Source organism: Lytechinus pictus, chromosome 2 (assembly GCF_037042905.1).
Source record: "Lytechinus pictus isolate F3 Inbred chromosome 2, Lp3.0, whole genome shotgun sequence".
Taxonomy (NCBI): Eukaryota; Metazoa; Echinodermata; class Echinoidea; order Temnopleuroida; family Toxopneustidae; genus Lytechinus; species Lytechinus pictus.
The window spans coordinates 33,955,664-34,009,398 of record NC_087246.1 but is presented as its reverse complement, the minus strand read 5'-3'; the positions used below and the strand labels follow the sequence as shown (position 1 = coordinate 34,009,398).

Below are 53,735 nucleotides of genomic sequence, written 5' to 3'. Positions count from 1 at the left end.
AAATTTCTTGTCAATTATATTAAAATAGATAGAGATCAATGATGATTATTTATTCAAGAGTTTAAAGAAGGAAAAAACAAGAGTATCAGCATTTCTATCATATCTTGCAGCGGTCAAGTATTTGTACAAGATAATTGATAGAAAAAAGACATACAGGACGAATTTCTTTCAGCAATTGAATAAATGCTGAAGAGAATTAAGTTTTAAAATCTTGATTCCAATAAGGAATATTTTTTCGAAACATGTATTTTTTTTTACCATATATCGTTATCTATCAAACCCACTTTCCCTCATCTTGCTTAATTCCCTTTTTAACCCACTGCCCCGCCCTCATCATCCAATGGCTGCATATATTAAAAGCAAGGCCAAAAACCTACCTCACCTTTCCTATTATGGAAGCAAAAGAAACCGCTGCCAAGCAAGGGCCAAAGTCATTCCTGCTTAATTTGGCATAGGTCCGCTAAATCGTGTTGGAATATCCCAGAACGAAAATATGTAGGAAATGCATGGGTGCAGTATTATACCCCCTTGTGAACATACATCATCATAATTACTACGTTAGTACTTTCATTATGGGTTAGGAGATTGCAGTGTTTACGTGGACAGTTTGTCACAATCCGAGTCATCGTTCGATAAAGAGTATTTCAAATTACCAGTTTGTCAACCTAGAAAAAAGATTGATATATAAAAAAAAGCAATTGCACTCATCCTCGATTGGAGCAATATTGCACTCATCCTAAACTCGTGGGATATCTCTGGATTTCCATTCTGAGCTTTTCCAATGTAATAAAAATATACAACATATTGTAAAACTTCAGTGCGAAGACACATTTACGATGTTTACAATATGCGACATGCATTATTGATGTATATTGTCTTTATTTTCAGGCCACTCAAATAAATCAATGTCTAAAAGAAACCCGGATACAATATCTTGAAACGAAAGGAGGAAATAAAAAAAGAATTATCAGAATTGTTGCACTGTATAAGTGAATATTGTCTTTGATATCCTCTTGATATCTAATTCCTACATAGATGATCCTTCTAGATATTTAAAAAAATAAATAAGTGATTTTCTTGGGCTATCAGTAAGTTGTAAAGTACAGTCAACTTTCAATCAAAATATCTCGTAGATTTATGTTATGTTTTCTAACTTTCGATATGAAAGTTTTACAGTTATTCTTTATCGTAGATCATTACTAAAATACTTCATATATTTCATGAATACATCTTTCATTTTTATTGTTATTATATGAAAAAAATTACTACGCGCACTCTTTTAGAAAAAAAAGTTTCTTAGAGGGTTCTATCCTTTTCCCGTATTTCCAATCATTATAGGTTCCCTATTATGGTACGCAGAAATTTTTCGCTGGGGGCAGCAAGCGTAAACTTTTTCACAAGAAAAAATCAAAAGCGAGGGAGCGAAGCGACTGAGCTTATCATTGGGGCGTATTTGCATATTGTCAAGTGAAATTGTAGGATTTTGTGCATACTTTTGGTGAATTCTGTGAGAATTTTCAGTAAAAAATATAAGTTTTCAAAACTTCTGGGGGGGGGGGGCAACTGCCCCTCTGCTGCGTACGGCCATGTTCCCTATAAAAGATTCTCTATTTCCTTAAACAGCTAGCCATTTTATAACAATTTTAGGTTCTAATTCAGAAAACCATTCAAGTTTCTTGAGCACGTAAAAAACCGTTTTGGGAGCCCTTTTTCTCGAGCGTTCAAATAAAGGTTCAAATTCGCAGCTTTTTTTTTCGAAGAATGTAGGTCCACATATCCACTGATAATTTTCAATTCCACCAGATTCATTAGAAAATAAATCTGTTATTCATACAATTTTTGGAAGAGGATTGAACAAATATAAAGCAATACAGGTTATGACAAGGTCCTTTACCACCTCTCCCCTCGTCTGCCATCCAGAAATCAAATAGTCCTGAACATGATTAGTGCTTTGTGTACGGAAGATAAAATGTCTGGTTTAAGACAGCAGTCCTGTCTGTCTGTAGTCCGAGAATTAACACCATGAGTTTGTTAAATATTTTTCGGGATATAATAGGCCTATGGTGTCGAACGAAATTTTAAATCATAATTTATTTCGATTGCCAATGATTAATTTTGAAAACTCACCCTGCCTGGTTGTCATTGCTGCAGTAATCATCTTTCTGAGATACGTACATCCAAATCTTACCTGGGGAAAGGAAATATAACGTTCCCCAGAGAGAACTTGAAAAGCATTCAACCGTCCTTCTTTAAAAGATTAATCCTTTCAAGTCCTCAAGCAAGCTCATGCAATTAATTTGCAGATATTTTGCAAACTTCTATAGTTAACAGATGATTGTCTAGACGTCAGCTGATTTAAGCCTTATGTGAAGCTGTATAGTTTAAGTTTTCACAAGAATGTTTTGTGCCAACCGATGTCTTGCTCGTCCGAAGGGTAACTTTCCATCGAAACTCCAAGAGGTGGCGAATGTGGTGAATCTGTAGAGGTAGGTCTGTAGTTTATAAAACGCACGTTTAAAACTAGACACAGTGAGGAACCTCTCTCTCCGACAGCTGTCGATATCGAATTGAGCGTCATGAACGGGGTGACGATGAGAAGATGGCTCGCGCGGCCGAATCATGAACGCACTATATACCCAAGATCAGAGATCTGCAGATGCAGCCTATGCCTGTGGAGGTATGGAAGCAGGAGACCGTCAAAAACACGGATATACGTCGTGTCGTAATTCAATTTACTACACGACGTAAATAATTACGTCGTGTAGCAATTCGAATTACTACACGACGTAAATAATTACGTAGTGTAGTAATTCGAATTACTACACGACGCAATTCCGTATTACTGCCCAACGAATTAATGTCATGACGTTAAATGAATTAGTGTCGCTACATCAAATAATTAAGGTCGTGTAGTTATTCGAATTACTACACGACGTAAATAATTACGTAGTGTAGTAATTCCAATTACTACACTACCTAAAGAATTACGTCGTGTAGTAAATAATTACTACACGACGTAATTCCGAATTACTGCTCAACGATTTAACGTCATGACGTTAAATGAATTAGTGTAGTGACGTTAAATCAACCAATGAGATCGTTCGTTATATGAGCGCAATGCGATGAGCTGAGAATACAGAGTATTGTACCGGAACGTACCGGCAGGAAGTTAGTTGGATATTCAAACTGTGAAGTTGGTTTGATATTTAGGTTCGATATTCAAACGCCTGTGAAACCGGACCGATATTCGATATTCAAATATTCAGGGGTTTTGAAAACTAACGGGTTATAACAGGTGCAGCACGTCTCGGGCAACCATAACAACACTGGCTTGCCCAAGTACGAGGACATTTAGGGGACAAACATCAGTGAATAAAAGCATTTTTATTTTTTTATTTTTTTTTCGAGGGGCCCCCTGGGATATCCCGACGGCCTAGCCGGGGTAACCACGTATCCTAACCCTAACTTGTACAACTCGACTCGGGCAACCATATAAACACTAGCTTGACCCGATGCATGCACATTTAGGGGGCTCAAATTAACAAAATTAAAGGAATAAAGGGCTATTTATCGCATTTTGTTTATTTAAAAAAAAATTGTCAAGGGGCTCCCAGGAATATCCCGACGGCACAGCCGGGGTAACCACGTATCCTAACTTGTAGATCTCGACCCCGGAACTCGGGCAACCAGGTAAACACTAGCTTGACCCGGCGCATGCGCATTTTGGGGGCAACTCGGTAAAGCATCTCATGAGCAGATCTTATTCATCTATTATACTCAGTCCTAATTCGTCCGCCACTAAAATAGTTCCGAAAGCTGAGTGATACATGTATTTTTCTTTTATTCGCACAAAATATGTTCAGTGGTTGCCCATTCTTTGTTTCTAGAATCAGTCTAATCATTATACATACTCTTATAATCAGCTTACAAAAAAAAATGAGAATGGGTTGGGTCGAATTAATATCTTTAGCCGTCTGTTATTGTAGATCGTCATTTCTTTGAAAAAAGATGGGGGCGTATATCGATAGAAAACGTATTGTCAAAATATAAAATATAAAATATGAGTATAAAGCTCCTATAATCTTCGAATGATTCTCAGGAGACATTTTATTTTGCATGTGAAGCCTTCAATTCAATTAATCAACAAGGAGTTATACCCCTACAAAATAAACGTTTCATGAACTAAAATGTCTCTTTTAGACGATATCGCGTCACTAATTTCAAAGCTATTGATCGATTGGCTAAATTTCCAAAGCGACTATAACATAATTAGAATTCAATTTCAAAATTATTTTAAAAGGCCAAAATGTTCTGGCTCGCTTCGCTCGCTGGCGACTTTTACAAATTTTTCTGCATTTGCTATGTTGTGCTGCCTCAACATATTTCGTTTATCATCGATTCGCAACTGCGTTGAACTTAAAATAATATGTGGTGTATTTACCCGCGCGATAAAAAATTTCATCTGCAATGTTTAAAAATGTCACGAGGTTACGTTGTTACCCCGGCTAGGCCGTCGGGATATTCCTGGGGGCCCCTTGATTTTTTTTCAAATAAACAAAATGCGATAACAAAAGGCGATAAATGGCCCTTTATTCCTTTAATTTTGTTAATTTCAGGCCCCTAAATGTGCATGCACCGGGTCAACTTAGTGTTTATATGGCGAGTCGAGTTCTACAAGTTAGGATACGTGGTTACCCCGGCTAGGCCGTCGGGATATCCCAGGGGGCCCCTCGAAAAAAAAAAAAAAAAAAAAATGCTTTTATTCACTGATGTTTGTCCCCTAAATGTCCTCGTACTTGGGCAAGCCAGTGTTGTTATGGTTGCCCGAGACGTGCTGCACCTGTTATAACCCGTTAGTTTTCAAAACCCCTGAATATTTGAATATCGAATATCGGTCCGGTTTCACAGGCGTTTGAATATCGAACCTAAATATCAAACCAACTTCACAGTTTGAATATCCAACTAACTTCCTGCCGGTACGTTCCGGTACAATACTCTGTAGTCTCAGCTCATCGCATTGCGCTCATATAACGAACGATCTCATTGGTTGATTTAACGTCACTACACTAATTCATTTAACGTCATGACGTTAAATCGTTGAGCAGTAATTCGGAATTACGTCGTGTAGTAATTATTTACTACACGACGTAATTCTTTAGGTAGTGTAGTAATTGGAATTACTACACTACGTAATTATTTACGTCGTGTAGTAATTCTAATAACTACACGACCTTAATTATTTGATGTAGCGACACTAATTCATTTAACGTCATGACATTAATTCGTTGGGCAGTAATACGGAATTGCGTCGTGTAGTAATTCGAATTACTACACTACGTAATTATTTACGTCGTGTAGTAATTCGAATTGCTACACGACGTAATTATTTACGTCGTGTAGTAAATTGAATTACGACACGACGTATATCCGTGTTTTTGACGGTCTCCTGCTTCCATAGTGGAGGTAGTGTAGGAGGTTGTCCGTATTTTTCGCCAGGGTTCACATCAGATCTGATACGTCAGTGTATTACGAACTCGCACAAGAAAATTAGATACTTTTTAACGAGGTAACGATCCGTTTCCCGCCAAGCAGGCCCCGGACAAGAATCGGCGACCCGGTGGGATTCTCTGGCTGTTGATGACTCACCGACCACTTACCATTTACTCACTCTCCATCGGAGCTCATCAAATCCTGCGCGATGATTGGTCAAGAGTTCCCAGGCTAATCCAGACCTGAGAGTGGGTATACAGGGGGGATGTGGAGGGGGGGGGGGGGTCTCATATAGCCTTGATTTTGTAGCTGAAGGATTTTACTTGCTCTCTTCCATCACATTTGAGAGAAGTTAACAAGATCAGAGTAAAGAACGATATGAAATAATCTGGGACAGGTGAAAATAATTACAGCTTAAGACCCTGGTAAAAAAAAAAGAGATCTAGAGCCACTACAAGCCTTTCAATTCCCATGGTCACTCGACTAAAATTAGCAGTGTTCTGAGAGAAAGAAGTCATGGTGATCCAATTAGACATCATAAGCTCATAAGTTCATCTAACATTATTTTTTTAGACCAGGCCTATATGAGGCTCTCTGGTACGGACGTACCAGCGACTGCGATATCAATATTGCACATTCAAGAAAGAATAGGCCTATTTACAAAATGGCACATTAATATGACATCTAAAAGAACGGGAGGGCAGGGGAAAGCACACTTAGTCTCAGGGCGATTCGCCCAAACCTGCCATTAAAAAAATGTAAGTTTGAAACAAGTCCGTAAACTACTATTGGCTCATTAAATGTAATAGAGAGAAAGAAAAAAAGCCCATTGTACAGAAATATTCCCCCCCCCCCCACTCCTCGAGGCATGCTATGGACACGACAGGGGCAAATCGCTTGCTATCCCTGCATTTTGATATTTGATTTCATCTCTAATTTTCCCTCTTAAAACTAATGCAGGGGCCGCGGAACGGTTTTGAAAGTGGTGGTGGGGGGGTCGACCATGCAAAAAAAATCACAATAAGATGGTTATTTTTACGTTTTTGTACACGGTTTTGGACAGAATCCCACCCAGCCCCCGCTCCGGGTCCACGGCCCCTGGAATGCACTATGGTTCAAATGGATGCATGCAACTATGATTATTTTAAAATAATGTTTCCCAGTCGTATCTGACCCGAATTTATTTTGAGTAAGCCGATGTTAATATTGGCTGCCTCAAAAAGCATGGTTGGAGGGAAATGAAACCTTTGGAATAAGTAGGCTTCTGTCGAAACAGAAAATCAAAGAATAAGAACAAAGAAAGTTTGAGAAAAATCGGACTAATAATGAGAAAGTTATGAGCATTTGAATATTGCAATCACTAATGCTATGGAAATCCTCCTATTGGCAATGCGACAAGGATGTGTGATGTCACATGTGAACAACTTTCCCTTTGATGGACTATAAACTACCCCCAAAATGTATCTTTTTGCTTTTTCTTAGGGTGATACAAACTCTTTATCCACGACGTATTCTTTAAAAATCTGTATTACATGCCCCCATATAAAAAGAATACATGATCTACTGATAGATCTGATAAAAGAGGCAGTTTAAGTGAAATATATACTAAAGTAATGGGGGAGTTGTTCACAAGTGACATCACACATATTTGTCGCATTGCCAATGTGAGGATCTCCATAGCATAAGTGATAGCAATATTCAAATGCTCATAACTTTCTCAAACTTTCGTTGATCTGTTTCTTTGATTTTTCTGTTTTCACACAAGCTATCTTATTTTAAAGGTTTCATTCTCCTTTAAACTATTTGCCCTGGATGATTTCCCACCAGTGCCATTCTTCTCGGGGCATATAGCACTGGTGAAAAATCATCGACGGCATAAAAAGTTTGAAGTTTAACATGAAGCGCAAAGAATCAGTCAATGTTCCACATCAGTGAAAACGATACAAATATTATCTCAATTCACAAAGAAGATGATAGGACCTCTTTTTCAACTTAAAGCCCATCTCAATTTTTGCGTTTCTCTGCAAACTTATAAGTTTCTTTTTTAAATATAAATTTCGACACCCGGTTTAAGGCCACGGCACACGACCATTTCCACTGTCCGAGACGGTACTGATTAGTGGTTTCACTACAAGAAAAATGGCACTGAGACCGCGTCTTCATCAATTTACAATTTAACACAGTGCATGGGAAGTGTTTTTGATATTCAAGGGTCACATTAAATATGAAAAAGTAACCTATTAGAATGGTAATTTTCTTTTTGAAATTGAAATACCACCCGCTAAATGACTTTTTGACACGCTTCTTCATAAAGTTTCTAGACACTCGCGCGTGAACTATGTATGCATTATGTAGGTTGTATCAAAATTGATAACGGATGAGTTTCTAAGCTTTACAACTATGTGCCATTCATTAATGATTTTTAAGTCGATAATTCTTCGTTTCTTTTTGTTTTATAAGACGCACTTTATAAATGAGGAGTGGCAAAGCAGAAAATAACTTGCATATTGTACTTTTCATCTTTGTGTATACTTATTGATAAAGCCATTGGAAACCAAACTTCTTTGTATGCGTACATTGACAAATAAAGAATCTTGAATCTTACATTTGAAAGATGAATAAACATACCTCCTGTTGCGAATATTTTATATAAATTGAACCTTTGATAAAGAGATAACGGACTGTACTCTTTACAATCTTCAGCGTTTGACACTTCGCGTTAAATCCATGACTATCAATCCTTCCACTCTTTGTACAGTATAACATGAGTGATTATCAAACATTGTTAAATTTCACTTCATGACACGTGTTACAGAAAAAGAAATGAGATGAGATCAACAGTTACGTATATTCCCCTTGACGAACCCCCCCCCCCCCTCCCTCCACTCTCAAAACTATTTATGTTTATAAACTTTGAAGGCTCATGATCGCTGATCTTGATGATAATGACATAGGGTGTTTCTATATCATGCGTTCGTGTGATGAGATCACCGGTGTGCCCCGTGTTCAAGTCAACAGAGGGGGCTCCAATTCTATTTTAGTGAGTCAAGGTTGGAAATATTCAGACAAAAATATTAATGATCAAATGTCGCGTGATTTTAAAACGACATACGAAAGGCGACGATGTTAAATCGATTGCCCGTCATGACTCATGAATATAGTAAAAATTTACAGAGAAGTTTTATGTTTGACATAATAAGTAAGAGCTTATGCTATATTACTTTCTTCTTTAAAAAAATCTTTTTAGATGACATTGGTAATGTAATATGATAATGATGATATTCACTATTATTTTCAAAGTGGACTCAATGAAAGAAAAATGGAATTTCGGTCCAATTATTCCAAATGTATTTTAAAGAAAAAAAAGTATATTCTATAATCAGAATTCGTGTGCAGTGGCAGATACAGATATTTAGAGCGGTTCCCATGTTTGGATGTGACACGAGAATAACGGCTACTAATGCCACTACTGCTACTACTACTATACTATACTACTACTACTACTACTACTACTATTACTACTACTATTACTACTACTACTTCTACTACTACTACTACTACTACTTCTACTACTACTACTACTACTACTACTACTACTACTACTACTACTACTACTACTACTACTACTACTGCTGCTGCTGCTGCTGCTACTACTGCCACTACTGCTGCTACTGCTACTACTACTACTACTACTACTACTACTACTACTTCAACTCACTACTACGTACTTCTACTACTACTACTCCTACTACTACTCCTACTACTACTACTACTACTCCTCTTCTCCTCCTCCTCCTACTACTACTACTACTACTACTACTATACTACTACTACTACTACTACTACTACTACTATACTACTACTACTACTACTACTACTATATACTGCTACTACTACTACTACTACTACTACTGCTGCTGCTGCTGCTGCTGCTGCTACTACTACTATTACTACTATCTTCAAGCTTTTTCACAATGCTATTAATAGTCAAACCAATACAAAGAAAACCACGGAAGTTCGTAAATTCACATATGAAAATGTTGACAATTTGAAAGCTGATTTGATGCTGGAAACTTGGAATATTGTATTTAATATAGCAATAACGTGGATTTTTCTTATCATAACTTCATCGAGACTGTCACAAACCATTTTAATGTAAACATACCAAAAACTAAAATCAAAATATCTAAAAATGTACCCAAACATCCTTGGATTACCAGAGGAATATTAAAATCTATCAAACATACAAACAGGCTATACAAAAAAGCCTCGGTAATCCTATTGACGCGAAGAAGCAGGAGTAGGCCTAAACAGGTATCAAAGGCGATGCAGAAATAAACCAACGCATATTATTCGTACATCAAAAAGAATGTATTACACACTAAAAGGTTTGAACAGGCGTAAATGATTCTTCTCAATGGAAAGTTTTAAATTATATTTTGAAAAGAAGGAAAGTTTCGCCTTCAAGTCAGTTTAAACCAGCTGATATAACTATAAATGATCCACATGAAATTGCAAGTTGCTTTAATAATTATTTTTTAAACATAGGTGTTGAACAGGCCTCGAGAATCAAAAGATGTAGCCAAAACTTTCACAGCTTCCTTCTTAATTCCTTTGTGAATAGTATGGTGTTTTTTTTTTATTCCACAAACCCTCTTGAGGTAACAAGGATTGTTCCTTCACTTAAGTCCATTCATTCATCTAGACATGACGAAATTAAAACATACTTTTTAAAACGTATAATTGAATGCGTATTCAAACCTCTTGTTCATACATTTTAACCTATCATTGTTGTCTGGTAGTTTTCTCTCAATGATGAAAATTTCAAAAGTTATACCTAAGTCGATGCTAGTTTTTTTTTACCAATCACCGGCCTATCTAATGTTTTTCAAAGATATTAGAACGACTGGTTTATGATGGGTCATACAAATTTATAACTAGCAACAATTTACTCAATAATGATCAATACGGATTCAGGAAATAGACACACTCTACTGAATATGCTATTGTAGGATAGGTTATAATCTGCCTCAGCCAATCATTAATATTTCATAGGAGTTTTTATGAACTTAAGTAAGGCTTTTGATACCCTTGATCATAATATACTTTTAAACAAGCTTTACCATTACGGGATTCGTGGTACTCCCTTGGACTTGTTCCATATTTATCTTTCCTGTAGAAATCAATGTACAATCTTTAATGATACCAAATCAACTATAAAATTACCAATTACCCGTGCGGTGTGCCACAGGGCTCCATTTTGGGCCCGCTTCTTTTTAATTTATGTCCATGATATTTCTAATGTTTCTACTTTATCAAAATATACATGTATATTGTTTGCAGATGACACTGATCTGGTTTATATATTAAATGCAGAATTGCCAAAATTATCAAATTGATTTAAATGCAACGAATTGTCGTTGAATTTGGGTAAGAACAACTTCATTCACCTTAAAAGTCGTGATTACACTGAAGAAATAAGCATTTCATAAGTATACACAGTATTATGATCCAACAAAAGAAAAATGCAAAATTCAAATTGATGAGTGCCTTTCTTGGCACTAGCACGTATACGTGACCTTCGTCAAGTATTGTCTCGATACATTGGTGCTTTGTACACATTGCGGCCGTTTGTACCACTTCGTATTTTGTTTCTAATCTACAATTTATTAATTCACTATATAATATTTCAATATAGCATTGACCAACAAGAAAGTAAATACAGATTGCATTTTAAGATTACAAAAGAGATTCGTGCGGCTTTTAACTGGGTCTGGATTTTTTTAACATACTGATCCTTTACTTTGGAGACTGAAAACACTGAAAGTTACTGATATTCATAAAATGCAAATTGAGTTACCTTTATAATTTTGTGATCATTTTACCGTGAATAGAGACATTCATAACTATCCAACTAGACATTATTTTGGTTTTCATTTATTCACCCCAGAAGTGCCTTAGCCCATAAATCAATAAAATATGAAGGACACAACTTTTAAATATACGAATTTCTAACAATAGTTTATCAGTCAAGAAGAATATGAAGGATTTCTATCTCTCCAAATACTGTAAATGATATTTCTCCAAATTACTCTCATAACTCAGGTGCATGAATGATGTCCATATCTTAATATGCTATAGGGGCATTATTTTAGTTTTTGTATTAATTTACTTTTTGTTCTCATCTTTATGAATGCTTATTTCGAGCCATGATTTAGTTAAACGAGTTTTAGTTAAAAATATGATATTCCGACCCAAAACTGGACATTCTAAGTACTTTTTGTAACCATAAACAGGATGGGTATCTATCTAAAATTATTGATGCGAGCGCGAAGCGCGAGCTGAAAAGTTTTGATATTCTGACCTAAAATTTGGACATTCTATGAGCAATGTCTGTAATCATGAACAAGATGCGTATCTATCTAAAAAAAAAAAAAAAAAAAAAAGTGATGCGAGCGCGAAGTGCGAGCTGAAAAAGTTTGATATTCTGACCAAAAATTGTATCATTCTAAACACTTTTGGTAATCATAAACAGAACGGACATCAAATTCTGAGGTTGCCACGCAGGTATGGTTAGCTTTAAGTCGCAACCCCTGCAACCTCCTATAAAAATCGATATGTCATTGATGGGTATCTAACTAATCAATATTCCGACCAAAACTTTTGACATTCTAAGCACTTTTGGTTTGAGCTAAAAATAGATAATTGCGAATATTTCCCATTTTATTATTTTGATCACAAAGTGTGGATATTAAACACATGATGAAATATATCTCAAAGCTTTATCATGTCCTGAAATTGGGCGAATATTGTATGATAACACTTTCAAAATGTAAAAAAAACCTAAGAATTCTTACAATTTTTAAATCAACATCTTACAAATTGCCACACACTTCCTCATTATAAAAAAAGATTAGTTTCAATAAATACACCCTTGTGATATTATGTGTCACAGATACGCGCCCACAAGCGCTCAGTCGAATAATTTCGAATCATATTTCAATAAAAAAACGCAACATTTATTTTTGCTTTCCCTCGTAAAAGTTTTCTTTTTTTTTCTGCTCATAATATCCGACCAGAGGCAGCGAAAAGTAACCATGTACAAAAGCATATTTCCTATTGTATCTGGTCAGTAAGTCTGTAGTTAGGTATATAGGAATCTTTTGTGTACAATCTGCAAGAAAAGCCAATGAAACACATGCCTGACATATTTTATCCCTGCGGCAGCAAACGTGGCTTTAAATGAAATGAGTGAGATGGTACTCCTTACTTTTATACCCCGTGATCCTAAACACTGTGTGTATTCATGAAAAGAGACGCGAATCTCACCAAACAAATTATTCGAAATTGCAAATATTTACAAAGCGGGAGCTTAAAATATATATTTGATAAACTGACCTAAAAAGGAGATTTTCCAAAGACTGTTTTCATTCATTAAGAAGATACCTATCAGCACTTTTTTTCTTTTTTTTTGCGCCGCCAATGGGGGTGACCCCTTGGGTCCCCACCTGGATCCGCCTATGACTACTACTACTACTATTACTACTACTACTACTACTACTACTACTACTACTACTACTACTACTACTACTACTACTACTACTACTACTACTACTACTACTACTACTACTACGTATACTACTACTACTACTACTACTACTACTTCTACTACTACTACTAATACTACTACTACTTCTACTACTACTTCTTCTACTACTACTATTACTACTACTACTACTTCTACTACTTCTACTACTACTACTACTACTACTACAACTACTACTACTTCTACTACTTCTACTTCTACCGTGGGTCACCAGCAAAAATGTTGAGTCACTTATTGGGCGCGCGAAGCGCGCTCAATTGCCAGGTATGCTGACCTAAAAGAGGTCGGATATGTATCTCAATGATCAAATAATGCGAGCGCGAGCTGAAAACTTTTTTTTGATATTCAGACCTAAAAAAGGGATTTTATTAAAGCAAATTTTTGTAATCATATTACCTGTCTAACTAAACAAACAATGCGAGCGCGAAGCACGAGCTGAAACTTTTGTATATATTGACCCAAAACAGAGTTATTTTTAAGGACTATGATTTTTTAGAATTCATGAAGAGCAAACATATCTCATAATCTCACCATAGTGCTGAGTTTGTTAGAATTACAACGAAATACATGACATACTTTTTTAAGTCATTGTAATCATGAACTTGATATGTATCTCTCTAATCAAATATTGCGTGTTGCGAGCGCGAAGCGCGAGCTGTTAATTTTTGAAATTCAGACCTGAAGAGGGGCATTCTAAAGCTTGAACATACGTATCACACTAATCAATTTTTTTATAGTGAGACCAGAAAAAAGGGCATTTATAAGGAATGTTTTTAGGAATTCATGAAGAGCAGACATATCTCACAAATCCACTAATGGGAACGTAAGCGGACTGGAAATGTTTTATATCAATCACTTTTAGAAGTCATGAAAGAGAAGCATATGTCAGGACATAAATCGAAGTGCGAGAATATATTTGGTGTATATTTTCTTGAAAACGGAATGTTTTGTAGTATAACAGGATTATATATCATTGAACATACAATGAGAACACCAGGAACACATAGGCCCTAAGCAATAATATTTCATAAAGTTATGAAAAAAAAATCTGATATGATATAATAAAATATTTATAACATAATATAATATAACGTAAATATTCAATAATTTTCTTCCCCCACTACGTTTCTCTTTCTTTCTCCCTCTTTTTTTTATCCTTTTCTCTCGTTTTTTTCCTTTGGCCAGCCGATCAAGGGGGGGGGGGGGGTGCACGTGCACCCCATCCCCGTAGTTGCACCACTGGACTACTACAGTACTACTACACCAGCTAATAATGCAACTACACTACTTTGCTGCTACTGGTATTAATAATAATAATAACAATAATAATATGATGATAATGATAATAATGATAATGATAATATTGCTAATGATAATAATAATAATGGTGATAATACAAAAAATACTAATATTATTATTATCATCATCATTATTATTGATATTATTATTACTATTATTATTATTATTTTTATCATTATCATTATCATTATCATTATTATTATTATTATTATTATTATTATTATTATTATTATTATTATTATTATTATTATTATTATTATTATTATTAGTAGTAGTAGTAGTAGTAGTAGTAGTAGTAGTAGTAGTAGTAGTAGTAGTAGCAGTAGTAGTCACGGTAGTATAGTCATGATAGTAGTAATATCATTATTTTATTCGTGCCGAGGCTTTTATTTCTGTTTTAGAAGGTAATAAGCAGAAAGGGGGGGGGGGGGGAGAAGAACCAAAATAATCGGTCAACGTCTACTATGTAAGAAAAAGAAATTCCGCAATCTTACTGCCACAGATAAATTTGGTAGCGCCATTACACCTGAAACTGAATTAAAATTATTATATTTCAACCGGGGCACTAATATTTTTACACGTGGTTATTAATGGTGTTACTTAGGTGAAAAAGACGTCACGGTTATGATAAAATGATAGGGCCTACAATACGGAGAAAGAGGGCAAGGGGGGCACTAGATGAGCTATAAGGGACGGTGCCCTAGCTAGAGGGGGGGGCGGAGGAGGCAAGATGACCTAAAAATAACGACCTATCCAGACCTCTCTTTTACATCCTTTCTTCTCCTTCCTTATCTTTCTCCTTCTTTTTCTTTTTTTTTGTCTTCACCCGGGGTCTTCACTAGCTAGGCCTACTTTGAAAATATGCTTTTATGCATGGGCGCAGTCGCCCAAGCTTATATGCTTTATTAATTAATTAATTTATTATCATTATTGTTATTACCTACCTGGTATTGCACCTCACAAAACTATATGAGGAATTATATTCCCTGGCCTAGCTTGGGTAGAAACCTGTCCCTACGAGTTTAATCATGTTCTTCAGAATTCGGGGGAGGGGCAGACCCGGCCAGCCTTTAACTTGGCCCTTGATTTTGTTTTTAATTGATTTCTTATCATCTGTCTATGCCATACTCATGGGACTCATGCATGGCCTACGGCATATGTTTTCACGATATGTTTTCATGCTAAAGGCCTGCGAGACGTGTAACCTACGAAGTAATAAAAAATTGCAAATGTCGGCTAGTGTGATAATTTGATGGTAGACAAGTACATGTATTACCGTGCAAATTATTTTGCCGATATACTCCATTCGAATCATGCCTAGATAGATATAGGATCATGCCGAACGGGACTCTTTTTATCGATAAACTATCATAATCATTTGTATAGTTTGAGGACTGTCATTAGTTCCGTTGAGGTACAAGAATGAACGTAAAATCATGAAAATCTTAACAGATGTGGGCAGATATATCGTTTTGAGATATATTTCAGCAATATCGTCCAATATGTTTCTCTCACTTCAACTTACCGCAAGATATACCGCGCGCGGATGAATGCGAATTCCCGTACGTCCATATAATATGGGCGTTTTGGGGAGTGAAATAGTTTTTTGGGGGGAATAGATAGAGGTTTCTTTTTTTGTTGGGATGAGGAAGGAAAATTATATATACTTAATCTGAGGGAATTTGTAAATTAACTATTTACGTAAATTCGTGCAAGACCTAAAATAAATATTACTTATTCTGATGGACTACTTTAAATTTCGTATGTTTAATGTGTTTGTGTAGGATATCACGGAAGGTGTATGAAATATATACCACCGGATCGACGACTTTTTGGTTTTGATTTAAAATTATCTCATTAGCATTTATTCTGGCTTTTTAAGCTCAATTTAGGAAAGATGAAGAAATATGCTTTGGTAGAGTGGACAAATGAGGCTGATGCAGGCTCATACAGCGTCGTAAACAGCGAGTGGATCTTGGGTTATACACCGGAAATGTATCTGATTGAGTGGCGAGAGGGACAGGGGAGAAAAAAACCTCCGTCCGGTGGATGGCCTATGGGCGAAGCAAAGATCTTGCAGACCAGCGGTGAGATATACTGATAAACATCATGATTTTGTGTTTGTTTTGAGGAAATGGTGATTTCGAAGTATGCTGGAACTAACTGCATGTATTTTTCAGTGTTCAAGTGTATTTTTATAGCTCAAGAAATTTCTTTTAACATGTAATGCCTTGTTTAGATTTGGGATTCCAAAAGAAACATATAGGCCGAGATCTAGCAGTTAGGCTTCTTATTAGTACTGTATACAACATGTTTCGTTTAGTGTACATAGCGCACGTGTCCACTGCGCCTACTCGAGTGGTACACCGCAACTTTCTCGACTTGAATGTTTACAAACAATGAGAACTAATTGGCTAGGACTCTGATCATGATTTGTTTTTACATGACCAATTCATTGAGTTAGAAATAAGTTACAATCATTTTATGTATATTTTATCCATTTTGTGCTGCAAAGCAGACATGCCTCAGCCCTCACATAGGCCCTAGATCATAGATGAATTATATATACATAGGCCTTGAGGTTAGGGTCTATTGAATCCCTCACCAAATGAGTTATTAAAAGTTGGTGGAAATGAATGTTGGGACACAATCAATTGACCAGATGAATCAGGAAAGTGTCATTTATTTGCATTGCCTATGTACATTGATTTAGGTCCGTCGGATCGCTTGCCTCGAATGGCCTGCACATGCATGTATACCCTGGCCTAATCCAGGGGGGGGGGCACATCTGGCCACAGTGCCCCCCTTTTGAGAGCCATAATCAAAATGTTTAATATAAATACATGTAGGCCATTTTTACCCAAGTGTGCCCCCTCCCCCTTTGAAAATAATTATCTTTTTTTGGGGTTGGGGCTTGTCAAATTTTTTGGGGATGAAATGACCCTCAATTTTAGGTAAAAACCTTTTTTTTTTTTTGCTTGTCACATTTTCATCAGGAAAATGTGCCCCTGGCCCTTGATCCGCCCCTGTGCACACTAAATTACATGGTCTTGGCCCTCGGGTATTATAATCTACACTACATCCAGGACTACATCATGCATGCATGCATGGCAAAAACAAAAATCTTCAATGACAGCTAAAGCATGGAATTTCATTAATTAGCAATACGTATCCTTCAGACCGTATACTGTAGATCTATCAAGTTTACATGTAGATTCAGGAGATTTATAATAAAGCCTATTTACACGTATCTCAAAAAACATCAATATTTGATTTATTCAAAAGATCCTTTAATTGGCCCAGCTACTTTTTGAACAAAAGTTTACTTTACTTTAGTATAAATTTCTTTATACATGATGTACATGTATTCACTGTATTGCATATATATAATATTTAAAAAAAACCTTTGATATGGTTTACATTAATTCATGTATGCCTACATGTACGTTCATCATATAGGCCTACATGTATTAGGCATGCCTGAAGATGACTGATGAATTAATTCATCTTAAACTCAAAATTTATACAAATACTGTGTAGACAGTGTAACTTAGACCTAGAATGTACAGTACAGTATATTTTAGTGTATAGGCCTTTATTACACAACAACCCCACCTGGCTATTAGTATACATTATTGTGTAGTCATGTGAATCAGATTTGAATCCAAAACTGAATCATTAATAAAAATTATTATGACTGTTCTGAATGTTAATTTGAATATCAAACTGAATTATGAATTGAATTAATTATAGTTTATACATACTGTACATGTACATGTATGTACATGTAGGCCAAACACAAAAATAATATACATGTTTGTAGGCAATCTATCTTCCAGAGAACAATTTTTGAGGTGAACATTGCAAGTACATGTATGGTACAGGGCCTACAATGTAGTTTGTAGGCCTATTAATGATGGAATAGAACAAGAAAAGCTGAAGACAGATCAGGGGCCCGTCTTACAAAGAGTTGTGAATGATCCGATCAACCACAACTATGGACAGCCAGCAACGTCAATATCTAAAATGCAGGTTTATTCAAAATATATTCTAGATAATGATGTACATTCATATATTCATTGTTCTCTTGAAAATTCAGTGTGATTCTCTTTGTTTACTAGTGATATTGTGCAAATTTCTTGTAGAAAAAAAAATGGCATGGATGGATTCCAGACAGTTCAGATTGATTGGATCAATCGTAACTCATTGTATGACTCCACACCATAAAGCAATTACATGTACATGTAGGTTACAAAATAAAACATATTTACATGTACCTTAATACATGTAGTCAATCTTGAATGGAATACTTTGTACAGTACATGTACATATAACACAATAAAATTAATCAAGCATTACAGCAAAAGTCTCAGAAAAAAAATAATTTTATGAGAAATAAAATGTTAATTCATTATTCAAAAAATTGTATGCAAACACGAGCAGTATGCACCAGTAATTCAAATCTGTTAGATTTTCATGGAACATACAGTCCTTTACTAATTATTATTTACCCATCACAATTCAGACATAAATGTACCCCCCCCCTTTCTCTCTCTATATTATGTATGTTTCAATATGGCATTGGAGCCCAGCCTTTGAAAGGCCAATGGCCTCTGCTGGCTCGATCCCCCATATTCTTGGTATTTATATTCATACGTTTTCTTTTTGTAAATATTTGATTGTATTTGAATGTTTTTTACTAGAAATGGAAATAAATGAAATGAATAATGTTAAAATGAAGCCATTTTGGTAAGAATCAGTGAAAATAGGTATTTGAAATTGGTAAAATGATAGTGAGTGACCGAGTGTACATGTACAATAGATTTATGACACCAACTCCCTAATGTAGGTACATGTAGGACTGTCTTGCTTAACTTTGTATGTACATATCATGTGATACTGTAGTGTAGTCCTATGATCAAATAGACTTAATCAATATCAATATTATCAAGATTTACATGTAGTCGTTCCATTTCTGCATACATGTATTTACACGACATGGATCAATTTAATTTACTTGCTGAAGAAAAGCCACTGGCTTGTCCGAGAATAACCCCTCTTAAAAAAAAAAACTAATCATTTTGGGGTTTGGTTGCACTATATGAAATAGTGAGTTAGTTTAAAATTACTGTTTAAAATGGTCACATGACAATTTATGGAAAAGGAGAAAGAAAATCAAGAATATAGATGTATACATGTACTTTTTCATTTCATTTCATTTATTGATTTCTGCAACTTTTTCATTAACAAATTAACAAAGAAAATAAATAGAGTACGTAACAAAATGCATGTACATGTATCTGACAATCCAAACAATGAAAAAAGTTTTCTATAACATATCGAGTTTTGAACTTAGAAGGCTGCAGGGGTTGCCACTACATGTATAAGCTTACAATGTAGCTTGACTGCATAGCAACTGGCAACCCCGTGAAATTGTGAAATATGACATGATATGCAATTAATTAGTGAAGGCCTGATATATATAGACTGGACCGATATAACTTGAAGAAAATCGTAGTGACATTTATACTCATCCTTGCATTCAGTGGCGTAATGAGCAAAAAATTTTAGATGGCGAGATGTGGCATATTGGGCAAAATTCATAAAAAGCACATTTTTCAACAATTTGATGACAAAACTACAATTTTGTGTTATATATTGACATAATACATGTATTCAGAAAATAATATAATATTTCTTCCTTTTCTCTCTTTTTCTTGGTTGTGATTGATTTTTTTTCTTTTGGAGGGGGGGGGGCAGCCGGGCAGGCACCCCAAAGCCCCCACGATCTGTATGCCACCGCTTGCATTTATACTGTATACATGTAAGCAGTCTTATTTAGCTGTACATTTGTACATGTACATGTAATACATGATCACATTTGAATGAATAGGATAAAACATGTGACCGCTCTTATTTCCCCATGGTTATGGAATATGGTCAGAAAATTTGGATAATTCATAAAAGCTCATACAAATTAGAGGAAAAAAAATATATATATTATAATCATTATATGAATACCTGTAGAATCTTTTTACAGGTGTTGAATTCATATAAACATGTACTTTTTGTTTATCATTTTTATGTTGTATTTTGCACATTGCATTAATCATGCACTTGTATATTTTGTGTACTTATGCTACTGTATGTCCAATACAAAAAAGTTAGAAGTTATTATTCAAAAATATTCATGAAGTCCGAGGTACATGTACAGTACATGTACAGTACATGCATGTAGCTGGGTCAACTACATAGTAGTCTCTTATTGTTATGTACATGTATGCCCCTGATATCCAGTAAAAAGTGCTATTTCCTAACATAACTTGCATATTTGTTATGTTCATTATCAAGTTACACACACTTATTCTGAGGCAAATTGACTCATATCCAATGGCCTAATTGCACCGCTGCACACAAATGTCAACTGTGTTTGTTGTGTGAGTACTGTATGCATGCACTCCTGTACATGCTTTTTGATGCACACACATGTTCATTTCCAATGCAGTATCAGTGAGTTTATATTATATGCATGTCTGAATTCTCCACACCTGGGAAATTTTGCCATCACCTGGGAGCTAATCTGCATAACAAAAAGGCGAATTGTAACTTGCAGAGTACTTTTCATGTTTTTGCTGGACATTCTTAAGTCTTGGAATAACTTGAGACAAAGGAGGGCTGGTGTATATCAGCCTGTTCTTGAATGTTTTCAGGGAGGGTAAGGAATATATTGTGCAGTGAGCATGCTGAGTACTGTGTGTAGAGATTGCTATACTATAGGAATATATTCTTCCATCTGCAGATTATAATTCTATTTTGTAGGATGTACTTCATGCGCACGCATGCACTACAATGTAGTACTACATGTATATCTAATTTATTCTTAGCCAGGAAAAGAAGCAAGGGTTTCTTCTTGGAAGAGTATACATGCATGGACTTTGAATATGATGCATCATAATTTCTAATGCATTATATGCGCACAACTGTGTCATTGGATCTGTAATACACGCCTGATCGATGTCTAAGAATATATAAACATGGAGGCAATAGACTTGAGGATTAAGAAAGGTAATGAATATGACTGTATGTACATGTATACCTAGGCCCATAATAGTCTGCTACATGTAGTTATAATCTCCATGTACATATGTTTTACGTGTTGATTAATACATGTACTTCAAAAATTAATGTTATGATGTCCTATTAAAATACAGTGTATGTGTTTTCATGCATGTAGGCCAAGATGTCACACCGATTTTGTTATGCAACACGTGTTTTTGATTTCATATATTTATCGGAACACAGTCATTCAAATGTCAGCATGTAGGCTTATAAATTTATGGCATACATGTACAAGTATATATACTGTACATTAATGTGAAGCTTACAAATACCACTTTAATAGTCATATTGGTCCTGCATAATACTAGTATATAGTTCCTTGTTATATTGGTAACGGATGACTGAAAATATAGTCATTAACACCGAGATGCACAGCCTCAGTGTTAATGGTATGTCTTGGAGACCTACAGTACACCTGTATAGTTGTGAAATAGAAACTTGAAATTGAATCAATATATTTTTCATTTTGTTTCTAGATAAAGTGAAGGAATATATATTTTATTTTATTTATTTATGTATTTATTTATTCATTCATTCATTCATTTATTGATTTAATTGATTTATTTATATTCATTTTATTTGATTAAGTATGATTTCTATTTATTTGTTTATTTATTTATTTACATGTAGCCTATTTATTTATCGAAAGAACATGGAAGCCCATTCAACAATATGTTGGTCTCTCATGGGGCTTTGTGACTTTAGAAATATGTATAATTTAAAACCCTCTATGATGAAAGTTCAGGAATTCATTTTGTTCTTTACCTATCTGCAAATATTATTATTCCTGTTTATATGCAATTTTCTTCTTTATTCATTTTTGTCTCGCCCACCAGAGGTGAAGGCGAGACTTAGGGATCCAAATATCGTTGGTCGCCCTTCCGTCACAAACATTATGACACATACATGTAACTCCGCAACTGTAAGTCACTTTTCAACAAAACTTGGATGGTACATGGACTGGGGGCACCTGCATGTTATGCTGCAGTCGGAGGTCACATGGTATGTCAAAGGTCATTTTCAGGTCAACGTTAAAGTTTATGTGCAAGGCTCTCTTATGACACATAACTCCGCAAGCGTAAGTCACTTTTCAACCAAACTTGGATGGTACATGTATATGTACTTTTGGGATCGACCTGTATGTTATGCTGCTGTCGGAGGTCTCATGGTAAGGTCAAAGGTAATTTTCAGGTCAACGTTAAAGTTTATGTGCAAGACTCTCTTATGACACTTAAATCTGCAACCATAATTCATTTTTCAACCAAACTTGTATGGTAGATGCTTTGGGGACCTGCATGATATGCTGTAGTCGGAGGTCACATGGTAAGGTCAAAGGTTATTTTCAGGTCAATGTTTAAGTTTACATGCTAAACTCTTATGACACCTAACTCCACAACCGTAGGTCACTTTTATATCAAACTTGGGTTATAGGTGTACTTAGGAGACCTGCATGTTATTGTGTTCGGAGGTCACATGGTAAGGTCAAAGTTCATTTTGAGGTCAACATTAAAGTTTATGTGCAAGACTGTTATGACAAATGTTATTCCATCCCAGTCATTTCACAATGAAGGTTTGGTACAATTCTGTTGCGTGCCCTCGCAAATCATGATATTTCCGGTTATTTTCATATTTGGGTGAGACACAAAATCGCTTCTGCCTTGTTTCTTCATAATAATACTAATAATAGTTACATTTATGTAGAGCTTATTACACTTTGTTTCTTGCACTTATCATCCTGGACATTGGATCCTGGCATGCCCGCACACAATGTATGCACATTCTCCGCTCCCTGTGAAGCGTTCCAACAAGAGTTCCAAGACTCAATCACTAGGCATACTACATAGGCTTTCTCATTTCCGCATGCCCATTTAACACCTGGGTGGGGAGTGTCAAAGTGTGGATTCGAAGCCTTGCCAAAGGAAGCCAGGCCGCGGTGGGATTCAAACACACGATCCTCTGATTACAAGGCGAGACGTCTGAACTGCTACACCACGATGCTTCCACTTTCATTTTTCCACTGGCCATTGATCTAAAAGTGCCAGCAGTATAAATCCTCTGCACCAGCATTATTTTCAGAGGGTATATGCTTGAGTGAGGCACTATAGGATGCACATTGTATAGGGTTAATATTCGATCAGATTTTATAGCATTAAACTGAATTTTTTTGTAGACCTACGTTGTTGAATGCATGTCTCAAAAGCGAACAGCCTATTGAAAAATGATAAAAAAGAATGAAAGTAATTACAGACTTTAGACACCATACTGGAGCAGTTCATTAACATGTAGGCCAACATGTAAGTGTGCGTACGTGCTGAGTTTATGTCCATCATTTTGCTGACATTATGCAACAATCTCCCTTGTGACATGAATTCATATGCTTTTGTTACTTCTAAATCTCATGTGTATCGGCTGATTAACATTCTGGTTGACCCTGTTCATACCATATTGCTGCAATGTTGCAACATTCTTATAGGCCTACATATGTATGAACAAAGGTTTTTGGAAATTACTATTTGATATTCATCAGTATTTCCATGATATACTATGCATGTAAATGGAGGGTACACTTGTCACATATATAGGCCTACATGTAGTATGTAAAGCTTTACTTCATGTATATTAGATATACATGTACTGTACGTGACAAAAAGCAGACCATGAAGTCAAGTCTCCGGAAAAAAAAAGGGGAAAAAATTCATCCATTCACCAGAAAACAATTTTAACATGAGTACCGTACATAAAGCAATGTTCAATTCAACATCTTGGCTGGATTTCCCCCCCTTATGATTGCCTAATTGAGTTCCTTACTATGTCATGCACCTGGTGTATTGCCTTTACGTGTAATTGGTCAGTGAACTACATGGGCCTGCACACATAGGCCTATACATGTAGATACATGTGTAACAATAATAATAATAATAATGGAAAACCGTTCTTGTATAGCCCATATACCACATTATGATATAATGTCTCTGCACTTCTAAAGGTCTTTAATAATAATATAATAATATGATCATTTATATAGCGCTCTTACAATATATCACCGTTTCACAGCGCTTTACACAATAGAAAATTATAATCACTAATAGATGTAAATATTATTGATTAAAAAGCAGAGTCTTGAGATGTTTCTTAAATACTTCCAAAGAAGGAGAAAGTCGCATGTATATCTTGGAAGGTCATTCCAGAGTCTTGGGGCACATGTCTGAAAAGCATTGTCACCTGCTTTAGTATTTGTCCGTGGAATATGGAGTAGAGTAATGTCCGTACTCGAGCGAAGCCCGGGACGTTCTGACTGATGTAGGCGGATGAGAGATTTCATGTAGTGTGGAGCTTCATTATGGACAATCTTGAATCTTGGATATACTGTTGATGTTTACCCCAGACCAAACATGAAGATATGTACATGCAGTGGCGGACCGTGACCCGGCCAATGCAGTGCCCCTCCAATGCTTTGTCTCCTCCGGGTCACGGTCCGCTACTGTGTACATGTATGTAGGAATCAGAATACTGGTACATTCTCCCCCCCCCCCCCACCTTCTGTTCATTCCAATTATGATTTGTATTGAATGATAAATTCAAAGAAAGAAAGCACTTCACAATATACCACGTGCACCTGGGTGGAGAGTTGCAAAATGTTGACTTACATGTATGAGCATTAAAGGACATTATTGTCCCATTTGTACTTTAATTCCAATTCCTTGTCATATCTTTGCAGACAAAGAATCTGAGTTGAAGAAAGCACTTCACGACATGACATCCCAGAAGAGTCAAAACGGCCTGGTCGTCTCTGGCAAGCGCAAAAGGATCCCCAAGAAACGTTTGTACGAGAGCGACGATGAAACTGACACTGATGTTGGGAGGTCCAGTGGCGATGAGAAGGTAAGCAAAGATTAATATAATTATTGATAAAGAATTAATAAGAGCGCTGTCTATTTAGAAATAATCTATTGAAAGGTGTATTTTTATTATTCCAGCTAATTGAGCTTGACTTTCCAGTGGTCAGTGCATTCAAGGAATAAACCGTGCTGGTTGCCATTCACCTCACCAGGGTTGAGTGTGCATCCAATATGAATCAACTTCTTGAATTTGTTAAGCTAAAAGTAATATGACACTGTACTGTAGCTGGGTTTTAAACCATTGACCCTCCATTTGGTAGACAATTTGAGTCAACTCAGAACCACTAGACCACAAGGCTACCACATAGTGTCATGATTGAACAATATAAAGTGGTATAATTTTGGATAATATAATTATTTAGTAATTAATCTCACTGTTGTTTCCGTGTTAGAATTAGATGATTTTACCACTACTCTGTAAAGAAAATTGATACAGTTTATTGTAACAATTATTTTTATCATTGTATTTCACTTGTTTTATATTCTGCCAAATAAAATGATAATACGCTTTGAAAACATTTTTTTTTGCAATGAAAGATAACACTGGAGACAAATTGGATGTAATTAAGTTGTTTTATTAGCTTTTGGAACACCCTAATGGCCGTTTAATTAAACTAGACCACATTCGTATTGATTTATCCTATTTATATATTTCTTCATTATTCTACAATTCATGTAGAAGCGATCCAGGAAAACCAAGAAGGCTGAAGAATCGGACGTGTCACCATCTTCTTCCCAGAGGAAAGCTGGTCAGAAGAGGGTTTCTAGTGAGGACCAGACCCAGCCCAATAAAGACCAAGAACCAAACCTAGACCAAGAACCAGGCCAAGAAGACCAGGACCCAGAAGCATTCCCTGATACTTCATCTGACAGGGAAATAGAATGTAAGACGTCACATGACATCAATCTACCTGAAAACTGCCATTTTAATAATATGTATTGCTATATGACACCTAGATAGATCCTTGTCATTGATTGCTTGTTTGATATCGATCATTCAGCCCATTTTACAATGACGTCATCAACCGTGCAATTTTGGATCCATACGATTTTTTCCATTGCACGCGCGCGCCGAGACAGCGCAGCAGGCACCACACAACCACTTGTGTTTGAAGCGATAATCAGCAGACCGAGCTCACTCTACATGACCATACTGCAAATAAACTTTATTGCTGGGAGGTACAAGAAGAGTAGGAAATACATTTTATGTTTTAGGGGCTATATTTTGTTGTTGCCACATTGCGATTATTGAATTTGGGGGCTATTTCTTTCATGTAAAGGGCTATTTTTTCCCTCAATCAGTGATTATATCTTTCAGCAGAATATTTTAAATTGTTTGATAATTATTTATGAAGATGCAATACAGACACGTATATTGTTTTAATCTGATCTTTTCTTGTACCAAATCCAGATTCCACAGATGGGATGGGGCCTGATGTTCAGGGTGATGAGATGGAGGATGGTGAGGAGGAAGAGGAGGAGGAGGAGGAAGAGGAATTAGGGAGTGAAGGAGGAGAGTACCCACCAGAGTACGAGCTCTCGGAGCTCGAGAAGCTGAGATTAGAAGTTAGAGGATTGAGGGATGAAATCATGCTACTCAGACATGAAGTTTGCAAAGGTATTTATGTTATTATTATTTTTATTATTTAATCCGCAAAGAAGATTACAAAAAACAATACATTTCAGTAAAAACAATTCAAGATAAGAAATATCAACCATTGGAACGCCAGAGACAAAAAAAGTTAAAATTGAAAATTAAATTACTGTGGCATAAAGCATCCTGTCCCAATTCCAATGGTTGATTTACAATAAATGTTAAGAACTAAACAATAATAAAGTACTAGTAAAGGGATGTATGTACATGTTAACAGGCCCCTCCCCCAGCCCCTAGACCCAATTATTTTCATTTTAATCTGTTTTTCTTTTGCTTAATGTTTAAGTCTGATTAAATCTAATGCACCCCCTGCATCACTGAATAAGACAGCAATCCACTGATGGTTGAGGTTTTTGCCTACCTACAGCCATATTGATCCTGAATTCAAACTCTGCCACAAACCCTGAAAACAGAAATTTTCTTATTTTTTTATGCAAGTTTTTGGAATTCTGAAATGAACTGTGTTAATAAATAATGATAATAATAGTCAGTTCTTTTATATCGCATAACACATAATGAATAACATCTCTATGCGCTTCCAAAGGACTTGGATATTATTACCCCGGCTGTAGCTCAAGCAGCCTTTCCAGCGCTTGGCATTTCTAGGAATAAATTCCTGCCAGGTACCCATTCACCTCACCTGGGTTGAGTGCAGCACAATGTGGATAAATTTCTTGCTGAAGGAAACTACGCCATGGCTGGGATTTGAACCCACGACCCTCTGTTTCAAAGTCCGGAGACTAATCCACTGGGCCATGACGCTCCACTCTCCAACGCTCCAATAAAGTTGTTCAGTGTGACAAGAATGGAAGCCCCTGTGTTCTCAAATCAAGAGCAGTGTTCACACCATGTTGGTCCCACCGTATTGAATCCATCTGTCAGATTTTTCTTTGCGATGTGATCGTGATCACTACGCAGAGGTGACAGGGCCAATGCAAAATCAACACGATCTCCTCGAGGAGCTTACACAGTGACGCTATGGTTTTGATGCGATGTCAAGGGTAGAAGAGGGAAACATCCAACTTCTGATGCTTTATAAGGACTCTCTATTTCCTTTGATGAGATTTGTGTTGTTCCCCCAGCTGATAAGTCTTTCCTGATGTTAATTTGGTTTCAATAGAAGCAAAAGTGACGTTTCAGCAAATTTCAAAAACTTCACTTATGGAAAAAAACAACCAACAACTGAGATTTATGCCTCCTATCAAAGTAAACAATTTTCAAATGAATACTGTAAGCTGTGATTGTCCAACCCTACATCATGCAAGAAGTCCCAAGATAGGTGTGACATTATAGGCAATTTAAAAAAAATTCCTGTCCCATTTACAATATAGCCTTCAGAGCTTCCTATATACTTTCATTTCATTTGTAAAACATCCTGAATATTAATCATGGAAATGAAATAATCCAACTTTATAACCTTGTATCATTTCTTTTCTAGAACTCCCAAAGGTACACGCGATAGCCCTAAAGGCTCTGGGCACCCACAACAATGTCAGCTGTTCTCCCGAGGACAAGAGCAGCAAGGTGATTAAGAGGAAGGCATTGTCTCAAAATAAGTTTGCTGTTAGCAAAGGGAGAAGACGCCCGGGTCAATTGTCCAAGGCGGGCGTGGTGAAGAAAGAAGCTGACATTGTAAGTTTGATTTGGGAGCTTACAGGGGCCTGTTTCATAAAGATTTATGTATATGGCAACTACCATGAAACCTTGATTTTGATTGGCTAATCAGCCCTGTTGCCATGGTAGTTACCATAATGATAAATTTACCACACTTGTAATATGTTCTTTATGAAATTGACCTCTGATTTTTTAACACGGAGGAGGTTTACCATGTGGTTGGTACTGAAATGAACTATTGGGCTGGTAGAGAGGAATAATAATAATAATATGTCCATTTATATAGTGCAGTTACTATGTGCATATACTCAACTGCGCTTTGATATCATATTATTACCCCGGCTGTAGCTGAGCCGCCATGTTAATAGGAGCTACAGCGTTCAAGGAATGAATCCTACCGGGTACCCATTCACCTCACCTGGGTCGAGTGCAGCACAATGTGGATGAATTTCTTGCCGAAGGAAATTACGCCATGCCTGGGATTCGAACCCACGACCCACTGTATCAAAGTCCGGAGACTAATCCACTGGGCAACAACGCTCTACAATATAAATGAAAAGGAAGAGGTGGAATCGAGCCTTTAATTGTAAGGAAAGGCCACTTTTCTACAGGTTACATTTCTATATTGCAACACCAATGGGAAGTAGATAATGCGCACCACAAATCTCCCAGGCCATTGAGATGGGCATTGAAGCCAGTCAATAAGGCATTCAGGGCCATGGCCTTCAATTGCCTTAGATAAATTCAAGTCCAGGGAATAAAATTGAGAGGCATGAAAGCAGTAGTGGTAAACAAAGATTACCAACCCTACAGTTCTTTCAAGGCTATAAGCACACAGTGCACCACAAACCTCCTCCATATTATTTGAACTGTCATGCAAACCTTCAATGAAGTTGCTCCAGGAAATTTCATCATGGTCTCATCTGCATGTCATGGTTGTATGGCACAAGGATGCACAGTAGCATCAGAATGTACTGAGCACACAGAAGTTTGGAGGGGCGAACAATTGTGTATTAACTATAGCTTGCCCCTCTGAGCATTCATTAACCCTTTCCACGCGTACTTCGCACCAATGCACACTCGGTGCCGTGCGAACTTCGCATTTCACACTCAACAAACAATGCATTGTTTCCCTCCCTGAAAATAATTCAGTACAGATGGGTTCATGGTCCAGCGCACAAAGAGTTAAAGGTCAAATCCACCCTAGGAAAATGGTGATTTGAATGAATAGAGAAAAATCGGAGAAGCATAATGCTGAAAATTTCATCAAAATCGGATGAAAAATAAGAAAGTTATGACATTTTAAAATTTCGCTTATTTTTCACAAAATAGTTATATGCACGATTTAGTCACAAGCAAATGAGAGAATCGATGATGTCCCTCACTCTCTTTTTCTTTTGTTTTTTATTGTTTGAATTATACAATATTTCAATTTTTACAGATTTGACAATAAGGACCAATTTGACTGAACCATAAAATGTTAAACAAAGGTAATTCCACATGTTTCACAGGAGAATGAGGAGCAAATAAGAATATTTCATATTTCATATAATAAAATACAAAAGAAATAGTGAGTGAGTGATGTCATCAATTCCCTCATTTCATTTTTGTATATGAACCGGGATGTGCATTTTATTATTTTGTAAAATTAAGCGAAACTTAAAAAAAATAATCTGTTGCTTCTTTATATTCATTCTTCAACTGCATTATTATAATCCTGGTCTCATCCTTCCATATGAACACTTATATATTTCCTCTTTTATCCATATATAGCTCAGGCAGAAAGCTAATTTGGAGAAGATCTCAGGAAAGCCCAAAGTCATCCTTTCGCCAACGAAACTAATAAAAAATGAGATGGTACCTTCGCCATCTCCATCTAAGAAACAAGCAACTCAAAATTCCGACCAGGTAAAAGTTTGACTAAAATGGTTCGTATTACAGTTTTATGCCTCTTCCCACCAGAAGTGGTAGACAATGGCATTATGTTTATTGGTCATCTGTCAGTCCATATTGACGAAACTTTTTTTATGTATGCATATGTGATTAATGATGATTTGATCCAATTTTTGGGGTTAAGTCATAGAGTTAAGTCATAGAGATCAATTGGAAATGAAAAAGTTCTCATAATAAAATAATAGATCAAATTTAAAATTCTTACATTTATGCATTTATGCAAGGTCATCATCATCTTCTTCACTAACATCATCATTAGCATCAGCATTGACATCATCATCTCTAACATCACTATTGCCACCACCACATCATCATCACCATCATCATATTCATCATCACCATCATCATCATCACCTCTACCTCCAACACCACCACTACTATCATCATTAACACCACCATTACCATCACCATTATCATCATCATCATCAACATCATCTTCATCATCATGACCATTATGATCATCTCCACCGCCACTACCATTATCATAATGGATATCATCATCATCGTCACCATCATAATCGTTGTCATCATTGTCATTATCATCATCATCATGATCATTATGATCATCATCATAATCATCATCTCCACCACCACTACCATTATCATCATGGATATCATCATCATCATTATTGTCACCATCATCATCATCATCATCATCATCATGACCATTATGATGATGATCATCATCATAATCATCATCTCCACCACCACTACCATTATCATCATGGATATCATCATTATCATCATTGTCACCATCATAATCGTCATCATTATCATCATCATCATGACCATTATCTTCATCATCATCATCATTGTCACCATCATTATCATTGTCATTGTGATCGTCTTCATCATTGCTATCATTATTTGTAACACTCTGATTTATTCTGATGATCATCATTAGGTTGAGATTCATCCCGGAAGTGGTGTGTTCATCAACCGCGAGGTTTGGGACGGCCTTAATGCACTGGACCAACCCACCGCCTTTACCCGCCGTCTCCTCCCATTCGTCTTCTCCATGGAAACGCTCCTCAATAGTAACCTGCGAGGCGGAAAGAGCACAAGGGACTCCTCTGCAGAGCCTAGACAAGCCCTTGATCCAAAGAAAGTCGATGCCATCTATAGTGAGTAATCGTTTCTTTAAAATAGTTTGGTTTAGTTGAATTATATGAGTGAAAGGGTTATTTCATAGTTTCAAGTTATGCACAATTTTACAAAATACTGGAACATGTAATTCAAAGTTCTAAATAAGATGTTTCATTTTTTTTGGCGTGAGTAATCGTTTCTTTAAAATAGTTTGGTTTAGTTGAATTATATGAGTGAAAGGGTTATTTCATAGTTTCAAGTTATGCACAATTTTACAAAATACTGGAACATGTAACTCAAAGTTCTAAATAAGATGTTTCATTTTTTTTAAAATCCTATCAACTTGTTGAAAGGTCCTCTTTGAAAATTTAAATTCTTGGCGTTACGACCATTAGAATGCCAAGTTTATTATTTGTCCGAATTTGTTCAGAGTTCTAGGAAATTCTGTGCTACATTTTCTTTGTTGAAACACCAGGGAAAAAGTTGTGGTATCTCATTGAACACCTGGGCCCCGTCATACAAAAAGTTACGATTGATTCAATCAATTGTAACTATGGAAATCCATCAGTGTCATAATTTTTTCCAAAGGAAATTTGCAAAATGTCCTTTGTAAACAAAGGAGAACACACCAAATTGTCTAGAAATCAATGAATTTATGGATATACTTTCATATCTAGAATTTTTTTTGAACAAACGTGCATTTTATATGTTGACTTTGCTGGATTTCTATAGTTGCAATCGATGGGATCAATCGCAACTCTTTGTAAAACGGGCCCCAGGAAATGTTCCAGTCGTGTGTAAAGGATTTATTTCCAATTGGTCTAATGCCAATTCGTCTAATTACCAACCCGTCTACTATCATGTGGTCTATCACCAATTCCTCCACTATCCACATGGTCTAATTGCCATTTTGTCCTCTCACAATTTTGACTAATAACCAGTTGGTCCAATAGCCTTTTAGTCCATAAACCATTTGGTCTAATTGGATAAAGTGTTAATTGGGGTGAAATGAATGAAAAGATAATGGGTATTAGACCAACTGGTTAGTAGACGAAATGGTGATTAGACAAAGTGATTATTGAACCGAATAATGGTCGTTAGACGAAAAATTGGAGGGAATGGCATTAGACTAAATGAAGGTAGACCATGTGATGAGTGGACGAGTTGGCAATAGACGAATCGGCAGTTTACCTGTGCAAAGTCCATGCATAATGAAAAAGCTTTACCAAACACTCTGTAGCATGAAATCTTCAAACTTTATTGATAAATTTATGGGAGGAAAAGTTACACCATTTCAAGGGCTTGTGGCGTTATACATCAGTCAAATCGGTAACTCTGTTAAACTAATCTGCAGTAAGGTTAAGCAGATATAAAATATGGGTAAATATTTTTTAGTGGACCAAAATGCTGTAAGTCTAATGCCTGTAACATTTTGTGGTGTATTAGGGCGAGAATGTGGAAATTTTTTATTGAAAAAAACGTTGGTCTTGTTTCATGATATTTAACAGAATTATTTCTTTTTTTCTTTGCTCCTTTCCTTCCTCACATTCACCTTATCCCTTAATAATATTTAAGCACTTATTCTTCCTTTCCCTCTCCTCCTGCTCTCTTTCACTCTAATCTGTTGTACTTTCTTTGCATACCACTTCCAAAATGCTTCTGGGTTTCCACGGTAAATTTATGCCTCACTCCTGGATGTATATTTTCATCTGTATTGATCACCATTTTTCTTATGATTATCTTATTTTACTTCAAATTTCTCCTATTTCAATCTTACTATCCACCTTTCTCTCTCTTTCATGCCTTTTATTACAAATTATGCCACATTTTACTATCTTATCTCTTGTCTTCTTTTGCTTTTCTTTCTGTCTTTCATTTATCAATTATTTGGTCTTTATATAATGATTCTTTTCTTACCTTCACTGCTTGCTGCCTGACCTCATCATTTGGTGTACTGCTTCGCTTCAACTCTTTATAAATAATAATAAAAAAATTCTATATATATCCTCACTCCCTCTCTTTTTATCTATTTTCCTTAATTATTCAACCTCTTCTATGACTGTATTCATGCTTGCCTTGCCATGTGTGTGTATTTGTGTGTGATACTCAAACACCATGCTACTTCTGATCACCCCATTGACCATGTCACACGAAACATCTGTGTTATCAACCTCTATCCATTCCTGTCTAAAAACTATTGTGTGCGTGTGTGGAATGCTTTCTTCCTAACCATCCGATTGCACTACCTGCCCTGTCACACAAAACATATTTATTATCACCCTATGTTCATTCCTGCCTGAACTATTTTGTGTGTGTGTGTGGAATGCTTTCTTCATCTTCCTAACCATCCACTTGCTCTATCGACCCTGTTACACCAAACATCTTTGCTATCACCCTCTATAATTCCTGCCTGAAAATTGTTGTGTGTGTGTGTGTGTGTGTGTGGAATGCTTTCTTCAATATCTTCTTAACCATCCACTTGCACTCTCGACCCTGTCACGCAAAACATCTTTGTCATCACCCTCTATACATTCCTGTATGCTTCACCCCTGTCCTTATAATCAATCCTTCCATCACAATCATCTTTATAACCAACCCCACCCACTTCCCCGATTCCTCTACCCTATTCCCTCCTCTTCCTCTCTTATTCTATCCACAGAAGCGGTTACCACCAGATTCCCCAACATCTCCCACTGCGACATCGGACAGGCCATCAACGGACGTCTCTCCAGCATCAGATACCGCGAGCAAAAACGGGAGCACCGCAGGAGGCTCAAACAGGGTCACTGAAGACACAACTTAGTTATCAATGTGAATGTACCCACTTGTTCAGCATATGATGACAGTGTAAGGAGATGCGACGTGTTCCTACTTTCCATTAAAATCATTTTAAGATGTTTTTCAGCTACCATCCCGTGTGAAAGTGCCATTACCATGTTGCATCTTTCTTCTCTCTCCCCACCTGTCGCATCTGTCTTCCTTTCTCGATCTCTGTCCATTTTTCCTCTCAGATGCAGTATACTGCAAGTTTCCTCAAGTTAAGCACTGCGATATCGGGCAAGCCATCAATGGTCGGCTGTCCAACTTGAGGTATCGAGCGATGAAAAAGACCTGGTCTCCGTCGTTTCCCAGTCAGTTACCCACAAGTTTGATTCTCAAGCAGAACACTCCAAGTGTCCCTGATGAGAGTACGTGAGCTATTTGAGGAATGTGACCATATCTGAAAGGAACTGTAAAATGTTTCTCACTTGTTAGAACAGTTAACCAGTTATTTGTTATTTCTCAGTTGTGTGAGGAAGATTTTTTTGTTTGTTGTACAGATGAATCACCGATTGCTTGTTATTGCTTTAAACTACGTTAGATTCATGATGTTATAAAGTATATTGATCAATCTCTGTTGCTGAAAATCAATGCTCCAATCTATACCTTGCACTGTCAACAAAATATTCCTTTGTTTCTTTACTGTTTGCTTTCATGTTTTTGTTCTGATGTTTCTTTTTTTTAATTTATATTTTTGGTGTTCTTAAAAAAAAGTCTTTTCTTTAATGCTGAATGGTATATCATCTCCTTTTATTCTTGTGAAGAAAGGAAATAGAATTTCTTTTGAGAAGATTTCTCATATGAGAACATTCAACTCATTGTGTAATCTCAGGAACATATTTCGTTTTAAAATTATGAGTTTAACCTGCAAAAATGGACAAAAATGTTTGTTTTAAAACATATTTTACATCGGTATTGTTTTTATTTTGCATATATGTGTTCTATATTATGACACTTCTGCTCTATTCTGATTTTTAAAAATGTTTACGATTCCCTTTCATAACATGAAGGAGGTTGCTATTCTTTTCTCTTGACCAAGTCTTAAACATATCACGTAATGAATATGTTATATATATTTTTTTGCAGAACATTTAATTGTATGAAAGGGGAAAAACACTACTTGTATTTCATTTGAGTTTAGCCAATTGATCAACAGTTGTGGAACTGTTATATACATTTTTGGGTTAATTTGCCAATCTGAAACAGATATATGTGTATGTCTTTGGTATATTTTGTGATGATATCTGGAACAGGGTTTGTATTATTTCATAGCACCTGCCAGCTTCCTATACAAAGTAGAATATTGGGAAATTCTGGCTGTTTATCAGTTAATAAAAAACATACATCAGGTGGGCGTTTCATGAAAGGACTCGTCGGACGTTTTATCCGACAAGTCCCATTTATCCGACAGTTACCATAGTAACAGTGCTTCTCAGCCAATCAGAATCAAGGAAAGATGTCAGATCTGACAACTTGTCGGACAAAAATGTTGATGAAACACTCCCCAGGTCCTACAGACCGGCTTGTTACGATCGCCTGCGTTCGCGGAGTTGGGCTGGAGCGGGGTGGCCGCACCCTTTCGAGAAAATCGGGGGAGCTTTTCTCGAAAGGGTGGGTTGAGTAGTCTTTTGTACCAGAACCTCCCTCAACCCACCCTTTTGAGAAAAGCTCCCCCGGTTTTCTCGAAAGGATAATGGCCATCCCCGCTCCGCGAACGCAGACGATCATAACAAGCCCTTCAGACCAGCCTGTCTTCGTTTTGGTCAATGACAATTCCTCTAGCAATGATTTCTCTCATGGCTGAATTTAAAGGGGGAAGTCAGCTATGGTATCATGTTTGTTTTATTGAAAATAAGAGGATGAGAGATGTTATTTACAATTCTAAAATTGAATGGACTATGGCAAGTAGAATTGCTTTATTAAACATTATTCTGATCACATACGGATTTGTTTGAAATAGGCAGATGCATATGAAACGGGGTAATAGAACGCAGCACTAAGAAACATTTGTATTAAGTGCTATATAAATGTTGCATATTATTATTATTAAATATGTTTAGTCATTTAATTTTAGGAGAGCTTTGTCAGCTGAAAATTGTCAGTCAAAACTTCCTAAGTAGTTGTGTGGCCAAGCCTTAAAAAAAAAGTTATTTCACCTTATTTGGGCGCCTACACAGAGTCCTAGTGTCGACTGCACAGCTATCTCAATAACTATGGTAAAATGTGAATAAGTTTGGGAACAAGTATGATATAGTATAAATCGTATGACCTTATTGCATAATCATCAACTCTTGACAGTGGCGGACCGTGACCCGGAGGAGACAAAGCATTGGAGGGGAACAGCATTGTTCACAAACAATACAGCGCCCCTCCAATCAATTGTCTCCTCCGGGTCACGGTCCGCCACACTGACTCTTGATGTTGTTCTATACACGATTTGTTTCTTAAATCACTGAGTAGGCCTACCCCTTAATGTATTAGCTGGCCTTTTGAATGTTAGGTACAGTATTATGATCCACATATACAAAATGGCAGTGTCTTTTATGATGGGGCGACCGACTACTTCAGTCATTTCTGTTGACTGTACAATTTATTGTTTGGTGATGTTTTGTAGATATAAGAGTCTTTTTCCGCTCAGTATTTTTCACAAGCCTTCCATCCGTACATGGCGAGTTATACCTTGTGATCGTTCCACTCTGTGATGCCATCCTCTGTGTGTGCCATATGAGACATTATGTATGATATATTTTGTGTGTATGAAGTGTTTTATTAAGTGATTATTCTGACTTGCCTATGTTGAAATGGCTACAGTGTTGATCAGATGATAATTTGGACATGTAAGTGGTATCTGTCCTTATTAATTGTTGCCACTGGCAATTTTCATGTTTTGGATGTACATGTACGTCTCATCATGAAAAATATATAGACGCAAATATTTTGCACTCTCTAATTGCATATGCAGATGACTTTGAGGCTAGCATTTACAGCCAACATCTTTAATAAAATGAGGAAACATAAGGTTTATGTTTCTCATCACGCGATTTTGATCGGAGAGATGTTAGCCTATGATCTAGGCGCTAGCTGTGCTTTTGTCTTTGCCTTTACGAGTCTGATTCTATTGCGAAACGTCGGCAATACGTCTGATGCGGAAGACCTATTTGCAGTTTGCAGCCACCACCCATACATTCCTGTCTCATGTTATTTTTTGTTTTTTATTGACCATGATTGCTGCACGTTTTACATTCTGTAAAACTGTCACCAGACTTGTCAGTTAAAAACAAGAACTATAAACTCGAGACTGGAGTATATGATGATCATTGAGACAGAAGCAGCCACTGTGCATAGTCTCCTTCATCAGATGTATTGCCGACAGTTTGCGCAACAGCATCAGACTCGTAAAGGCAAGGACAAAATTCACAGTCTCCGCCTAGATTACAGGCAAGAGGTGATGTCTGCCTCACTTGGAGCACAGTTTGATAGAGGTGTGATAAACTCCCTGAATAATGCGTGCTTTTGTCTTCAATGTAGGGCATTTAGCTCTCTTTTAAAGAAAAAATTACTATGCATTATTATTTTGAAATGGTCCAAACTTTATTAATTTTATTTGGTCAGTGATCATGTTACCTGATTGCTAAGAAACCATGAATTATATCTGGAAGTAACCAGTGACTCTAAGTTTGAACATGTAATAAATATACATGGTGTATCAAAAAAGGAATCCTGATTTGGATGTGTTTTAATAAGAGAACAATGAAATCAGTGGCATTAAAATCCTAATCATTTGCAATTACATTTATTAGCATTTTAATGATACTAACATTAGGTTTCTAGGGCCGTGTATCACTTAACACCATTCTTATGAATATACATAGAACTTCTTGAACATATAGGCACAGTGATCATTTTGATAAATGAAATACAATAAGACCTACATGTAACAATACCAGGAAATGTTCTTATATAATCTGTTCTGATAATATTAAAGTAATCTCTCCTTTTAAAACATTGCAACTTTTTTATTAAAAACACAAAATTATGCATTTTTCAAAGTACACAGTTTACCTTTTGAACGTGCATTGGAAGTAGATTACCTGCTTTTTTTAGAACAATGGTATCTGGTAATCCATTGAAATGAGAGACTGCATATCGGGTATTGTTTAAATAACACTACTGAAAATTTGTAGTTTCAAGTGATTTTTGTTTTGTTAGTGGTCAGGTATTTTCTCACTAGAAGATTAAAGTTGGGAATCTTTTTTTGTTTATCATGTATACAGGGATGAAATCCAGACTTTTTAATGCATTAGTATTCAATCAGATTGTTTTATCATGACTTATGAAGTAATTTTGATTTGGGTCTTGAATCAAAAGTATTAAATGATTATGCAGCATTGCGTAATGTTTAATATCATTTTAATTGCATGTCATTTCAGTTTTGTGTATTATGCGAAGTAATTTTCCAAAGGTTTGGTTGTTCTCGTTTTGTCTGTAAATATGAAGTTTTCACATGAAATAAATTTATTTGAACTAAAGTTGAAAGTAATATATTTTGTTTTCTTTTTGTCTCCCAGTTAATACTCCCTTTATTTCTTTTCTTTGTCCACTCACCTACACCATTTTCCTTGCCCTCTGCTATTATTGTTATTTTTTTTTTTTGGCGTCACCTGTGCCTTGGAGGCGAAAGTGAACTGATTCACTATGACCTGCAGGTCTCTCCTCCCGATATAACTGATGGGGGGGGGGGGGTATTGCAGGTGGACCACTACACCGGGGTTTCCCCCTACTCTTATACGAATAGTGCATTAACGTGGAAAGGTGGTGACTCTCCTCGACATGGGGCCTCTACTTAACATCCTATCCGAGGGACTTACACTCTCTCCCCCTCCCTGCCCCCTCTATGCTAGACACCAAGGCCCTTTCCTCCTCCCTTGCTCTCTCTACGTGGACCCATACCCTTTTTGTCCCCCCCCCCCTACTCTTACACACACCCATACCCTTCCTCTCCCCCTCCCTGCTCTATCTTCTCGACACCCACACCATTTTCTCCTCCCCTGCTCTCACCCATACACCTCTCCTGCTCTCACCCATACACCTTTCCCCCTCCCCCACTCCTACACACCCCCACACCCTCTCCCTGCTCTATCTTCTAGACACCCACACCATTTCCTCCCCCTCCCTCCTTACACACCTATGCCCTTCCTCTCCCCATTCTCTCCTATGGCCAGTTTATTTCCAATTCGTCCAATTGCCAACTCGCCTACTATCAATTGGTCTACCATCAGTTCGTCCACTATCCACATGGTCTAGCTGCAAATTCATCCACTCAACATTTTGTCTAACCAGGGATGCCACTTTTCCGTATTTATACGGAATTCCGGCTTTTTTCCTGCTATCTGTCTTATTTCCGTATTTCCGACTTTTCCTGTTTTCTGTGTATTAAAAAAACCGGAAAGTCCTCCTTTTTCCCCCCTATCTCCCGATTGCGATGCATGTCGATTGACCGAGTGAGAGATATTTCCCCGAGATATTTGCTTTTATACAGTACATAATTTATAAACGCGCGCACTGCCTACTACGTTCATTGAGTTATGCTTTTATCAAGGCTTTCTGATTAGAATTATCGATATCCTGGCCAATCAATGCGAGCGACAAGTTCCGAATACGCATGCACATAGACAAGCGAAAAGTAGCGGCACGAATCGCGGTATAATAGCGACTGGTAAATACGTCTGTACAGATGATGACGTCATCCAAGATGGCAACTTACGATGACCAACGAAGGAATTGAGGATGACTAAGTTTTGATCATCATTTGAAAGGAATTAGCGGGAACTGCGGTCTAAGGTACGATGTTTCTGAATTTTATATATTTTCTCGTAAGTTTGGATGTAATTATTTTTTTATAATGTGACATTTTATGTACCAAAAACGATCCGAAAATCGGGTTTCCGCCGAATGTTAGATCTAACGTTACTGCTGCATGCTGATACGGAACCCAGGGAGCTCCGGCCCGGAAAGCGGGCCGGAGCTCCCTGGGTTAGCTGATACGTTGTCTTTATGTACGGGCCAACAACTCTTCAGTCTATGTATTGGTGAGTGGAGCCAACGCGGTTCAGCTGAACAACCAGAATACAGAGACTGAAGCTTTTGGTCTAGCGTTCTATGAGAAACACACAACTAACTACCGTCAGTTTTTCGAACCTAATTGAATTCAAAGTCATCGATCACAACAAGGTAAGAAGCCACTTGGTCCTCCCCCCTCCCCTAAATTTGAGGTGGGGGCGGACCCCCCCCCCTCCTAATTTTTTTTTTTTTTTTTTTTTTTTTTTTTTTTGGTTGTCCAATTTTTTACCTGTGACATGTGTCCATCCCAAAATTAAAGGTGGACCCCCCCTAAAAAAAAAAATTCTTGGACTATCCCGGCCGGCCCGCGATAAGTTTCAGTATTTTTGGAGGACTCCTAGTGGCATCCCTGAATAACCAGTTGGTCCAATAGCCATTTAGTCCATATACCATTTGGTCTAATTGGACTATTTAAGTGTTAATTGTGCAAAAATGAAATGGATATTAGACCAACTGGTTATGAGACGAAATGGTGATTAGACGAGGTGATGACTGGACCAAATGGTCATTGGATAAAATGTTGGACGGAATGGCATTAGAATAAATGAAAGTAGACCATGTGGTGAGTGGACGAGTTGGCAGTAGACGAATAGGCAATTTACCATCATGGCCTATAACTTTTCTCTATCACCCTTCCCCTCACTCTCTCTCTCTCTTGGACACACTCTCCTCCCTTTCCTCCCACACTGTATGGTACGATCATACTGACAAATTATAAATACATACACATTTCAATTAATTTCTATTACAAAAATAAATATATCAATATACTTTCATTATTTCTATAAATATTCCACTGTACATTTTGTTACATTTTGCATACACGTATTAAGACACATTACTACAGACAAATTGGAAATTATTTCAATTACAAAAGTAAATATAGGTATGTCATTTCTCTAAATATTCCACTGTAATTTTGCCATCAATCATGACATTAAATATTTTATGAAGTGACCTTACAGCCATGTAACCAATGACATTTATAAACCAAGAACTAAAAAATTACAAAATTAGAGAAATCTGCTCACAGAAATAGCATGTGCGGGAATGATGTAAAAAAATAAAAAGCTGAGGATATGCATCATGCCTATAAATCATATTTGATCCAAGCTTGTGTAATAAGGAGGTATACATGTAATTTGTTGATTTATACATATGTTGAAAAAGCAGTAAATCTCATCACTTCTCAGATTTTATATGACCTAATACCTCTTTATTTATTACACAAGTGAAAAAAATTAATAAAAAATAGTATAGCTACAGAACAGTCAATCATAAAAAAAATCTAGCATCAAATTACATATATTGTATGTATGAGTAGTACTGTATCATATTTCAAGCAACATTGACAAAATGAAAGATGATAAATAAATATTAGTCCACGACTCCATATATAATATATATTTCAATGCAGTGGTGCCAAAATACTGTGGATTCAATCAGACAAAGGGTTGGAGGGGAGAGCCATTGTGACTGATCAGAATGTTAGGGCGCCACTTTTTCACCAATCTATGTTTATTCACATAGGCCCGCATTCTGAAGTCGGGTTTAACTTAAACTTACGTTTAAAGTTGTGTAAGTATGGACAGCCAATTGTTACATAAATCACTAGCTGCAGTAGAGATATTTTTCAGCTCATTTGGCTCTCAAATCACTCATAATTGTGTAGAAAGTATAAATAAATGATTGTCTTCACCATCAAAGAATCAGGAAAGAGCACAGTAAATAAAAGAAACATACATCTTAATAAAAATTTTGACACTTTTGGCTTCCCATAATTTTAGCACAGAGTTAGACCATGGTCTAAGTTAAACCTGACATCAGAATGCAGGCCATAAAGTTTGCTATGCAGCATGAGGTATATAGTAGTAAGACATGAATTGCATAAAACAAACATACACGAGTCAATCAATAAAAAGGAAACCCATCTAACATGAATGTTTGTGAGAACATTATCCAATTGATAATCATAAAACATATTGAAGTAACTTATACCTCAGTCACATTTGCCGTACGGCGAGTCAAAATCAGCCGTTATAACATTTTTTGTACCAGCTACATAGGTGGTTTGAATGAAAATGAATAAAACTGCTGTTCTTGACTCGCCGTATGGCCACCATAGGGCCGCCGTAGGCGGGAATGTAAATGTAGCACAACAAGAATGACTATATTCCAAAGATACTTGGGTTTTGATACGCAAACATCACTGAACACCATGGCCCGTATTCTGAAGTCGGGTTTAACTTAGACCATGGTCTAACTCTGTGCTAAAATTTATTCATTATATATTAAGATTTATGCCACTATTGGCTATCCATAGTTATACCACAACTTTAAACCAGAGTTTAAATCAAACCCAACTTCAGAATACAGGCCTATGGATCTAAAATATAGTGGAAATACAAGGTGGTTCACTTACAAGTTTCATATTGAAAGGAAAATTGTGTACCTATGAACGATGGAATCATCATTCACTCTGTCAACATTTCATTAAAAAAGTAACTTTTTAGCGTTCAATCAACATTACTCAGTATGTTTGAGAACAGTGTTTTGTTGAGTAAAAACAGATGCAGGTGAACCATGAGCAATTTCCCACAATACAAGTAAACTTGTATAAATCAACCTTCCAAAAATCAAATGTTTGCCTGAGTCGAAGCTTACACTTCTAAATCAAATTTCAAAATCATGATTCTTCTAAAGTATATACTTTACTTGGTATCTGTTAAAGAAATACTTGTGAAATGTTCATCTCTGATAATTAATATGATAGCATGCAGTCAGTTCGCAGAATACATGTAAGGAATAATGAAGCAAATCTGCACTTTTATGTCAGGGTCTCATTAGGTACTCCACCCAAAAAAAATTAAATAAAAATAGATAAATAACAAAATAAAATAAATAAATTAAAAAAATAAATGCTGATTTGAAGTGGAAAGGCTTTGCAAAGATTAACAAAACTCAACGTGATCTGGGAGGAGACAGGTGGGAAGGTTGCATCAAGAGAATCCTCAAAACAAGGAAACGCAACCTGTTGAAGGCCAGCTCCTGGCATTTCAAAGGTTGTGTTGACCCGGTCCACTTGATATGATCCTGAAAAAACACCATATGGGCATTTTCACGGTAACTGACGTTACACGGCACAATTTTACACACTTTTCATTGTGTGTATGATTATCTCTGAAACAACAAATGATGGGAGTTTGCTTAAAGCTAATTTCACCCCCAAAGGTGGGACAGTTATGGCAAGCAAGCGGTGGATGTCATACCCAAGACGGACACCCGAGATGTAGAGATAAGGAGGCACGTTTAAGAGAACAGGGCCAACTGGGATAATATGATATCACATCCCAGGTTTCTCCAAAAAGGGGACCTCGTCGTCCACATGCGTGGAGACGGGGTCAAAGAGACTGCAACGGTTGTAGAAAACGATCCCTTAAGGGGAGTCATTTACGCACAGGTAGGAATGATGAAATTCAGATAACATATTAAACATTACCCCACCCCCTCCCCCATCAACAACAAATGATGGGAGTTTGCTTAAAGCTAATTTCACCCCCACAGGTGGGACGGTTATGGCAAGCAAGCGGTGGATGTCATACCCAAGACGGACACCAGAGATGTAGAGATAAGGAGGCACGTTTAAGTGAACAGGGCCAACTGGGATAATATGATATCACATTCCAAGTTTCTCCAAAAAGGGGACCTCGTCGTACACATGCGAGGAGACGGGGTCAAAGAGACTGCAACGGTTGTAGAAAACGATCCCTTAAGGGGAGTCATTTTCGCACAGGTAGGAATGATGAAATTCAGATAACATATTAAACATTACCCCACCCCCTCCCCCATCAACAACAAATGATGGGAGTTTGCTTAAAGCTCATTTCACCCCCACAGGTGGGACGGTTATGGCAAGCAAGCGGTGGATGTCATACCCAAGACGGACACCAGAGATGTAGAGATAAGGAGGCACGTTTAAGTGAACAGGGCCAACTGGGATAATATGATATCACATTCCAAGTTTCTCCAAAAAGGGGACCTCGTCGTACACATGCGAGGAGACGGGGTCAAAGAGACTGCAACGGTTGTAGAAAACGATCCCTTAAGGGGAGTCATTTTCGCACAGGTAGGAATGATGAAATTCAGATAACATATTAAACATTACCCCACCCCCTCCCCCATCAACAACAAATGATGGGAGTTTGCTTAAAGCTAATTTCACCCCCACAGGTGGGACGGTTATGGCAAGCAAGCGGTGGATGTCATACCCAAGACGGACACCCGAGATGTAGAGATAAGGAGGCACGTTAAAGTGAAAAGGGCCAACTGGGATAATATGATATCACATCCCAAGTTTCTCCAAAAAGGGGACCTCGTCGTCCACATGCGTGGAGACGGGGTCAAAGAGACTGCAATGGTTGTAGAAAACGATCCCTTTAGGGGAGTCACTTTCGCACAGGTAGGAATGATGAAATTCAGATAACATATTAAACATTACCCCACCCCCTCCCCCATCAACAACAAATGATGGGAGTTTGCTTAAAGCTAATTTCACCCCCACAGGTGGGACGGTTATGGCAAGCAAGCGGTGGATGTCATACCCAAGACGGACACCAGAGATGTAGAGATAAGGAGGCACGTTTAAGTGAACAGGGCCAACTGGGATAATATGATATCACATTCCAAGTTTCTCCAAAAAGGGGACCTCGTCGTACACATGCGAGGAGACGGGGTCAAAGAGACTGCAACGGTTGTAGAAAACGATCCCTTAAGGGGAGTCATTTTCGCACAGGTAGGAATGATGAAATTCAGATAACATATTAAACATTACCCCACCCCCTCCCCCATCAACAACAAATGATGGGAGTTTGCTTAAAGCTAATTTCACCCCCACAGGTGGGACGGTTATGGCAAGCAAGCGGTGGATGTCATACCCAAGACGGACACCCGAGATGTAGAGATAAGGAGGCACGTTAAAGTGAAAAGGGCCAACTGGGATAATATGATATCACATCCCAAGTTTCTCCAAAAAGGGGACCTCGTCGTCCACATGCGTGGAGACGGGGTCAAAGAGACTGCAACGGTTGTAGAAAACGATCCCTTTAGGGGAGTCACTTTCGCACAGGAAGGAATGATGAAATTCAGATAACATATTAAACATTACCCCACCCCCTCCCCCATCAACAACAAATGATGGGAGTTTGCTTAAAGCTAATTTCACCCCCACAGGTGGGACGGTTATGGCAAGCAAGCGGTGGATGTCATACCCAAGACGGACACCCGAGATGTAGAGATAAGGAGGCACGTTAAAGTGAAAAGGGCCAACTGGGATAATATGATATCACATCCCAAGTTTCTCCAAAAAGGGGACCTCGTCGTCCACATGCGTGGAGACGGGGTCAAAGAGACTGCAACGGTTGTAGAAAACGATCCCTTTAGGGGAGTCACTTTCGCACAGGTAGGAATGATGAAATTCGGGTAACATATTAAACATTACCCCATCCCCTCCCCCATCGGCATCAGTCTAGAATCTATGCCTTTAAATTCTAGACTAGATCTTCTTAATTGGCTTCGCTGATGAGCTACGGTCCACTGCCTGCACACTAGAAATCAGGCATCGGTTAAATTGATATAGATCTAGGCCTAGTCGAATCTAGACCTGGATAAATCTACATGTAGCCAGGGCCTAGTCTATTTCCAACGTTAGGCCTAGATCTAGAAATAGACCCTAAAAGTCTAGATGTTATGTCACTAACCTGAATTAACTAAACTTACGTCTCCATTACCCCATTTCAGGCTGGAGTGACCTTTTAGAGAACTGATGTTGGACGTGCATGGCGCTAGGTTCCCCCCTTTTCTACCATCCAGTGACCCCACAATCAAAGGGCCAACTTCACGTCCACCAGACCTCAGGAATTCCAGCGGCCCGGTGGGACTGAGGAGATTGTCTGTCAAGTGATAAAGTATTACGCAACCAGAAGTATTGACCGAAAATGTTACCTGAAAAACATCCATTCCTTCAGTGATATCAGCCCTTCGGGCCTGCACCTGTAACTTGCATTTTTCCGTTACAGGGGTACCGCAATTGGCGCCATCATCTTGAGCATCCATGGGCAGACCGCCGCGGACAGGGCAATTTCACCCTTGTAAAATTGTGCCGTGTAACATCAGTTACCGTGAAAATGCCCATATGATCTTCAGAGTCAAAGGCAAAAACAAAGCTGGTCTGGATGAATCCACAAGATGTAAAGAAATCAAATCATTCTTTGAAAGAGACAACATATTCTGTGCTATGCGTGTCAAGAAGGATACCGTAAAGGAACGGTGACAGCAAGTTACAGAAGCGATATATCTGTGATTACTATATGAGGATTCTATAGTACCCAGTGGGACAGCCACTATCTAGAAATCCATGATGGCCACCAGGCAAAATAATTTTCTTCAGTTTTACAAGAAACCATGGCAAGGGGTTTTCAAAAATTACCTGCCCCAGCAATATCATCTGGTCTAATGGCATTTTGAAATTCAAGATGTCCACCATGAAAAAAGAAGCACATAGATGTCAGCTGTACTGCATTCAAGTTGGTAGATCTAATGAAGCTTTACGTGAAAAGTTTGGTGGAAATGGGAGGCAATACCTCAAAGATTCATGACCAGGAAGGAGAAACCCTGCTAGGAAAAGGGTGATGCCAAATAGATATAAAGATTAAGCTCATAAGGACTAACGGTTAACCTGCATCTATTTATTACAACTACCTGTGTTTTCTTTTCTTCACTGCAAATGTCTTATTTGTACTGTCACATTTGTAAAAAGAGTATCAAGGGGTACAAGTACCAGCAACACATGCAGGAGCACGAGGCCACCGTGACCCTCAGATGCACGTATTGCTCATATGAGACAGAGGGGAGATCGGAGATGACCAGGCATTTCGGGAGGATGCACAATAGTAGAAAACAAGAGGCAAAGTATATAAACTACACTGCAGCGACGACGGGACACCTGAGGAAGCGTGAAGGAGAGAGGAGAAGGCACAAGTGGGAGGAAGAAAAGAAGACAGAAAGGGAGAGCAAGGAAAGGAAAGAAGATAAAGATGACAGGAAGGAAAGAAAGCGTGGAGGAGAGGACAGGAAGGAAAAGAAGAAAGAGGAGGTAGAGGAGAAGGACAGGAAAAGAGAAACGGATTATTCCGAGCAACCTCGAGATAGAATTAGAGATGCACATGAAATGGCTAGAGAGAAACTTGAGTTAGCTGCTGAAAAGCAGGCTATATCTTATGATCGTAATACTTTCCCAAGAAGATTTGCTGAGGGTGATTGGGTTTGGCTGCATGGAGTACAGCGCAGAAGAAGGGTGTGTCCAAAGTTGATGGACGGTATAAATGGAGTGGGCCATATATGTTTATTGATAGATAGTCAGATGTTATGCACCGCATACAGCAATCAGCTACGTGTAAGCCCAAAGTGATTCACATTGACCGCTTGAAAGCCTACACTGGTCCTAAACTGAAAAATTGGTTTATGTCTAATCCAGGAAGGAGAAACCCTGCTAGGAAAATGGTGATGCCAAAAAGATACAAAGATCAAGCTCATAAGGTCTAACGGTTAACCTGCACTTATGACAACTACCTGTGTTTTCTTTTCTTCACTGCAGATGCCTTATTTGTACTGTCACATTTGTAAAAAGAGTATCAAGGGATACAAGTACCAGCAACACATGCAGGAGCACGAGGCCACCATGACCCTCAGATGCACGTATTGCTCATATGAGACAGAGGGGAGGTCGGAGATGACCAGGCATTTTGGGAGGATGCACAATAGTAGGAAACAAGAGGCGAAGTATATAAACTACACTGCAGCGACGGCGGGACACCTGAGGAAGCGTGAAGGAGAGAGGAGAAGGGACAAGTGGGAGGAAGAAAAGAAGACAGAAAGGGAGAGCAAGGAAAGGAAGGAAGATAAAGATGAAAGGAAGGAAAGAAAGCGTGAAGGAGAGGACAGGAAGGAAAAGAAGAAAGAGGAGGTACAGGAGAAGGACAGGAAGAAAGAGAGAAACGGATTATTCCGAGTAACTTCGAGATAGAATTAGAGATGCACATCAAATGGCTAGAGAGAAACTGGAGTTAGCTGCTGAAAAGCAGGCTAAATCTTATGATCGTAATACTTTCCCAAAGAAGATTTGCTGAGAGTGATTGGGTTTGGCTGCATGGAGTACTGCGCAGAAGAAGGTTGTGTCTAAGCTTGTAACCGATTTTGCAATCGGCAACCGATTCCATTCGATTTCACCACAATCGGCAATCACTTGCCGATCTTCGATCATGCCCAACAAAGAAAAAAATCGAATGTTAAAAATCGAATTATTGAAAATTTGCGGAGCCGCGGAACTCAGTTGCATTTTGCCGCTACGCCTCGCCAGCTGCTGTCTGTGCGTACGTATGCCGCGCTAGCGACACTAGCACTGCATGCCGTGACCGGTACGTAGCGCATAGCAAAGACACTACAGCTAAAGGGTACATAGCGACGTTCATGCGCCCAAAGCAGACATAAGCCACGGATGAATAAAATAATAGCGGCACGCGACTTGGTACAAATAATCAACCAATGCAAGGAGCTGAATCTCTTTGATCGAACAATCTAGTCATAATCTTGATCCTTACCAAAATATATTCCTCCCTCATGCAGCTAAGGTCAAATGACCGGTGTTAGTGAGCGACATTGAAAATATGTACATGAAAACTGAAGGCAGCTAGCTCGATCGCGATCATTTCATTTCACATTTTTCCCCCATCCCCGGCCTTTCACTCCTTTTGATATACCGTATGTATCGTTTCGGTGGGGGAGGGGGGGGGGTAAACTTGTGAAGCTTTGCCGAGTGTGATAATGTGATTATCTTTTTATATTTGTTGTGTCTTTTTATTATGAATTCCTCATACTATTTTGATTGACTGATATTGTACATGAAATTAAAAAAATCATGTTCAACTTATCTAGAATAGGCCTATATTATGCATGTATGTTTACGTTTTTTTACAATTCTGTTCATAGATATTTCTTGAAGATTTTTTGTTTTCTGTATTTCTATATTCCCTTAATTTGTGAATATAAATTGTCAAAAAAAAATGTCCATAGATTGAGTCTCAGTTTACATAGAGTTAAAAATGTTAAAAGGTTGATTATTTGTAAATGTGGAACCAATAACCAATATGTTAATAATTTCATGTTATACAATATAGATTATAGGCATACACATGTACATTGTTTTATATGATGAGGAAGAAATAAAATATAATTCTAAAACAAAAACTAATACCTCTGAAGTCTGAATCCCTTTTCAGACTATTGTAAAGGTGAACGTAGATAAAAAAAAATGATATGTATTAGAAATACAAAGCCCTTTTTTCATTTTGTTTATTCTTCTTAGGTTTTTAGAGGGTGGAAGAAATTCAAATATGACACTTTCTATTTTCCATTTTGCTTTCTTGACAAAGAAATAGAAATTGGAGGTTTTCACAGAATGCCCTCCTATCGACATGATTTTTCCCCCAATAATCTTGCAGCTGTTACTTTGGTCATATACTCATGATTTCTTTAAAAATAAATAAAAAGTAAAAAAACAAGTGAACATCAAAATTTATGTCTCGTGCTTACATGTATTTCTCGCTCGTCCCTTTCATTTGTTTTATTCTCTCTTTCATTTTATGCTCTGATCGCTTGTTTCTATCATTGAATGGTTTGTTAAAAACAGCAACGTGTTTGATGTATTTTTTAAATTAAAGACGTAAAGCACTGAAGAATGGAGAGAAAACTGCAGGAAAAGAGGTGTGGAAACATTTTTATAGCCAAGCAAAACCTGTTTAATTAGGGTCTTCATCAAGTCTTTTCTTTGGGTTTCCACAATATGAACTCCAAACGGACTGATTAGAAAAAAAATCCTTCCCTCCCTTCAAAAAATAACAACCAAATCAAAAGCGATAATAATTTTATGATATGGACATTGGACTGGTTTGGTGCCGTTGATGGACCAAGAAAGGCGGCAGATGTTTTCCGTCCAGCCTGTTTCCCCTTCTCTCCTCCTGTTCAATCGACCGAGAGACGGAAGTGTGATACATTGCATCCCAGCAAAAGGTAACCCGTTTTTCAGAACCTAGATTCACAATCATCAAATAAATTTTGATCGAACTATATTCGACAACGAAATGAGAGTAAATCCTTATTCTGAAAACAATCAGCAAATTGTGCTTGCATGGCAGAATGCAAGAAGTATTATGTCATTCTAAATCTCCTCTCATTTGGAAATAAAGAGCCCAAATAAAGTGTTACTGTAGTAACTACTAACGAACCAGGAGTATTTTACAATCATAATATAGGCCTCGCATCTCGTTTGCCTATATATATTACAAATTCCCTATTATTCTTGAGAGTAAAATAAAATTACTGTAATTACATCACTCTTAGGTCGTCCCATGTTGTCTTGTCCCTGTAAAAAAATACTCCGCGATAGCCAAAAAACAACCGGTCGTCTCTACTGGAAAACTCTGACAACGCGATTTATTTTTTCTGAGACGCACTGTAAGCATATAATATGTACGTGGTATGTGTGTGAGTGTGGTTTAGGATGTTATGTCGTTTCAGCCTACCAGCTGATAAGACATGTTAACTGACCATCTGTATTTTGTTCTCTGAAGAAAAAGTGAATCTAATGATACGTTTGAGGAGTCGGCGGACATTCGCCCAAGGGAAAATAATCATTGACTCTCTTTGAGTAATTATTATCAACCGTCCTTGTTTTGCCAAACTTCGGAACTTAAAGGAGAAGTCTATACTCCGTTATTTGAATAAAAATAAAAAAATCACGTCAGCACAACACCAACAATTTCACCCAAAACGGTGTACAATAAAAGCGGTACCACTTTTCTAAACTGATTTTCAACATAAGAATTAATATGTACAATAGGGTAATATGCAAATGAGAAAGAAATTTGATGATGTCACACACTCCTACTTCTTTCGCATTCAATTCAAACATAATTATATCGATTTGTGAATATTAGACACTATTAGGGAAACTAGTAAATAGTAATCACAATGGCCCGAATTCACAAAGGTCGACTAAAGTTATACCGGGGTTAAATTTAGTCGGGGGTTAACTAATACCGGGGTATAAAGTTAGTCCACCGCGCTATTCACAAACGGTGGACTAACTAATCCATGGACTAACTTTAGCACCCGGTGCTAAATTTAACCCACGGCTGAGTTATACCCCGGTCATAACTTTAGTCCATGGATTAAATCATGGACTGAAGCTAGCATACTATTATAACACTGCACTGAGCATGCTCAGTGTAATAAAGCAGTACTGAGCATGCTCAGTGTCGTATTTGAGAGTTTCGTCTGCTAGGGCCATATGAAATGTCGCCATTGCATCACATGAGTTAGGAAGCAGAACTCAACCCCAAAATCATGTATCAGCAGCATGAACTTGAATTTCTTAGCAATGAGGTGTTGACAACGAACATTGTCATTACTTATTTGTTAATATTTACCAACTTAGGTTCGGACTAACGTTAGTGCTGCCTGCGTGCGAGCTAGCTCGACTGCGCCTGCAGCATCGTACCGTATACCGTATAGCGTATCGAGAAGTTCAAACTCCGTCAATGTACGGAACCGTGCGGTAGGTGCACTGCAACGTGATGAAGTTTTAACCTTTTTAGACAGCTGCGCGCAGCATGCAGCCGGCTTTTTCGAGGGGGTTTTACACATTTTTTTTCAATTTCTTATTTCTCAATTGGTTAGTGGAGGCAACGGAGTCCAGCGGAACAATGACAGAGACCAAAGTTTTTTTGTTTTTTTTTGCCTTTTTGGTCTAATATGAAGTCCAGATCGATCGCCATCGTATTACAGTGCAGTTAGACGTGGATCTAGGCCTATAATAGCGTGCCGTAACTGCGTTTTAGGCCTGAGGAAGTTACTTAGATCTACGGAAAAATAAATCTAACGTTACACGCCAATTACATCTAGATCAAGTGCACATTTGTTTGAATTAAATCATAACCAATCTGATTGTATAATCCTACCTACCTTATCGAAGTCCGGTGGAACTTTACCCGGAGCTAGCTTTGATAGAAAATGGAAATATGGAATTGAATCTTTGTTTGGGTTATGTACTTGGACTTGGTAAATGGTGGGGCCAGCGTCGCGTGGGGCGAAGCGACATGACCTTGATCTGATCTCGCGTCCACAAGCGTGCCTCTTTTCCTTTCCCTCAGAATTGACTTTCCCATTCGAAGTAATATTTTCAATTCATTTGTTTATTCTCGTCTTTTTATATGGTGTATCTCGATAAATTGATTTAAAAAAAAAAAATTAAGCGAGCAAAATTTTTTCAAAATTGACATTAAAATCCTAGTTTGTGTTAGATTTTCACATAATATCAAAAAAATATTTTTTTTTTTTTTGGGGGGGGGCAAGAGCCCCTAGCCCCCCCCCCCTCCCTATTCCATACGTCAGTTCTACCAACATCTCTAAAAGGAGCTGAGATACTCATTAGTAGCTCCTCCACACTCACTGGTCACTCTTGCAATCGCATTATTCCCAACCTTAACCTATATACTCCAGTTTGCTTTGGAGGGGGGGGGGGGGGGTCAAGCTATTCACCATGCTTGCAGTATTTTCCTTATCAGAAAAATAAAGACTTATCAACCCTGGATAAGTGTAAAGGGTATTCCACCCAATCATAATAATATATTTGAAATTGGGGAAATATCAGTGGCGTACGTATTAGGCCCACAATTTTGAGGGGGCTAAATATATGGCGTATCGGGTAAAATAAAAAATTGCGAGCAAGGAAAAATATCCAAAATTTTAGTATCAAATATCCAATTTTGTGATAGATTTGACATAATATTCAGAACAAATGTGTTTTACCTTTCTTTTTTTTCCTTGGTTATAATATTTTTTTTTTTTTTTTTTTTTTTTTGGAGGGGGGGGGGGGGGGGGGACTTTTTTCCATGGTCAGTGGTCCTCCCTCTATACTTTCAAACTGAACGGACTAAATTTCCTAAAATAAAATAACTTTTAA

At 37.5% G+C, this 53,735-nt stretch overlaps 2 protein-coding genes across 6 annotated transcripts; both read left to right on the top strand.

The window, feature by feature from the left end:
- The first annotated feature begins 16,164 nt into the window (after positions 1-16,164).
- LOC129254364 (histone H3.v1-like) lies at positions 16,165-39,069 on the top strand. 5 transcript variants are annotated; one of them, XR_010297882.1, is made up of 10 exons: positions 16,165-16,482; positions 25,233-25,396; positions 26,093-26,297; positions 26,825-27,031; positions 28,506-28,699; positions 30,455-30,589; positions 31,539-31,758; positions 34,380-34,567; positions 34,732-35,452; positions 37,932-39,069. XR_010297882.1 is itself a non-coding variant. In XM_064115513.1 (8 exons), the coding sequence occupies exons 1-8, from the start codon at positions 16,293-16,295 to the stop codon at positions 34,508-34,510; spliced, it is 1,446 nt and encodes a 481-aa protein (XP_063971583.1). In that variant the 5' UTR covers positions 16,167-16,292; the 3' UTR covers positions 34,511-35,870. The 5 variants fall into 5 exon arrangements, 3 of the variants coding, with proteins under 3 accessions (XP_063971583.1, XP_063971585.1, XP_063971584.1); XR_010297898.1 differs by lacking the exon at positions 16,165-16,482 and adding an exon at positions 20,848-21,110 and having other exon boundaries at positions 34,380-35,452; XM_064115513.1 differs by lacking the exon at positions 37,932-39,069 and having other exon boundaries at positions 16,167-16,482; positions 34,380-35,870.
- A 6,165-nt stretch (positions 39,070-45,234) lies between these two features.
- LOC135153219 (histone-lysine N-methyltransferase, H3 lysine-79 specific-like) lies at positions 45,235-48,740 on the top strand. The gene is made up of 4 exons (XM_064095614.1): positions 45,235-45,281; positions 45,890-46,118; positions 47,475-47,978; positions 48,312-48,740. Exons 1-4 carry the CDS (start codon positions 45,235-45,237, stop codon positions 48,738-48,740), a joined length of 1,209 nt encoding a protein of 402 aa, XP_063951684.1.
- The last annotated feature ends 4,995 nt before the right edge of the window (positions 48,741-53,735 follow it).

Bases quoted from the DNA above. Each gene is read 5' to 3' on its own strand.
- LOC135153219 (XM_064095614.1), top strand. From the start codon at position 45,235: ATGGCAAGCAAGCGGTGGATGTCATACCCAAGACGGACACCAGAGAT. The intron at 46,119-47,474 runs GTAGGAATGATG...ATTTGTAAAAAG, and splicing joins GGGGAGTCACTTTCGCACAG to AGTATCAAGGGGTACAAGTA. The intron at 47,979-48,311 runs GTTTGGCTGCAT...TCTTCACTGCAG, and splicing joins GATTTGCTGAGGGTGATTGG to ATGCCTTATTTGTACTGTCA.
- LOC129254364 (XM_064115515.1), top strand. From the start codon at position 16,293: ATGAAGAAATATGCTTTGGTAGAGTGGACAAATGAGGCTGATGCAGGC. The intron at 27,032-28,505 runs GTATTTATGTTA...TTTCTTTTCTAG, and splicing joins CAGACATGAAGTTTGCAAAG to AACTCCCAAAGGTACACGCG. The intron at 31,759-34,731 runs GTGAGTAATCGT...TTTTCCTCTCAG, and splicing joins GAAAGTCGATGCCATCTATA to ATGCAGTATACTGCAAGTTT.